This window comes from Galleria mellonella, unplaced genomic scaffold (genome assembly GCF_026898425.1).
Source record: "Galleria mellonella isolate WM207_F2 unplaced genomic scaffold, CSIRO_AGI_GalMel_v1 utg57, whole genome shotgun sequence".
Classification (NCBI taxonomy): Eukaryota; Metazoa; Arthropoda; class Insecta; order Lepidoptera; family Pyralidae; genus Galleria; species Galleria mellonella.
This window is the reverse complement of record NW_026442119.1, coordinates 6,673,991-6,746,079: the sequence shown is the minus strand read 5'-3', so window position 1 is coordinate 6,746,079 and position 72,089 is coordinate 6,673,991. Positions and strand designations below refer to the sequence as shown.

The 72,089-nt window shown below is 32.5% G+C and overlaps 4 protein-coding genes across 5 annotated transcripts; 2 read left to right on the top strand and 2 right to left on the bottom strand.

Moving 5' to 3' along the window:
• Positions 1 to 29,951: 29,951 nt before the first annotated feature.
• On the bottom strand, positions 29,952 to 32,313 carry LOC113509890 (tyramine/octopamine receptor-like). 2 transcript variants are annotated; one of them, XM_026893316.3, is made up of 2 exons: positions 32,137 to 32,313; positions 29,952 to 32,000 (listed from the first exon to the last, which is right to left on the bottom strand). In XM_026893316.3, exon 2 carries the CDS (start codon positions 31,950 to 31,952, stop codon positions 30,561 to 30,563), a length of 1,392 nt encoding a protein of 463 aa, XP_026749117.1. In that variant the 5' UTR covers positions 31,953 to 32,000; positions 32,137 to 32,313; the 3' UTR covers positions 29,952 to 30,560. The 2 variants fall into 2 exon arrangements, with proteins under 2 accessions (XP_026749117.1, XP_052755292.1); XM_052899332.1 differs by having other exon boundaries at positions 32,080 to 32,174.
• An 11,600-nt stretch (positions 32,314 to 43,913) lies between these two features.
• LOC113509620 (transmembrane protein 127-like) lies at positions 43,914 to 49,432 on the top strand. Its single transcript, XM_026892980.3, has 4 exons — positions 43,914 to 44,128; positions 45,334 to 45,594; positions 46,202 to 46,501; positions 47,394 to 49,432. The coding sequence occupies exons 1-4, from the start codon at positions 44,104 to 44,106 to the stop codon at positions 47,672 to 47,674; spliced, it is 867 nt and encodes a 288-aa protein (XP_026748781.1). The 5' UTR covers positions 43,914 to 44,103; the 3' UTR covers positions 47,675 to 49,432.
• Positions 49,433 to 50,962: 1,530 nt separating this feature from the next.
• LOC113509626 (nuclear receptor-binding factor 2-like) lies at positions 50,963 to 52,736 on the bottom strand. The gene is made up of 2 exons (XM_026892991.3): positions 52,540 to 52,736; positions 50,963 to 52,455 (listed from the first exon to the last, which is right to left on the bottom strand). The coding sequence occupies exons 1-2, from the start codon at positions 52,561 to 52,563 to the stop codon at positions 51,658 to 51,660; spliced, it is 822 nt and encodes a 273-aa protein (XP_026748792.1). The 5' UTR covers positions 52,564 to 52,736; the 3' UTR covers positions 50,963 to 51,657.
• Positions 52,737 to 56,481: 3,745 nt separating this feature from the next.
• On the top strand, positions 56,482 to 60,991 carry LOC113509891 (phosphatidylethanolamine-binding protein 4-like). The gene is made up of 4 exons (XM_026893317.3): positions 56,482 to 56,824; positions 57,879 to 57,971; positions 58,788 to 58,842; positions 59,186 to 60,991. The coding sequence occupies exons 1-4, from the start codon at positions 56,588 to 56,590 to the stop codon at positions 59,377 to 59,379; spliced, it is 579 nt and encodes a 192-aa protein (XP_026749118.2). The 5' UTR covers positions 56,482 to 56,587; the 3' UTR covers positions 59,380 to 60,991.
• Positions 60,992 to 72,089: the final 11,098 nt, after the last annotated feature.

Sequence of the window (72,089 nt, the reverse complement as noted above, 5' to 3'; positions counted from 1 at the left end):
AATTAAGTATCTTAAATACATTGTCCATTTAATATAGATCAATATGGCCCTTTACAGCATGTAATTTAAATGATTCTTTCCGAAGATATTACTTATTTAAGATGCAAGTACATAGCGGTGCGATGGTACCGGCCCGACCAGCGGTGTGTGCCTATATAATAACGCATCGAAAGCCGCACTTTGCCCTATAGCACCTTATCATGTTTGTATTGTCTAATGTTAAAAAAACTGTAAATGTTATATATAAGGACATTCTGTAGTAGGTAGGTATATTAAATATCAGTATACCCGTGCGAAACCGGGGCGGGTCGCTAGTAAATTTAAATTTTAATGTATAACGCAATTTTAATTTATATTAATTTATTAGTGTATTTCGGTAATAATTTATTTTATTTATTTATTATGTAAACTCTAACTTCTGTAATCCTCTTCTGGAAATTATACTCAAAAAGGTTAGGTTAGATTATTGTAGGATTTAAAACTTTGAAGTAAAATTGAATTATACCGTCAACTTTCAGTGGAGATCTCTTTATTGTATTACACCTGTAGGATTTCTGACAGGCGAGCTTCCAATTCAATAACTAACACAAAAAGAAGCGACTAGACTGGACATAGTATAGGAATATTTTTATCATAAGGAAATCATATTCCAGTTACTTTGTGAATATAATATGTGTGTATTAATATAATAAGGACTCGCACTGGACTACAAACTAAGTAAGCCATGGTGCAACTAGGCTTATGCCCAAAAAATATTTGCAGATTTTGTCATAACGAGGAAGAAATGCCACAGCACATAATTTGTGACTGTAGCCCGTTCATACATAAAAAATATATTTCCTTTTTAAGATTCACTTTATATCCTGAAAGGATAAAAAACATCTTATAAAGAATATATTAAAATTCTTATCACAGACAGAAATTAGCAGTGAACTTTAAAAGAAAATATTTATAAAAAGGTCTAGCACGTTGGTTGCAGGGTTATAGGTTTAGCTGCCTAAAAAGTCCATCTCTCAATAATAGTAATATAATAGATGATTAAGATAAAACTCTTAAAAGATGCCGTAGCAATTTTTATATAAGTCCTAAGTACAAAATATTTCCTCAAGATACAATGTATTCATCTCTGAAGAAAGGCAATGCAATATGTTTCAATTTTGGCAAATAGTACGCCAAGGAGACCTAGACAGAATCTAATAAATTTCCCAAGTTCTTGCTAGTCAACAAAGATGTTGAACGGCAAAATAGTGCTGTGCAGATTTGTGCGGGCACGTTTGCGGAATAGATTCTTACCTTATTATATTTCAGTATTCATCGAAACTATAACGGACTTAAATAATTAACTACTGATATTGTTTTATAATGATACAATAATGCCTCGTAACTTAAGAAATTTGGTTTTTGGTTTTGGTTTGATATCCAGAATTAAATACCATTAAATTATATCGCATATCTTAAACATGTCTTTTCAAAGTAAGTGATTATATATTAAAATTTCTACAATATTCTAAACGGAAGTCTTGAGACATAGGTTTATATTAGCTTACTATTAAATACTATTGCCGTGTGGTCCTGGCATAGAATGCAACTCTCCATTCCCGTGGGTGTCGTAAGAGACGACTAAGGAAACTTAATGGTCAAGGAATGGGCAACAGCGTCTAACTGCGATTGCCAAACCCTCCTGCCAAGCATCGTAACTACTAGCAACCCCCCCCCCCCCCCTTCTTCTTATGAGGGAGACCTATGTTCAGCAGAAGACAGTTAATAACTTATATAGTATTAAACGGTTTTCAGATCAAGAAAAGAAAACATGAAATAAAACCCAGTTTGGTCGGTTTTACCTTTTTTTGTATTAGTATATTCTGGGTGATTCTACTGATCGTCTCTTATGACTTCCTGAGAGCAAAAACAGTGATAACACAATTATTGCTCAGTCGCCACAAAGTCTCGATCAATTCATCATATAGAGAAGCTAATAATCGCCAATTTTTCAATAGACGTGTTCTGTGTAGAAGAGCAGTCTAAAATTGGTACGCAAATAGATGACGGAGAATTGATATATTGAATTACCCATTATTTAACTTACACTTTAAGCTTACGCAGTAAGGTCTTTAGAGCTACACACATTGTTTACGCATGCTTTGTTTTATCACTTTCCTGTGAATAAATTCAAGACTAATGCAATATTTGCCAATGTAATTAGAAATTCATATTCGAGACTGGTATCTAAGGTTAGTTTGATAGATTTATCATGGATTTATGTAGGCATATTATTAAGATTATTTCAAACAGGATTAACGTTAATTTAGTCTCGCTGAAATGTAAATTGATGTAGTTCAAATTTAATATCTAGAGCTCACACTTAAATTAGACTTAAACACAAAGAAGTGTAAAATAGCAACAAGATTTAAATAACAGACTGATATTTTTTCATCCAAATATAATCCACATTAATTTAAGGCAAATGTAAATAGGCTATTCGTGGGCCTGGAGCTCTATCTTAAACCACATCATCGCCGTAAGGTAAGATCAAGATCAATTGTGGAACCCTTCAATAGTATAAAAAAAAAACATTTAAATTAAACTAACATATATTTAACTTGCATATAAGAGCTTAACCCTTAGCTTGACCCTTAACTTTGTAGTTTTTACGATTTCATCATCATTGTAATAAACTCTAAAACAAGGTTTAATTTTAGGTCTTCTTCGCTACATTTTATGCCTAAGTGAGCCCAAACTGCAAACTCTTTACATAATATGATGATATGTACATGATAGTGGCGACTCACGAATATTGGCATCGTGACAAAATAATTTTATTCGTTTCCTGCTATTTATGGGAACCATAGGTAGGTACCTACTATGTTTATTTAAATATTAAAATGATAATTATGACTTAAACGCACTTATTGCGTGATAACTTTTGCCATTCCTTTTTTCCTCAGTCACGGATGTAACTGTGAAATACATTTTATATAAATTTGGAATGAATAATGGATGATTAATTTCATCGCATATAGAATTACTTTAACGTCATTAAATTGAATATCGTTCGTCTCTGGTAAATGGAACTCCGTAATAATAAGAGTATAAATACCAAAATTGTTTGAGAGATTTTTTTAGTATCTGGGTAACGCTATTTAATTTACCTTCAACACAGATTAGAACATAGGAAATAAATACCAAAATGAATCACAATATGTTTCACGTAAAGTGGCTGTTTTAACTTTGCTATTCAGTGCAGAAAATGTTAACTATCATTTTTTAAAACTAAATCTAATTTTTCAAATATTTATATGAAAATATTTATATGTTTGCCTCTATGAACATAAAGTCACGTTGAGAATGGGAACGAGAGAAAACAATTGAAAATGCAGTATACCGGTATTTTTACAATTTAAAATTTATAAAATATGTGTATTCATAAGAGATAGTATGTATATTGATCGTGTTTTAGTATACCGTTTAGTACCAACGCAATAAATGAGTACAAAAAACTGAGAGCCTTTCTTTTTATATAGTTTTCCGCGATAGCAATAAATTATTCGCAAAGCCTGTTAGTTAAGCCGAATCTATTGTAAAAAAAAAATCCTGCAAAACTTATTTCATTCTATAGACGATCTAATTATTTTATCGAATAATGGAGTCTATTCAGAAATAAATTTGTATAGCAACGTACCTAAAGAGCTACGAGCTAAAGTATCTACTTTAAGCAGCGATTTTTCACATCTTAACAAGCTTCATAGGTACGTTATATAAGTAAATCAAACAAGGTCACCATTTCAAACTTGTAAGAAATAAGATCTTAGAAATCTTTTGAAGGATCGGGCTTTAAATTTTCCAATTGCATTCCAAAGGATATATAATTATTGGATTTCCCTTTCAATAAATACAAAAATATTATATAATTCTTGTTCGATCTCTTATATCTGAGAATTATCTGTGACCATCTTTCATCTGTAATGCTCTGAGCCTCCTAAGACATTATTTTTATAATAATATTTCGAAATGAGATTTTCATTTTACTCTTAAAGAAATAAATTAGAAAGAAATAATAAATGTTGTTGTTGTGACAATTCTCAGATAATGTCTGAGATAAATTTGACGTGGCGAATTTGGTACTTAATTTATTTTAGAAATAATTACAATAATAGAATAAATCTATGATATTTATATAATAACTTCAAATAATCCGTAACAATTCTATATCTTTAAAGTTATAAATAAATACTGATTTTTTTATGTCTAAACATTATCCTCAATTATTTAATTTCACTGTTTTAAAATACTCTATAATGGGACCTAGGCATCTTAATAAAATTCAGAAGACGAATAGCGTCGCTGAAAGAAATGCTTTAAACCGCACTATTATTATACAAATACTAAAAGGTTTGTATAAAAGCTTTGAATTTATTGCATATACCGCTTTCTTTGAAATTAAGAAGAATAGAAATATCGGCTTCTTGAATTAACTGAGAAATAATAACTTTACAGCGTATAAAATACATTGAAATTCTGTTTTAATGAAATTTTGAGACACCTTTCCTTTTTCCACAAGGCGTGACTACAAAAGTGCTCTAGTACACCTATATTTTAACTTCGGAACTTTGCCAACTCCAACCACTTAGTTAACACGAAGTCACTAATATATCTCTTAAAAGAATTGACTTTCTGTGAAATTTATAGTCGTGTCCTATGCATTGGTATATTATTTATTGTTTATTATTTTTGTATCAAATCGATTATATTATATTATGATATGTCTATCATACATGACATATCTTTATTAATTCTAATTTAAATTGTTCGTCGCAATTACCTACGGTATATTAATATAAATAAATTATACTAATGAAAATAAAATAAAATACCGAATTAACGTTGGTAAGTATCAAATAAAACAGAATCAAATAGAAATCAACTTTAATGAACTTTAAAAGGAGCAGAGTACAATTGTATTGGGAATTTGTGACACTTATAAAGAGGTTCTTGCCATATCTTGCAATATTTGTACATGTAATATCTTACATGTATGTATACAAATATTGTAGTGTGTAGTGTAGTTATAGTTTACTAGTATTATGAATAATAGTAATTTATTGGATACGTCCAATTATTTAATACCAATAAAAATATATAACGTGTCAGTGCCCTTCATTCCCAGGATGTCGCAGGAGGCAACTAATAAAAAAAGTACAACTCATCAACGCAAATGATGAAATCTCCTTTCTGGTGATAGTATAATAATATTAAGAGATATGTATCTAATAATTATATGTATGACATAATCTGTAATATAACATGTGTTTTCATACTTGATTATCTCTGATATAGCTTAACTGTCTAATTAGAATGCTTCTGATAATCTTATCTCGTCAATAGTAATACATTCTATTCAATTCAACCTAGAGAAATATTGCACCTACTTTTAAATTCAACGATGTCTGTGGTGCTTTACTTAGTATCTATTTCCAATATTATATAACCATTATAGGCTTTTGCAATCTCGAGATTAGAGAGATATATATGTATTCTATTGCGTACAAGTTATCCCACAATAGTAACACATCAAGCGTTCTATTGACAGCTTAATCTTTTGAAGGCCCTTTGTAATGTTTGACTTTATTGTAAGTGTATACATAACTTTATTCCGAAATACATTAAATACTTAATCCATGAATGTATACTGTTTCTCTGAGAGTCATAATTGTTCTTACTTGGTCACAGTAATTTACCTATAGGTAGATAATTGAAATTGAATTTTAATCTCAATTGTAATGGATGCCTATAAATGTTATAAGTTTAAACGTCCATCAATATTGTTTTTTTTTTGTACTCTTTATTGCACCAGTTAACGAATAATACAAAATATATTATACAATAATAAAGTTCAAAAGGCAGACTTATCCCTAAAGCAATCTTTTCCAGACAATTCTTAGGTACAGAAAAAAGAGGGTTGTTAGTTGGAGAGGATATAAAAAAATAAAAATGAAACTCATTTTAATTTACTATTTTTTTCTTCCTGTTTTTATCGCAATCAACTATTTTATTTTATGTAAAAAAAACTTTGTTTATTCGCGTTTTAAAACTATGATTTATTATTAAATAAATAAACATGAAAATTGGTAAGTATACAGATATCATTCAAGATGAAGAAGGATACAAGCTACTTTTTTTTTATCCCAGAAAAACTACGTATCTTAATTTTGTGGACGAAATCTCAAGAAAAAATAGAATAACGATAGTAAAATTAATTACCAAAAAAATTACCAATTCAATGTACTCGACTATCTCAAAATTACAAAAATTAAATTATTTACTTACACATCTACGCTGACAACCTATTATAATTAGATAGCTATAATATCTACTTAAGATATTATTTTCGTCTGAATTAAGTACTCTCTGTTCAAGACTAATAAAGGTAACTACTTCATATAACAAATTTGATGAATGTGGAAGAGGCGAGGGAGGTTTGTTTGAGTCGAAGCATTTGGCGTTCCATTGTTTCTGCCTACCCTAATGGGAGACAGGCGTGACAGATATGTATGTATGTATGTAACAAATTTAATCGGATAGTTGTGCATGTAGAGAAATTTAATGAATATTTATTTTATACCTAATCTATTAATAATTTTAATATTACGTCTATAATAATATAGCTTCTCATTTCTCTAATATGTACAATATATCGATTCAGTCTTTTTAATCTACATATTTTCTACTTATTCAAAACAATTCGTTTTCTTATGGTAGTTTCTAAAAAAAATATATATATATAATATGCTACAAGAAAACAAAGTAAACCAAATCCATCCTATCGTTTTGTGCACTCTTTTATAATATAGGATACACAAATAAACATTACTTTCTACCTTATTACAGGATGCAAACCTCAAATCAAAAGAAATCAAAAGAATTCTGTATTTAGATTAATTCTATATTAAAAAGATTTCGGTATTTAAATTATAGTATTACTTTTTAATAATATTTAATCATTAAATCTAAAAGGCCAAGTGCAGATTAGGTCAATTAATTATAATTAACCTCGAATCATAACATAATCCTTAAAGTGAGCTTACGATAATGGTTATTTACTAATGTTGTATTTTATAGTTTAGGATTAAAGTCGATCCCAACGGCCTTTGTAATTAAACAAGAGTAGTCAAATAAAAAGCTATACATATTATTCTTTATAATAATCAATTTTGCCAAAAACAAATATCAACATTTTTGCCACAATTTTGTGAACAATCCGCCTTTGAAACGTATTTCAAACTTTTTGAAACTCATTTAAACAACAAATAAGTAATTCGTATATTACCTATAAGTATAACCTGCCTTCTCTAAAATTTGACACGACGCTACAACAATTTTAATTAAATTAAATTAACCCCGTATCTGCCAGATATATTAATAACGTATATATAGATTTCAGAAGTATGTAAGTATATATTTTATCTCTAGCAAATATTATATATAATTAACATTGTAACTATGAGTGAAATATTTAAGTATATAAATAAATTACATAGATATTCATTGACAAGGAGAACAAATAATGTACAGTCTATACCGAAGACGGGGTAGTGGTTTCCTATAATAGCAAATGTTGCGCCAACAGTTCGCATGAAAATTTCATCCAAAAGAAAAAAAAATCTAAAAATTATTATTTTGTGCTCACTAACCTTTCACATATTTCTATTATATCGTCATTTTTAGGCTGATATACTTTTCATAATTATTTACATCTTTTACAATAAAAAAAATAATTAATTAAATTTTTAAGTGTAAGATATATATAATTTAAAAATATCAACATAATTAATTATTAATTGCGAACATCACCTGTAATAGTTGCTTCATAAAATATTCCGTGTTGTTAAAATACTATTGTATATAAAAAATCTTGGCATCTATTTTCTTGGACTTATATTTCTTCTTATCTAAAACGATTCATTACTGCATATGTACTTTATATACCAGATACCTACTGTATGTACCAAAATATAAAAAACGTGATCCGATTATTTGTTTCAGTCAGAATATTTTATATGGTTAAATGAAAAAATTTTTACATAGGTACTGTCATAGATAAATATTTACTGTATACCTACCATAACTCGCCAAGTAAAAACGTAAACCTTAGTAAATTATTGTTACAAAAGTTCGTACTTTGCACTAAACAGGAAAGGGGAATAAAACTGGGGAAATTTGTTGATAATAGGGAATCAGAGGAAGTAGTAATTTACGACTTTAGCGCTAGCCGCTCAGTGCAATAAAACGCCATTATGATTTGTTGATCGCTCCATTTTCAACAAAAATTCTTTTTCACGGCCCAATTCGTTCTTAAGTATTAATCTTTTTCATACAACGATTTGAAACATTAACGAAGCTTTATTAAATTCGAGCAAATAAATCAATAAAAAGCACAATATTGATTGTAAAAGTCCAATTGACTTTATATTTTCTTTCATTTGTAAAATATTTTATTTCATTGTCTATTCATTAGTTTATATTGGCAATATATTTAGCTAAATTTATAGAATAAACATTAAAATTAAACTTTAATTTTGTTATATGGTGGTTTTATTACACACATTTAAAAGGAAAAAATGTTTTAAAGCACTTTTGTTTCTGACAAGTTAACCAAACCTTAATCTATAAACATACTATAGCCCCGCAACTGAATTTTTTTTACATAACGTTTATATAAATAGGTCCCCACGTGTTGCGTATTATCTATTGAAAATATTTTTGTCGCTACCCGCTTTCAACAATAGGAGACCTTTATACCAGACTGAATATACTATAGATATTATATCTATTGTATGGAATATAAATATTATTTGTGTATTTGAAATAATATTACTTGTGCAAATTACGAAAAAATCACTAATATGGAGAGAAACAAGATAATAAATGTACAGACAAACAATACTATGGATACCATAGAAATTAGATACATATTATACATACATGCATATATAATACATATAAAGATATTAATATAATGACATAAGTCCTGATTGAATGCTCTATCGTTGCCGAGATAAAATAATATAAAATTAATTACATAATATATAGTATATTCTTTGTACAAAAGATACAAACGATATATATTACTAGATAAATATTTCCAGTAAGTGTGACATTAGGAAAAACAGCGTCTGTTTCATCATCATTAAACTCCAATCAGCCATACCCATCATAGCGGCCTCTTTAAATATACTCGCATTACAAATGAATCATTTGTAGATGGATGTTATGTGATAGATGATGTTTACATTCACGGTTCAATAGGCTCAAGTACTCGCATAATTTACTACTTAATTATGCGTCACAATATATCACGCACTGTCTAGACGTGCCTCTTCAGAGTACATATCTAATAAATGATTCTGTGCCAATCACGCTAGCAATGGTAGATTACAATTCTATTGTGTAGAATATATAGGAATACATCTACACAGAGTCATACACCAAAAAACGGACAACCAACTGTTGGCTCATGCGTTGTTTATCTACCTATATTGAGTGTAATGTTCAAATGTTAATAAAAATCTTAAAATATTTTTTTATTATTATTTCAATCGTTAATAATCCACTATTAAAAATAAGCTAGTAATCTATGGGAGAGCCCATAGACTATCGTATCAAACGCAATGGTTCTTCCAACAGTCATTTGGATTTGAGGTCATCACTCCATTTAGTGTGGAATCGTTCTACACTGCGTTTACCTATATGTTACATTGTCGCCACACAAGGGCTTTTCTATCCCATCGATTATCGGTTCTTTAAACTATAGAGCCGACTCATTGTTACTTCAGCTTTCTTATCCTTTTTGTTAATGAATAATAAATAATAATTTGTGTAAGGCACCAATTACATATAAATATACAATATTAAAAAACGCCAAATTTGATGAAGTTCTTGTTTTTTGCCTATCATCTATATAATGTTATCCTTTAAAAGTGTATTAATTATAATTAATATAGTAGCATTCATCGAAAATAGGAATCCCAATCTTAAATGCCTAATCTACAAGTAAATTAAAAAAAAATCATACCTAATTTAACTTAAGTACTATATACATAATTTTACACGGTATTGCCTTCTATGTATATCTATTCATAATATATGACCTTATCTTTATATTAACATGCCTTACCGTACAAGGGCTTTACGTGTACATCAAATTAAATTCCTTACATTTACAATTATCCGTAAATGATTTTAAATAATTCAGAGGTTTATACCAGAATTCGGTCTTAAGTTTTAAGACTAGACTTGAGGGATGTATTGTATCTATGCTAAAATTGAATAAATAATGGTGAATGATGCATAAAGCTGAGCTGTTACTGTTAACGAAAATAAAATCCTGTAATTACACTAGCGTTGAAACAATACCTTAAAAAATAAACTTATAAGTAACACACACACTTAACTTAATTACACTACACTTATTACTCAATACACTTATGACTTAGGTATCTACTTCATAAGAAATTGTTGTATATCAATTTATTTATTTGTTTTTATTTATTAAACTTTAATACACCTAGAAAGTGTAAATGGCGGACTTGACATTATATGGCGTTAAGAGGGAGACTTTGTACAAAAGTCGATTGCTTGGGTACCTCTGTCCCATTCGTGTTTCTACCGTGAAGCAGCTGTGTTTGCATGGCTGTGTTTCGGTTTGAAGGGTAGGATATGGCGTGAATTTACTGGGTACAGAGGAATAACACCCGAGTCCTCAGGAATGGCAACCATGGGGGGTATCATGGGCGAAACAGTATACTCTGTTATGTCCATGGTACTGCTCATGTCTATAGGCGACGGTTACCATTTTCTATCAGGTGGGCCGTCAGCTAGTTTGCCATTCTAAGTTGAATAAAAAAAAATCTACCCGTCAAACGTAGACAGGAATTACAGAAAATATAATCAGGTTCTTTAACAATTACAAAAGATGACTAATTAACATACCAATGTATATTTACTCTATTTTTCTTAAAAAAAAGTCTTAATAAAGTTTAAAATATTTTATGTAACAATCTTTTTCAATTTCAGGTTATTAATAAAAATATATGTAATTTTTTTCTTTAAATTTTTATAATTTTATCGTTAAAAAAAAAACACCAAGTTAGTATAATGTCTAAGAGAGCAAAAGAGGTGAATAATATAAAAAGGGATAATACAAATAAAACAGAATAATAAAATGTAAAAAGCCCTCTACCCTTTTATCATTAACTTCAAAAATGTACAGCTTCTAAGTTGCACTGAACATTTTTCCTAAAAATGTTTGTTCATCCACGTGTATTTAATGGCAATTAAACAAGGAATTATTTAATGATATTTGTACATTATTAATGAACCTTTATTTTATTTTAATACGAGTCACAAAATCGATTTGTTTTTAATATAAAATTTTATATCTACAAAGTCTTGTCACTTTTGATTTAAAAATAAAATTTTACACGGATTTTATCATATTCACTAAAACTGACAAAAAAAGAGATGATAAGTTTATGTTTAAATTGTACAGACATAGCTATGTAGTTATTTTTAATCGATACTGCCTTTGAATTTAAATTAATTTCAATGGTGATATTGTACATAACCGTTACTATTATCCTAATACATTTTTAGATGACATTCTTACCTAATCTCATATATTTCAATTCCATCCTAATATTTCAATTATAAATTGAAATGGTATGTAATGGTAACGAGTACCCATATAGTAGATATTATTTGTGTTACAAATTCATATATTTAGTGAACAAAGAATAACATAAATTAAATAATTTTAAATAACTCTAATGCTGCTAGTTATCGCTTATGGTTCTTAGAAGTTTCGTCGTACCTACATGACTGGGGACGAGTGTGAAAGCTAACCCCGTCCCCAAAAAAGTTTTAAGGCTAACCCTTGCTTGACGGATACAGAGTTGAACTATCGATTCGATTATTTGTGCCTACCTTAAGCTATCGCATTTCGAGTAGTTTAAGGACTGAAGGTCGGATATCGGAAAAACTAGTGAGTTAGTTCTAACAACGCATTTCCGATCATACTATGTCTGGAAAGTAAAACCTACAAGTATTATTCAGTTAGACCATAGCTCCTTTAAGATTGTTTTATCATCACGGAGATCGTTCATCAAACTAAACCGATTTTTGCCAAATTTTATGGCAGAAAATATATAACAATTTCTTTGATTCATATTTAGGCAATTATTTGATTATTATCTAATATTACTTTAATTTCTGTTTTCTATCCATCTATAAAAATCCATGTTACCATATTCGTTCACGCTTATCCCTAAATAGAATAATGAAAAAAGAAAAAAGATTAAATAATGAAAAAAGAAAAAAGATTAAATAATGAAAAAAATACTTTTAAAAATATATATTGTTTGCTCCAACTTAAGAGGTAGTACGAATATAGTATATGGTGACAGTAGATATAACAACATTCGTTGTGTTTGTTATTTTATATGATAAAAGAAACGTAAAAAAAACCCCTGGAACATGTATATATATCATATAACATTGATTATATTAAGAAAATCTGACTACTTAATATTAGAAATGTCAGTTAATCTTCACAGACGCATTTATAATATTAGTCTTATTTATGATTGTTACTCGATCATGAATAAACGTTTGAATGGATTAAAATTTTTAGTACATAAATAGACCATATTCTTAATTAACATACGAGACACTGTCCTTAGTTACGTCAGCAAAGCTGCATATTGCAGCTAGTATTAGGTAATACTCATAATCAGACCCAGACCACCTATCTAACCACACTAATCTTCTTAGATAATCCAGTTTCCTAAAGCAATTTCACAGCTAACGTACCTCGTTTCGTAGTTGGTGATAACGACTCGATGATCCATATGAAATATTTGTAGCAAATATGCCATAATAACATGTGGTGTATTCAATACCACAGTAGACAGTTCCTAGAAAAAAATTCTGTGTCCAAAACCCAAAGGTGTAATTTCATTAGAGTTACTGAATATAAGCTTCCTCCTTGGGAGATTTTGCTACGCTTGGCAGGCGTATTGGCAACCGCAGTTAGGGTTTAGAGATGTTTTAAGAAGGACGCTGCTGCCCATCCCTCACCCTCCCTTAGTCGCCTCTTACGACACCTATGGGAAAGGGAAGGGTTGCCTATTCTATACCGGGACCACACGGCCACTAATATATTATTTTATTTGTAATATAACTAGAAGTTTTTTTTTAAATAAAGATGAGAAAGTAATGTATATCGCTAAATTGTTAAATTACAATTACAATTTAGCGATATGCATTACTTTAAAACATACAAGAATGGCTGTCAACGTGAGGAAAAACATAGATATTGTTTACAATTTCTCGAATAGTCCGTTAAATTGTATAATTGCTGTAGGTATACGGATACGAGATTTTTCGGTGTATTTCAAATTGTTATGCGTTTTGGAGAGAAATTCAGCGATATCTTTTGTAAAATTGAGTTAATTGCGTTGTCACTCCCTACAGGAAAAAATGTAATTATTCTGTCTGGAATTCTTTTTACAATATTTGTTTCGAATTTTTATTCTTACACTCCTACTTCTCTATTGTAAATGTTAAAGTGAATTTGTTTGTTTGTTCTCTCTTGGTGTAAAATATAAATTGACTGTTAGTTTAACCAGTCGTTAATTTATATTTTACAAGTTTTTACTAGTGATTTCAACCGGAATATGTTCACGGATCTGCATAAAAAATAGCCTATATCTGTCTAAATGTCATAGTGATTAGTTAAGCTGTTAATGCGATAAGTGTCAACAATCACTTTAACATTTACTACGACGACTTAAAATATTACGAGTAGTAAGGATTCTACATTTTAGGAAAAAAATAACTCACACAATAGTTTTAGGTTTTTTTTTTTCTCTCTCTCTCTCATTTAATAACTAGCATGCACTCAAATCATAAGGAAATCATAAGGGTTTTAAAGTGATGAATTTGTCAGATTCAACAAATTCATCACTTTAAAACCCTTATTATTTCCAAACATGCAAATTTACATTAGTGCATGTCCAGATATAAGCGGATATTACGTCTGAACAAATTTGTATGTACGTTTATAGATTTATGTTTAATCGCACACAGTGTAGATTAAAATATTAAAACATATATATTTATGATTTATTAAATACGAGTAATATTAAATAACTCAAAATTGCTCTTGATGGCAGTCTATAAACGAGGCTGATTTAGCAACGGACAGTGAATGACTGAAATTATTAATAATAATAATTTATTTTAATTACCTGGGAATAAAATAAAATTATCAAACTGTCGCTATATTTATATACATATGTAAAATACATTCTACAATAGTTAAATAAAAATAAATATTTTTTAGTAATTCATCAATATTATATAATTATTTCCGAGGATAAAAGTGTATCAAAACATTATTAATGATAAACAGATATTATTTTAATTACTTAATAATTATATACTTAGTTATCTCCGAAATAATTTGCTTCACTCTGTAAATAGATTTAGTAACATTACCGAGGAAAATATGAAACCCCATAATATGAGTATAATCCTCACTTCCTTATATTAGGAATGTACAAAAAGTAACTTCCTCTATTGATAAAGATTTACTTCTTTTTAATAAGGAAACTCATATAACAGAAACTGTCATATTAATTAAAAGAACTTGTCCTTTCAGATTCCTCGGATTCGCATTATCATACATATTTTTCTATACGAGGTACGTAGTGTGATAATTGCGTTTTCAGTCAAATTCATAGTCCTTATTAGTTAATTGTAGTCCCATTGCGTAAAAACATAACGTAATACGAAATAACTTTTTACTAAATAAACATTACATAATTTTTTTGAACAAGACTTTTAGAGAAGAAGAACTACCAAGAACCCCCCAGCGATAATTTCAGATAATTTAAATATTCCAGCCTATTGAATAATAAAATAGAAAACGTACTAACCGCAGTGAAAGCTGCAACTATTGCTGTCTGCATTTCATTATACAAATAGATGCCGCAGTGATAGCCAAAATCGATTTTTGACCTTAGTAAGTCAGCTCAAATTTACATACAAACTGACCAGAACGCAACGCTAGATATTTATTTTCATTTGTAACTACGCGAAACAATAGCGATATGTTTATTTAGAGGCTTTCATAAAAGAAAACAGCTAAGCTGCCGTTTTTATTTTTTATTATTCCTAATGTAATGGAAAAAATATTTTTTGTATTATTTTATTAGACTTGTTGGATTATTATTATTACTGTATTGTCTACCTATTTTTATTGATTCATTTTCAAAGCACAAAATCAAACAATAATAAAACATAATAATTATGGAATATTATATACACAATACTAATTTATTTACGTGTGTATGTAGTTGTATTAGCATCACATAATAATCAAATGCTTTGAATCTCAAACTATTCAAAATGTATAACATAAAATAACCGTTCGTAGTCATTTTACGTCATACACTTTTAACTAGAAAGAAATAATGTCTCAATTTGCGTTATATCACTGACAACGGTTACATCACTATTGTAATTCATTACATCTTTTAATAAAAATAAAAACAAGTATGTAGTTTGATGTTCATTTTGTGTAATTTTATTAAACTATCCTCTACATATTTCATCTATAATTTCGTATCAAATTTTCTAACTATATCCTAACCCACTACTGTCTGAAAGCATCGTGCAACCTAGTTCAAATAACCACGAACTCAATTGAATGTCACAAATTGTCTTTACCTTGTGGTTTCGTCACAAGTTTGGAGTCTCACGTCGGGCGCCAATTTATCTACACTTTTCTATGTACCCATGACTTTCGAACTTTTTCACTTACGCAAAATTTTCTGCTAATATTACAATATTTATTACGCATGTGTATTATATACGTTCAAACTTAGATACCTAGAGTATGATGCACATAGAATCACCATCAAATACCAAATAGACGATTCTGTTGATTTCATATAGAAACGCTCTGATTTTAAATTTTACCTAATGCAATGACGTAGATTTTTAAAACATTATTCTTTCTAACAATTTATTGAATATTCTTACATTGCGGGAGGGGATTTTTAGTATAAAGAGCAGCCTTTTTATATCTATATAGAGATCACTTACAGAAATGTATAAATTTCTATTTTTAACCCTATTTAAAATAACTTTTATTAAAATGTCCATTTATGTAAATAGAAGTAGATACCTATGTATATAAGTATATAGTACTGGAAACATTCTGGAAATTCACACCGACGACTTCTAACTCAGCTCACATAACAATTTACGACCACGCCTATTATTCCACTTCCAAGAGAAATTGCAGTGGTTACCTATCGAAGTTCCACCCATTGATTTAATTTTAATCTTGTGATTGAACCTGAGCTCTACGACGTATCAGCTTAGCGCGCATAAATAAAGAGTCTTTTTTAATCTATTTTGAATTCGTTAAAGAAATATGAGCGGTAGAAGGAAAGTCATTAAATATAAAAGTTAGTAAATTGTATATTCAAAGAAAATATTCCATAATTTAAAAGTGGAATTACATTAATTTTTTAAAGAAATGTTGCTTACTTTATTCAGTTAAATTATTATTAAACCAATACAAAAACAAAAAAATAGGTAATACTCAGTACTTTTAAAGTTAATATTGAAAGTTATTTACTTCAAATTTTAAAAATAATATAATTTTAATAATACAAAGTTTTCTCACAATCAAAATCACTCGAATGCCAATCTTTGAAAGTATTTACGTGAATCTAAAATAATACGTATTTTTAATTAATCCCAAAAGAAAGTAAAAGTGAATTTGCAGTTAGAAATCGTAAAAAATAGCTATTCATACAGATAAAGAAAAAGTAACAAAAAGTAGCTACCTATTTTTAATTATTATTGACTGTAAGCATAATTGCCGTTTATATCCCGGTTTTATTTATTTCAATTAACAGAAATACTAATAATACAAAATGGGATTACATTGGCTCGGCCACAACCGCATCAGTTGCAGGAAATGAAGATATTAATCACCAGCCTATTGGAATTATGCCGGACAATTCGCAACAAGAGGTACAAATTTTAGTAAATCCGAAATTAAATCTATAGTTCGCTATCTGTGTCTATTTAATATAATAAGATACCTACTTTCTGTTATTCGTTATTAATTTAGGGATGCAAGCTAATTTGAATAATTACCAGTATAATTGTTTTCAAAATCACTTCAACTTTATGTTATAAGTGATCTTGAAAAAATAAAGCAATATCTTTAAATTGTATATATATATATATATATATATATATATAGCATAAAACATCTCCAAAGCCTAATTGCGGTTGCCAATCTGCCTGTCAAACGTGGCAAAGCCCCTCCAAGGGGGAGACTATTATTCAGCAGTTAAAGTCTGATATAAGAATATATATACATATATATTTATATACATATACATGGTGTTAGAATATGATTAAGTGGACAGTATATACGACAAGGTTTACGAAAATTCCTTTAACTGGTTTACAACATACTCAGATCACTCAGTTCCCTAAAGCATTACCGTAAATGTTATATCCTAAGGATGTTGATCAAGAAGGAGTAAGTTCAAAGAACGTCGATCTTGAATCCTCCGATAGATATTTGAATCTTGAAGTGTCCTTTTAACGACACAAGATATATAAAATATATATATATATATATATATATATATATATATATATATATATATATATATATATATATATATATATATATATATATATATATATATATATATATATATATATATATATATATAGGCAGAAACCATAGGGAGACATTGTATAAAAGTCGATTGCTTGGGTACCCCTGTCCCATTCGTGTTTCTACCGTGAAGCAGTTGTGTTTGCATGGCTGTGTTTCGGTTTAAAGGATTTTTATTTAAAGATTTAAAGATTTAACCATGATAGTTTCCAGGGAGAACCGCGAGGAGGTCGACCTGGTTGGGTATATTGCTAGCAATGGCATTCTCAGTCTCCATTACTAACATCCCCTTTCGGCTTGAAGGGTGGGATATGGTGTGAATTTACAGGGTACGGAGGAATAACACCTGAGTCCTCAGGAATGGCAACGCATGGGGGTATCATGGGCGAAACAGTATTACTCTGTTATGTCCATGGTATTGCTCATGTCTAAAGGCAACGGTTACCACTTTCCATCAGGTGGGCCGTCAGCTTGTTTGCCATTCTAAGTTGTATAAAAAAAAACTTTGGAACACTGAATGCTTCGATTCAATTTAATGTGTCTAAAAATGAAATATAACGAGACCTAATCTATTGCAGATATTAAACAAATAAAATACCATCATGAGTAGATCCATACACTTTAAGAATTTAAATTACATTAATCAGATTTTAAATTGATTCTGTTTTATTATTTAATTAAAATATGTATTAAATCTGACCTTTTCATTCAACAAAAAAAAGTATAAGACACCAAACATTATACTGGTTACGAGTTAAGGAATCTCTAGTATAACTAAGTATAAATAAGTACTTTGAAAGATGACCTGAGGGCCTACCATGAAATGTTTTCCGAAATTTCGGAGCCAAACGAAACACAAATTTGATGTTAAAATTACATAACACATGCCGTTTAGAAATATTAAAAATGTTAAAATATCATTCCTTCGGACTTTTAGAATAGGATGTATGACGAACGAAATGTTAATCTCCATTTATTGGTCCGATTTTGGTATAAACAAAAACACGAAATTGAGTCCGAAATTTTTGAATTTCATTTCATGGTAGACCCGCTGGACATAGAACACAAAAGAAGAGCATTGGCAATTACAAGTAACATGTTGGCCCGCAGCTTTTAAGCTAACCCTGTTTAAAGCTTTTTGTCAGATGTTCTACACGAGTAGCTTGTGGGTCAACTGTAACCAAAAAACTTACAATGCTCTTCGAGTCCAATATAATAATGCGTTCAGGGCACTGTTGGGGCTACCTCGTCGCTGTAGTGCGTCACACAAGTTTGCACGAGAGCGTACGGATGATTTTTACGCAATACGGCGCAAACGAATTGTTTCGCTATTGGGTAGAGTGCGTGTTAGCTCAAACAATGTCCTGAAGACAATTGCTGATAAAATGAATTGTCCCATCCTAAAATATTAGGTGGGACAGGTTATCAATGCAAGTGCGTTATGACCGCTCATTTACTAACATAGGTTAAGTAATTTATAACTAACAAAATGAGTCTTATGTAGTCTGATTAAATAATGATAATTATTATTATTATAAACGTATGTACATAGATAGAATTAGTGTAACTATAAATTATTGGACGTAGTTTATTAATATTTCAGTATATCATACCTAGTATTGTAACTAGGGTCAAAGTCTGATTTTCTATGGTGTCTATAAATAAATAACTATTCTAAAATATATCTGTCTATCTATATATCTATAGTATCTTCATGCCGACTCCGTCGCGAAGTAGGCAAAAAGAACCGAATGATTCTAAAGTTTATTAACTATAGTCTAAATTTATTTCCATAAAAGCATAGTAGATTTACCACAATCAATCAAATCACGTGTTGGTATATTATTATTCACTGTTTGAATTAATGATTGATACAGACACCTTGATGATTGATATAAGTAAAATTCTTTTTCATCGGTCCCTTCATATTGATATAAATTATGTGCCTACCTATCTAGATAAACGTAATAGTTACACAGGTATGTATGATCGATCCCTAATCGCAATTTACCACTGTGCGTAGTAATATCTGTCTATTTGCTTCAGATGATTTCTCGTATTCTAACGGACGATTCGGGCTGAAAATATTCATGAATATGAATGTTGGCACGAACGGGCAGGACTATTTATCTTGAATAGTGTCACAAATGGTTTGAATTCCAGATACGCACATACTCGTACGGGAATAATGAGAGTCTTAATTATCGTCACAGAATTAAGGGTTCTGTTTAATTGAGCGTATTAAAAACTTATAGTCATGGTACTGAGTTCTCAATTCCCAAAAAACCTATCACTGAAAAAAGATAGAGTAATTTGAACAATACCTATTAAATATAGAATATAATTCTACAATTTTCAATGTTTCAATCCACTCGTAGACACTAATAGGCGAATATCAACGGAATGCTCATTTTATTATTCCATTAGCCTGTTTCTGCCTACCCTAATGGGAGACAGGCGTGACAGATATGTATGTATGTATGTATTAGCCTGTGTAGACAGACGTGAAAAATTATAGGTATGTGCTATATGAAATAATTAATAATTACTAACTGTAGATATGTATAACACCAAACAGTAATTTATATCCTTCTCCATAGCAAATAATAATGTTAATATTATGAGATCTACTCAAAATTAACAATTGTCAATTTTTATTTCATTTTAATATTTATGCTTTAAATTACTCATATACTTATTTACTCGTACATTGATAAAACGCAGAAATTTAGTCGGGATTAATTAAAACATTAAAGAAAATTGCCAGAGTCCACTAAAAAATATATCTATTGAAATTTATAATTATACTACATATATATAATGCTGGGTCATTATTATCGTCTATTATATCACCTTTTAGGGGTGTAGTGTTAAACTAATTTCGATACCTAATTGAATTTCCTAACTAATAATTGGACGTGACGAGGGATACTTTGTAATTTAAATACAGTAAAGGACCTAGGTACATTAGGTACATATACCTACTACATATATATCTCTACAGGCACTCTTCGTCCGTGTGATCAGAAGATTTTCATAGTTAGGAATAAACAATGCCCTTTTTCATTCCAAATACTACATAATATGTCAAATTTCATGATGACTGCATTTACTGTTAAGACATCAAAAAGTAACAAATAAAGAAAAAAAAATTCTTCAGTTCTGTTTTGTCTGTTTGAAACTATTGGGTAGATTGTAATAAAATTGCCATAGAAATTATGTGCACCTATTTTCAATCAAATAAAAAAAAAAGAATTTTTAAATCGGTTTACAGTTAACGAAGTTATGAGGTAACAAACACAAAAAAAGAAAAATACAGCCCAATTGACCTTCTTTTTAAAGTCGTTTGATACAATACTTGTACTGTACTCCTAGTATGGTAGGTAGATGTAGGAAATAATAAATGATAATGTCTCAATGCGACTCACACGACCAGAGTGGCGCGAAACGGGGGAGTGCAGTCGCAGCTTTTAAGTACTTTAAATCCGAATGAAATTTAGTATACGGGTAGGTTATATTCTAAATTAGCACTCATTATACTATATGTACTGATTCATACATACATACTATACATTTTATGTACTGGAGGCAAAGTCGCGAAGTACAACTAGTTGTATTCCGCGTCTTTGCCCGTGATTGTATCGAAGTACGATATACAATATCAGAGTAGCCTATTAAAGAGTTTTCTTTTTTAAAGAAATTATTTATTACTCGTAAACGCAAAAAGAATTTTGAAAGTCCAATTGATATTTCTAGAAATTAACGCGTTCAAACAAACAAACAAACTTCTATGTTTTATTACATTGGTATAAATAATGCAGTTAGTAGTAATAATCTGAATAATTTATTAATATAGCAAAGTTTATCTATGACCAGAGCTATTAATTACCAAAGCCTGGTAAAATAATCCGTGTTTAAATTTAATCCGATATCCCATGGGCATTCTCATAGTTTCCAGAGTAAGTAAATAGTAAACATATTACGAATATATGCTGTCTCTATATATTGAATGCCTAAAATGCACAGACAATATTTTACGTCAATATGTCTATTGAATAGCGTTCGAGAAACTACGCTCCATTTTCATATCCAAAACATCACAAAATTTTAAGACAAAGGTTTAAAAATTAATGATTTACGGAACCGAAACATGATCTTACCCTGCTAGCCGTATGTGAAAGCTTAAAGTTACGCAGCAAGCTGTGACTCTCCTTATGAACATAGCTGGAAGACATAATTATACTATATGTATACTTGAAGTTTCATTACATGATAGAATTCAAATGGAGGTTATCTGTAGAAGAACCAAAATAACTAATATAAATTTATAAAAGGAGAGCAATTTGCACCTATTTAAAAAAATACTTAACTAGCTCAGTAGATACTTATAATAGATAATTAATATAATAGTAATAGAAATAGGCAGTTAAAGCCCGATAGAAAATAAAGGTTTTTATGAAAGGTTGCGTAACAGATAACGTAAAAGGTAACGCTATATCGGCAAAAGTTTTCTATAGAGCAATTGCCCTGTCACAGTTTTCTTAATACATAAATATTAGTAGAATGGCAATCCCGTCTGCGCTATTAGTGAGCGAGCCATCACTGAGAGATCAATTTTTGTTTTTTAGGATTCCGTGCCCCAAAAGGAAATGTAGGATCACCCTTATAGGATTTGTTGTCCGTTGTAAGACCCTTTTTCTCAAAAACGTGTGGAAGTATCAAGCTAAAATTAATATCAAATACTTAAATCTACGATCCCTGTGAGCTGTGAAAAAATTAAACTTCTAAGTCAATGTAATTAAAAAATCCAGCCATTTATAGCGTATATTTTGACATTTGCAGGCGAATCTAACCCTATAGGGTACCTTCGCTTATCCTAGCATCATGAAAATTGACAAAAAGCAATATCTTACAATACAAGTAAAAGAAAAAAAAACCGAATATCGTAAGTCGTAAATTTGTAGTTAGAGTTTAATAGTCATAATTTAAAAATTAACCCAAAAAACTCTAAATTACTTACTAAGACATATCTCTAATAGATTTGGAAATACCATTTATATTGATATGGATTACAGTAGAACAATTCCTAAAAAACAATTCTTTACTCTTAAATTATCAAGATGTATTTTAAAAGAAATTCTAGCTTTAGACTATAAAATGAAATTAGACCGTTATTCGAAACAAAATATTAACGCGATTAAACATACACAAAAAAAAGGTTTTATCATTTGCAGAAAAGAGTGTACAGACAAATGTAACTATATTTAAGAGTAATGTTTCTAAAATAATTAACGATAATACAGATAACGTAGAGATAAATGAAATTTTGAATAACGAAGATAATAATGATGAACTAAATAATGGAAACCATGATTTTTTTCTCGTATAATAGCTTATTAATTCTGCACCAAAATATTAATGGATTAATATCCAAATTGGACTTTGGATGAATTATCTCGAAGGAAAGAGTCAATTGATGTATTATGTATCTGTGAACATAACATGAAAAAAGGTGATTATGATCAACTTAATATTCCCAACTATAGGTTAGCTGCATATTTCTGCAGAGAATATCGTAACGGGGGTACATGTATTTTAGTTAAAAATCATCATCGATATACTACAATAGACACCAATGAATTTAGTATTGTAAATGTTATAGAATGTTCAGCTATCGAACTGCCTGAACATGATATGATTGTGCTGTGTATCTATAGAGTACCCAATAATAATACAAATAAATTAAAAATTTTTTTCAATAAGTTAGAAGCATTGTTAGCTAAATTTTGTTACAAAAATAATAAAAAAATAGTATTGTGTGGTGATTTTAATATTAACATTTTAAAAACAAATGACTTATCGATGCGTTTTCTTGATATCTTGACAAGTTTTAATCTACGAACAAGCATAAATAAACCAACTAGAATTAGTAGCGGTACTTGTATAGATAATATAGCGCATAATATTAAAGGAAGTCAAGGCAAAATACTCGAACTAGCTATTTCTGATCACAGTGCGCAAATACTAAAATGTCCAGTTAAAAAGACTTGCTTACTGTCTCATTGGTATATAAGAAAACGAGATTATAATGAAGATAATATGGCAAAATTTAAATATTTCATTGAAAATTTAAATTTCAATGACATATATAACAATAAAAGACCAAATGAGGCTTTTAATGAATTTTTTGATATGTTTAAGTTATTCTATGACCTGTGTTTTCCAAATAAAATGATCAAAATGTCGACAGTAAAACGTCCCAGTTGGATATCAAAAGGAATAAGGAAATGTTGCAAACGAAAAAGACATATGCTTTGGCAGTATAGGAAATCACCAAATGAGACAAATAGACAATTATTTAAAATTTATTCAAAAAGAATACGTAAAATTATTAAGTTGACGAAAAAAGCGCAAAATAATCACTACATACAAAAATCATATAATAAAAATAAGACAGCTTGGAGTATAATAAACAAGACAAAAATTAATTACCCAGAGTCAAGCATATCACAATTAATAGTAGATGGAAAAGTTATAACCAATCCTAAGAGTATAGCTGAAGCCCTTAATAACCATTATATTGACCACGTCAAAACAATAAAATCCAAATCAAACTTGACATACATAAATAGTATTATAAATTCAATTTTTATTCATCCTACGGTACCAGACGACATTATTAAAATAATAAATAATTTAAAAAATACGAATAGTTCAGGTTACGATGGAATTGCCACTAGCGTTATAAAACTGGTTGCTGATAATATAGCTTCAGTCTTAAGTCATACAATAAATTTATCAATAGAGCATGGTATATTTCCAGACAAACTGAAAATATCTTTAATAAAACCCATCTATAAAACGGGGAAAAAATATGATGTTAACAACTATAGGCCCATTGCTCTTATTACAATATTTGCAAAGATTTTTGAGAGGATTATTTATAATACTATCTACAATTTTTGTGAAAAAAATTGCATCTTTGTCAATGAACAATATGGTTTCAGAAAAAACAAAAATATTAATATGGCCATCCATGACCTTGTCGAAAATATTGTTATAAATATGGATAGAAAAAATCCAGTGTCAGCAATATACATGGACATGTCAAAGGCATTTGACCATGTAGATCATACGATTCTCATAGAAAAATTATACAAGTGTGGCATAAGAGGTAGTGCTCTAGATTTAATAAAATCATATCTAACTCACAGGAAACAAATCACATGTGTAAATTGTATATGTAGACGTACAAAAATTATGAAGTACTATCATTCAGAACAAAAGGATATTCATTTCGGCGTTCCTCAAGGTAGTATTTTGGGACCATTGTTGTTTTTAATATATATCAATGATATGCCTAAAGTCATAAACTATCCAATAGTATTATTTGCGGATGATAGTACTATACTATTCAGTGCCAAGAACCTAAACAAGTTTGAATCGGAAATAAACAACACTATAAAAGAGATTATACTATGGTTAGTTGACAATAATTTAAAAATTAATATAGGAAAAACTAAAATTATGACATTTGAACAAAGAATAGAACGTAATAAACTTGAAATTCAATATGCTGGACAAAAAATAGATGAAACGAACACGACAAAATTTCTGGGACTGTGGATAGATAATAAAATGACGTGGAAAATACACATTAACAAAATATGTAGCAAATTAAGTCAGTACGCATTTGTACTATATAAACTAAATAAAGAAGTTAACCAAAATACAGTACTACTGGCTTACCATGCTTATGTAACCTCAACAATACGCTATGGTATAATTTTCTGGGGCAATTCTACTGACCGAAACCTTGCTTTTAAAGCTCAAAAGAGATGTCTAAGGGCAGCTTGCAATATTAAATCGGTAGACAGCTGTAAGCCTCTATTCAAAAAACACAACATATTGACATTACCTGCGTTATACATTTTTGAGCTGGCGTTATTCGTTAAAAATAATTTAAATAAATATAACACGTTAAAAAATAATAGACAACACCACAAAATCATTCCAAAACAACATAGAACGACATTATTTACTAAAAGTGTCTTAGGGATGGCACCTAGGATATATAATAAATTACCTAAATCCCTCACAGACATAGATGACATAAAAAAATATAAAACTAAACTGTATGAATACCTAGTAAACAGAACATACTATTCAATTGACGATTTCCTTGAAGATAAAATAAAATAAAGTAATAAAGTAATAAAGTTCCATAATTATATTTTTTTACTATAAATGTGACATTACTGATTTTTCTTTTTATATAATATAATTTTTTTCTTATGTAATTGTAAATTTGTATACCTCGATAGATGGGGTTGATCATAGAGGACTTATATTGTTTTTACCATCCATTGTTACCTATGTATCACAAAATAAATAAATAAATAAATAAAATAAAAGATTTTGCAATTTCTTTAATTCAATTATAATTTGTACTGAACCCTCCGTGCGCAAGTCAACTCGCACTCGACCAATTTTCTTCTTTTTTCAATGTATTAAGACACTATGATGTACCTGCATATGCTAACGGTAATAACAGTATACAGTGATTAATTACCGATTAAGTATAACGAAGAAATTTAAATCTGGTCAGTATGAAGAATCTATTTAGGTATTCAAGCAGAAAACTAGTGAAAATAATACTAGAGCACTAGGTACAGCTATTACATAGCTAGTCATGTCCAGTTTAGTCTTTACACCCTGACGTTAAACACGTAGCATTCAATCCCATAGTCAAACAAGTGTAAATGTAGATACCTAGAAACAACAACACTAAACTGTTGCTGCTGTAAATAAATAAAACGGTAACGGCCATTTGTATATTGCGATTTATGTCAGTCTGTATCACCAAATAAAACATTGTGTGTTGCTGGGATAATCTGTACGAGCTTATGAAATGCAAATTTATATTTACAACGATGGATTACATCATAAACACGTACAAAGTTCATAGCTACGTGAAATTAATTAAATGTTATTTAATAAATTATCTTTTATACAGTAGACGTTTGCTGTCATTATGTTATATTAAATGTTAATATTATGTCACTAAATACCATCAACCACCCACCAAGTTTAATTAAAATATAGAAAAATATAAGGCATTTAAAATACTACGTAAATAATATAGATGCCTTATTATTTTACATTATAACGAGCGTAGATATGTATATGAACACAAACATATACATATTTACGTGATGTTTATATGCTGAAACTTAATACTAGCTTTAAAAGTTAATTTAGTATAAGCTAGTGATAGAAGCTAATTCTAGGAGAAGCACCCAATTTCTGTTCTCAGACTGAAGATTTTCTTAAAGCTTAGCTAAATATAACGATAATGAATAATTTGTAATACTTAATACATGTATATAGAAGCCAATTTGAAGCAATTTATCATATAGGTGTCTTTAGCAAGTGATGCGCTGACATATAGCACAATGATTGATAACTTTCATTAGCTGAATATTCATGTCAGACGAAATCATCACGTGATATCTACAGTAATAAGTACTAGAATACCTACTATTTTACTCTAATGATACTTTTTTTATATAGAGATTAGCCAAAGTGACCATACCTCATTCGATAATAAGCAGGTAATGTGATGCAAACGCGACAATCACCATCACAGCATGTTATATTCTGTACAAATGCATTACTTCACGCCTTGCTCAAATGCCACAGGATTATACGTAGGAGAAAACACGTGACCGGGAAGAGAATTCCAAAATTAATAATTCGACAAAGATACAAATCCGTGAATCTTTCGGTGCGGACAGTCAACGCTTGTATTGCGTGTGGGTGGTGTTAGAGCCTAATACGTGTTGATTTAGAAAGGAAGGGGGAGGAATAGATTAAATTAAAAAGTTCTTCAGAGCCCTCCCCATGGTACAGACAATAAAAGACACTCAAACTGCCTATCACAATACACATGAAGAGACTCAAGTGTGATAACAGCATCTGGATTGTTAATAATACAGTGGGCACGACGTTGCAATCTGTCGAGAAAGACCAGAAGATTTTTCTTACGGAATGATAATGTTACGAATGTTAACTCTGCCTGCATTATCGGTATATGCTGGCGGGATACCAGTGAACGATGACAGATGAGGATAAAAGCAAGTCCGTTAGCCCATAGTTACGAATTCACAAAGAATTAATCATGATGGCGTTCAAAAATAAGATTAAGAATAAATGTATAATTCTACTAAAAATATAAATGTGAATTATGTGTATGTAGGGATCTAGTGAGAAAAGGTACAGTTCAAAATCATTACTTTTCTGGAAAGCAAAAAACTACTATTATTTAAGAAAAATTGGCAATTTTATAATATTTTAATTGAAAACTATAATAATTACTTTCTTACTATTTTTTGCCCTCTTTTATATGCAATTGTCGGTTTTTGTGTTTATAATATAGATTTAGAAACAATTTCATTGTACATTAAACAATTTAATATATTTTTTTTTATACCAGGAAAGTGGCAAACAAGCATATAGCGCATCTATTTGTAAACGGACACTGTAGCTTATGGATAATTACATCACCAGGGGTATCACATTTGCATTACCGACCCCGAAGAAACCTTAATACTTACACCCTTTTTGAAGAACTACATACTGTAATCTCTAGGGAAAACCTTGGCAGGATGCTCATTTATATTGCAGTTATCACGTTATTAGATGTTCAAACAGCTGAAAGGGTTATATCTAGGTAATTAAATTTAGTTCGTGTGTAAACCAAAAATTTAAACACCTTGAAAATTCAAACTTTTTATTTACTTTCTTTTATCAGTCAGGATAAAAAAGTGAAATCCCCAATCAACCTATCTATTTTAACTGACATAATTTATTACTTTTATTCATAGTAATTTAGAAAATGTCCAATACAAGTACAGTTTTTTTTTGACAGGTGAAAATGGAAAGATTACCCCACCTGCGCTAACGGGATACGCTGGCGGGGCACCAGTGAAGGATAATAGGTGAGGATGAAGCAGGTCAGTTAGCCCATCGTGACGAATTCAACAAGAATTGTTCACGATGGTTTCCAGGGGGAACCACGTGGAGGTCGACCTAACAGGACATATTGCTAGCAATGGGACTGTCAAATTACATTGCTAACAACCCCTTTCCCCCCAATACAAATACAGTATGAATTTATATAAAACTCGTGTCTTTTCGCTCAGTAAGTACTCGTAGCTATGTTTGCATGGTATGTTTTATTCTAAAAGATTAATGTATTAAAATTACAAAGCACGAAACATAACAGCTTAGTTCTTATAAATGTCAGTATATTAAGGGTAACACAAGATATTAGACACACATAGATATTATTTTTTTACATTGATATTACTTGTAACAATGTGTCGATTGTGTGTGTGTGTGTGCGTGTGCGTGTGCGTGTGCGTGTGCGTGTGCGTGTGCGTGTGCGTGTGCGTGTGCGTGTGCGTGTGCGTGTGCGTGTGCGTGTGCGTGTGCGTGTGCGTGTGCGTGTGAGTGTGTGTGTGCGTGTGCGTGTGCGTATGCGTGTGCGTGTGCGTGCATGTGTATGTGTCTGTGTGTGTGTGTGTGTGTGTGTTAACAACAGTAATGATTTTTATTCTGATACTGGACCATACAGAGCGAGAGAATAGAGACTTACTCTGTATGGTCCAGTTAGCCATCCGCTGCGATTTCATTTCACTACTAACCTTAGATAATGAAGTGTATAGATTGGCAATGCAAAAGAGAGGAACAATAATAACCAATATGTTACAGCAAGATAGACAATAGTAGAATCGTTATACTAAGTTACAAACCCCGCGCAGAATATGGCTCACGAATGAATCCAAACGCAGCGATTATCTGCAATTTCAATTAAAACTGCTACTACTACTACTACTGCATTGTATATGAAGCAACATACCTGTAGTGACTTATGACTTCATATATCTTACGAAATTTCACATGCTCAATGTGAAATATTTTGAGCCTAGTTACAGAACTTACAGTGTACCTATACTGTGACATATGCATACATAGCATTGTACATGTTTATCAGCGACGATTACCACTATCCATCATATGAGCCGTTCTCTTATTTTGCCATTTCAAGTAGCACAAAAAAGCTACTTCCATGACCTTAAAATAGGTTTTAATTTTTTTTACTAAAAGAAGGATAATGGAAACGATCGTAACTACAATTCGTGAACAATAAGTGGTAAATACACTATAGTTAGTCATTTTGTGTACTACATATTTATGTACAAACACACCGCGTCTCGCAGGTTATATATTTCAAGACTAGCTAAGGGCGACTCATTCGTCAGCTAACAAAACATAGGAGTACTTGACAAAACCTCAAGTCAGCTACTTCTCGTTATTGTTGGGGCACAATTAGATGAATGCTAAGCTTCACTGTTCTATTTTATAAGAAAATAGCACTGAACTCTAAATAAGAATGACACAATTTTCAGTGGCCAGTTTTTATTATTCTCCGATATCTACATTAAGCTAATAAAATATTTTCTAATATATACTAAAATATACACTATGTTATTGGATAACATATCTATTATTTTTAATAAATAAAATTTATATTTACTTACGTTCTACTACTGCCACTTGATAATATTTTACAATTTTACTTGAGCCATTATTATTAACAAAAAAAACAATACTTTTTTTCATAAATGCGTAACTTTGTTTTCTCTACATGATATAGACATTGTCAATTAGGTACTTAAACCTACACCCAAATATGTATTTACAAAATCACCTTGAATTTTGTGAATTACCTTATTCCTAATAATCTTTTAAAGGCTTTCCTAAATTCTAAATTAAATATGGTATAAATTATAGGGTTAACAGTCGAATTTATATAGCCAAGCCATGTTATGAAATTGATTAATCGATTAGTGGGACAACACCAGGGACAAAAAGGTAATACCAAATACACAACAAAAAACGGTAACCAGCAAATAACAAACACGCCCATAATCACACCAAGAGTCCGAGCAGCACGTCTCTCCTTTGACAAAGATATCTTCTGTTTTTGCTCTATGAATTGATGAACCATATCACCACTTTTGGTAACACTTGATAACAAAGGCTTTTCATATTTTTTCTTTTTATTACTTAACTTTCTGAATGATCCCAGTACTTTCGTAGTGTAATTTTTACAGTCATCTGTCGAAGACTCAGCTTGTAGTGGTTGAATGTTGGTTTCAATTCTTTGTCTTGATACTGAATCATTCATTAACAAAAGAGGTACAAAAAAATTTTTCTTAAAATCTATAAAGGCTCTTCGTTGCCGTTTAAAGCTTTCTCCGCTATCGGAATCATTATCCGATTCATCTCTTTCTTGACTCTCTTCTTGATTTAAGCCATTAACTACTGGTTTCTGTATTCGTGACACTAATAAACGCTTTCTCAATCTTTTCCTAGTGGCTACATAAATTTTTATGTATACTATAGTCATTATAAACAAAGGAATGAAGAATGAACCAAAGGAGGAATATATCACGTAACTTGGTTCTGAGGTTAACTGACAAGGAGTCTCAGTAGTGAACTCTTCTGGCCAATCATTCCATCCTAAAAGAGGTGGAGAGCTTATAATAAGCGACAAAATCCAAACTCCAGTTATTTGGAGAATCACTCTCTTTAAAGTTCTTTTATTAGCATAATTTATTGGATCGGTAATTGCCCAATATCGGTCCAGAGCTATAGCACATAGATTTAAAATGGATGACGTACAGCTCATTATGTCACAGGTAAGCCACATTTTGCACAAATGTTTGCCTAAAATCCATCTACCCAAAGTTGAATATGCCACGTTAAGTGGCATCACTAACACCGCCACTGCTAAATCAGCTGCTGCTAATGACACTATAAAAAAATTTTGCACTATCCGTAAAGGTTTGTATGTAAAAACACTCAATATTACAAGAATATTCCCAGAAATAGTACCGAGTATTACTATCGATAATATCAATACTGTCGTCACTGCTTCCCATTCCGGAACCGCAGTTTCAATTCCAAAACTTGAGTTATATAAATAGTCATTTCCAGAACCACATGACAGTTTGGTTTCTAAAGTTGAATTGAGTGAATATAAATTATCATCTTCAATGAATTCTGAAGTTAAATTGTGAACAAATTCCCACTGATAAGTTTCATTGATCATTGCTTAGTAGTCAATATTGATGAGATTCAATGATTAACCAGGTTCAATCTGAAATAGAAAATTAATGTTTGTTATTAAAACGCCTATTGTATTTCAAAAGCAACGGCTGTAAATCTTCAATACTTACCTAATATTAAAAAAATATATTTAATGTATTATGTACTTAAATTGTTTAAATGCTTACTATGAATTCATAAAGAAACTTGTTTCCTAAGCGGTCCACCGCAGACTGGGTTTGTAGTGTAGATATTTTTGTAACTGTCAACAACTTGAGTCTAACAAACTACCTAGATGTGGCTGGCTTCTGGCCTCTATATTTAAGTACCTAGATTTTTATTACATTCTTTCACTTCTAACATAAATAAAGATTTTTACAGCAAAATCTACGGCACACTTTCATTTCAAAGACATGTAACTATTGTATTTTAAATACTGAATATCTACTTATAAAATCACTACTATCATTTCTTATGAAGAGCTATTTTGTATGTCAGAGGCATTTTGTCAACTATTGCCCTTATGGTGAACACTCGACATTTTCACATTTCGTCGAACTTCTTAAAATATAATCATCGAATGTAGTAATTGGCTAGCCTGTCGCCGTTATTTGGATTAATTTATTATTTTGAAATTGTCAAACATAATTTTAACTAAATTCAAACTCACAAGCTTTGCGATTTGTAAGTCCGAGTATTATTTTTTACATTGAGCTACAAATCTCCTAGAACAAATCTCCATCCTCTTGGAGAGGTAAGACACATTTCGATTCTCGGTAGAAGCCTTACGTTTAAATTCGACTTACCCTTAACTAAACGTAAGTCATACAGGAAACTAAGCACAATCTCAGGGTTTCGCACAGAAAATAAAAAAAAAAATGTTGTAATGAGAATATTACGAGCGGGAGTTTCTTCTTTTTTCCTATTCCTTACTTTTGTCTGTTCGTTTCTGTTTATTTTATGTTACTTCATTCCTGACCAAAGAAGTTTATAAAATTATTGTGCCATTTAGTAAATCCTAGTGGGAACTAAAGTTAAATATGAAAAGACGTCACAGCTAGGTAGGTACCTATACAAAGTTAAGCACGCATCCCGCTTACCCATGTCTTTGTTTTTAATGTGTAATAATGGAATTCTAACCCCGTCTGTACTATCGGTATACGCTGGCGGGGCTGGTAAAAGATGAAAGATGAATTTGAAAACAAATTAGTTAGTTCATCGTGACGAATTCGACTAAAAATAACGAAAACGGTTTCCTAGGGGAACCGCGTGGAGATCGATCTGATAAGATATATTGCTAGCAATGGAGCTATTAAATCTTCATTACTAACAGTGCCTTTTCCCGCCTAATTATATAATGTTATAATGACAAAAACGGCCTTACAGGACCAAGGGGGCACCAAGAAAGAACCGTGCAGAGCCATGCATTCTGCGATTAATAATTATGTATGACCCATAGCGTATTTATATATATATATATATATATATATATATATATATATATATATATATATATATATATATAACAAACTACAGCTCTGCAAATTAAACTCATACTGTGGTTTATCGCTTATTGAAATCTGTTGTCATGCCACCTTCGTTGCAAAGATAAGTAAATGTGACAACATTTACTTTTAGTAACTTCAAAACGAGGACATTCTCAATTTGAGACCTTGTTATGATGTTCACATTTTAGATGATTTTGATATAATTTCATAATTTCATTTTAAAACTATTTTTTAATTATAAAAGAATAATTTTGAAATATTTGGAATTGTAGATTATGAAATATATTATAATATTATTAATTAATAAATTAAAATTCTACTGAAAAAATAATAGACTAAACTAGATCACACTTGCCAGTTTGACCAAATTTGAACATGTTTGACATGGTCAAATTTGGCCAAACTTGAAGAAATTGGACTAAACTTGGCCAAACTAAACTCGATTTTGATCACACTGGACTAAACTGCCAAACCAATGCAAATTAGCTAAATATTAGCAATAATATACGAAACTTAGCCAAAGGTACCAGAGGTTATCAGAGGGAGACTTTGTACAAAAGTCATTTGCTTGGCTACTTCTATCCCATTAATGTTTTTATTGTGAGGCAGTTGTGTTTACATGACTGTGTTTCGCTTGTAGGGGTGAGATATGGCAGTGAATTTACAGAGTACAGAGGCATAACACCTTACTCCTCAGGAATGGCAACGGATGATGTGTATCATGGGAGAAATAGTTTTATTATGTCCATGGTACTGTTCATATCTATAGGCGACAGTTACTGCTTTCTATCAAGTGGGCCGTCAACTTATATGGGATTCTAAGTTGCATAAAAAAAAGTCAAATTAACTGACATGTTTCTGACACTCGATACTCTGTCTATATCATCTAAATTACCTACCTACTATTCTTAATAGCATTCGTACTAGATTATATAGATAGAGTGCCTCCATACAAAAGCTTCGAAAAAAGCGGGTCAACTATTTTATACAATTTTGCGTGATAGTTATGAGTGTTTCCTTTATAACTTCCATATTTATTTTGATTTTTAATTTTTGCATCTTTTTAATGCGTACAAGATCATTTTATTTATTAAATCATTAAATATAGATACGTCAAGATACACTATGTGCGTAAGTATAGACCACTGATAAAAAAAACGAGTCAACTAATTCGACAATTAGTAGTAGTAGTAGTAGGATATAACCTAAGGATTTAACGGAGGTTTTAAAACTATTGAGAGTTTGAGTACGCTAAATAAAGACAGGTATTGAGTTACGCAGGCGAACTGATTAAACAGTATTTAGAACAAAAGAAATAAGAAACTCTCAAAATTGCTCTGCTATGTAACTAAAATATTCATCATGCAACAATCGACTAATTAAACCATTGCCGAAAATTTGGATTTATGTGGCAAAAAAATTGGTGTTAGATTTATACGTAACGTATTCATGATTAACATTTCAGTACGTAAACAGTTTTAGTTATTATAAAAACTTAATTAAAAACAAAATAGATTTGTTCAAATTATAATTTAGTTTATAATAATTCATAAAACAGCAACTTCTCGAAACTATCAAATTATAATATGTATAAGTTTCTGAATCGACTTCATTATCGCACATCGAAAGCTAAAATTTATATACGCCTATAATCTTTGCCCACTGTCGTAGACACCATAGACATTGGATAACATTCTTATCTCCGTACTAATTATATATCTATACAAGCACCTTAAAAAGAAGGAATTACATAGAATGATAAAAAAAAAACTGTAAATCATATGATTGCCTCCTTTCTTCTTATGCAGATATAATTAGTAAAAAGAAAACGAAAGATACATCATCGTGTATAAAAAATATTTGTTATGTCAATTATTTATCAATGACAAATTTTACATTACTAAATTATATATTTGACACAGTTTATGTAAAAAGTATGCAAGCAGGTTGTATCTGAATTTGGTAGGGTTATACGTCCAAATAAGATTTTTTATAGACTAGCCTGCTATGAATTAATACACAACAGTATCTTTCATCCTCCTTTTACTAATTATATTTGCATAAGAAGAAAGGAGGCAATCATATGCTTTACAGTTTTTATTTTATCATTCTTTCTATGTAATTCCTTGTTTTTAGCTTCCACTATAATATAACGTACATACTTAATTATATCAGTCGTTATCTATTCATTACCAGTCTTGCGTTACTTCCATATTATCATTAAATGTTATCTGAAAACATCATGCCAACGTTTACTTAAGTGATCAAAACATAATAGTGCCAACTTAACTAACAAAAATACTGTTAAATACAATGAAAATGGCTGCCATCTAAACTATTTGTAGAACAGTTTAAACTTTGTATCACATATTTCTTTTTTATTTTGACGTGAGAATTACTTATAATTAATATTGACTCTATTACGAGGTCTACTCTAGAAATTGACCAGATATTACGGGAAGTGTTGAAAACGAAAAGTGTGTTGGTGTTGTGTTCAGTATCAAAAATATTACGAAATAAATTGAGACTCGAAATTAATAATTAAACAAGCTTTTTTGGGACCTCTAGGTAATATTGTATAAAATAATAAATATATTGAATTTTATTTTTGCTAAAAAAATGGTCTTCGAAACGTGCAATTTGACATAAAATTTGTATATTTCATTTATCGCATGATTCGCGTTTCTGTTAGTGTTCGCGACATTATTTGTATATATGTAATCGTAATTTATAGTTGTTAAGTCCCTAGTTAATCGTTTCTGTATTCTGTTATTTTATATAGATTTTACATAGATTTAAGATAGTGTAAGTTAAATAAAGTATTCCTTTGTGTGTTGTCCTTATTACCTACGAATAGAAATAGAAATTGTAACAATAAATAGAATTAAGAAATTGTAAATTGCAATAAATAAACGCTATAGAGTACCGATCTGAAGAGACACGCGTCTCGTTCTTTCTCGCCCCGTCCCGCTCGCGCAGATTCGCTAACGCGAGTTGGAAACGTTATCATGCGAGCGGGCGGGTATAAAGATAGGCCGCCTCTCGTCGAGCGGCATTCGCTTCCGGGCAGCGACACACTACACTCGAGAAGAAATAGGACAAGAAGAAAAAATACTCTCTTCAGACGGTACCGGAGGCTTCAGAATAGTAATCCCTGTGTTTCACTCCAGCCTGAACCAACGCCCCTACAGTCCACGCTCACCGAACGGCAGTCCATACCGTTCATCGTGGTCCTTCGAGAAGCCGGATTGCTGGAGGAACACCGTTGGTCCTTCGAGAAGCCGGATTGCTGGAGGAACACCGTGGTCCTTCGAGAAGCCGGATTGCTGGAGGAACACCGTTGGTACATCGAGAAGCCGGATCGCTGGAGGAAGACCATTCTGAAGCCGGATCGCTGAAATGCCGACTACGAGAAACATGAAGTCGTCGCAACAAAAAATCGCCGTCACCGAAGCCACAACGTCCGCCGCCACCACGTCGACTACGGCCGCCGGAACGCTGTCCGTCGCTGCCACGCCGTCCGTTGCTGCCACCACGTCGTCTGCGGCTGTCAGAATGCCTTCTGTCGCTGCCACGTCGTCTACCGCCGCCACCACATCGACTACGAACACGTCCGGCGATACGACGACCACAGGAGCCACGGAGACTACCGAAGCCACAGGAACGACAGAGGAGACAGCAAGGAAGAAGGAACCGAAGCACGGCACGGCACGCACGGTTCGCACCACGGCCTCGCAGAAGAAGAAGGCTCTGGCCAAGGCACGGGAGGAGCTACTTCGAAAGGAGGTGGAATTGGCTGCTGCACGTGTCGCCGCCCTGGAAGCCGAATCAGAGGACGACGAGGAAATAGAAGACGACGACGCTACCGTCAGAAGAGAACGAACGTCGGATTGGGTTCATCGAAGCACGCTAGCACTCACGATGGAGCCGCATGTACCAGAGATAGAAGAAGTCACCGGCAAGCGTCAGGGGTTCGTCCCATCGAGACCCGTTGAAGAGGATTCGAGAGCGCCGCCGCCACAGCCGAGCAGCGACGCACTTCACCGGGACCACGCACGCCACGTTGACCCACATGCCGCCATGCCTACGATAGCAGCAGCGATGCAGTCGATGAAGAAGGAAGAACCGGTGCTGAAAGTGGGCATCGATTGTAATGAGTTTGCGATCGCCATGCAGATGGCCGCTCGCAACATACTGCCCTCCACAGCGTCAAGAGTCACCGAATTGCCAGTCTTCAATGGATCGTCGAGCGAGTGGTTACCATGGAAGATGGCCTATGAAGAGAGCGCAAGTCAACTCACAGAACAAGAGAACCTAGCAAGACTGCGCAGAAGTTTGAAGGGGGCCGCAAAGGACGCGGCACGCTCCCTATTCGTCGGGTCTACGACCGCAGAAGAAGTGATGAAGATGTTAGCCGCGAGGTTCGGCCGCCCTGGAGCACTCGTCACAGCCGAACTGAACAAACTCCGCGCGCTACCACGACTCTCGGACAACGCAAGAGACGTCTGCCTCTTCGCAAGCAAGGTGCAGAACGTCGTCGCCACGATACGAGCGCTGAACAAGAGTCACTACCTCTACAACGAAGAAATAGTGAGAAACGTCACAGAGAAGATGCCGTCGGTACTACGCTTCAAGTACTACGATTTCGCCAACGACCAACCGGAGGGACAACCGGACCTCATAACACTCTCTCAGTTCCTGCAAAGGACCGCCGCACGATGTGGAAACTTCGCCCCCGCCGAGGAGATACCGTCCGAAGACCGGCGGGAGTCCGCTCCTAGGAAGACGGCGAAGACATACACGACGCAGGAGAAACCCGCTACACCACCGTGCCCGATGTGTCGACGAGAGGGACACGCTCCATCGGACTGCAAGACGATGAAGGAAGCAGACACATCGGCGAGATGGGAGTTAGCGAAGACTCATAGGCTGTGTTTCCGTTGCCTCAAAGTGAGAAGATTTCGCCACGCCTGCAAGAGCAAGAGATGTGGAGTAGATGAGTGCACGCAGACTCATCACCCTCTGCTGCACACCACGCGACAACAGCCGGAGAATGAAGTAACGACACACGTCGTCGAGGACAAGTCCGCCGCAGTCACCGCATCGGCAAGGGAAAACGACAAGATCGCGTTCCTGAAGATCCTGCCGATACGAGTCACCGGTCCCACGGGAACGTGCGACACCTACGCGCTACTGGACGACGGGTCGACTTGCACCATCATCGAGACGACGGTGGCGGAGCGAATCGGTGCTACGGGTCCCCCCGCACCATTCTACATGGAAGGTGTGGCCGGGGCACGGATCAACGCAGCTCAATCGACGCGTGTTCACTTCAAGATCCGCGGGCGGAATTCACAAGAATACACAGTGGGGGCACGGACGATGGACAGACTGCAGTTATCACCGCAGTCGGTACCACGCAGCGTCATCAAGGGCTGTCCACATCTGCGGGACATAGAGAGGGAATTGGTCTATGAAGAGGGCAAACCGACGGTACTGTTGGGGCAAGACAACTGGCACCTACTGCTGGCCCACGAAGTCAGAAGAGGATCCGACACGCAGCCGGTCGCATCACTCACCGACCTGGGATGGGTACTGCACGGTACGAGTCACGGCAGGACAAGACAGCAGGTGCACAGAATCAGCCACATAGTGACGACACATGAAGAGGAACAATCGATGGAAGAAATGATGAAGCAACATTTCGCGCTCGAATCGCTGGGAATCGCACCGAAGAGGTCTTACAATGAAGAGGAACGTCGCGCCCTACGCATTTTAGAGGAGAAAACTCGTCCGTTACCGGCGGGAGGATACGAGACGGGGTTATTATGGAAGAAGGACGACCCTGTGCCGCCGGACAACTACGAATCGGCAATGCGACGTCTCCAACTGGTCGAAAGGAAACTCGACAAGAATGAAGAAATCAAGAAGAGATATGAACAGCAAATGGACACGCTACTCAAGAACGGGTATGCTGAAGTCGCCCCGCCACGGAGTTCCCAACGGGTGTGGTACCTGCCACACTTCGCCGTCATCAACCCGCAGAAACCGGGGAAACTGCGGATCGTACACGACGCAGCAGCCAAGACGAAGGGCATCAGTTTGAACGACATGCTGCTGCCGGGCCCCGACTTACTTCAATCGCTACCGGGGGTCCTCATGCGGTTCCGGCAACGACGGGTGGCAGTCACGGCGGACATAAAGGACATGTTCATGCGGGTCACCATACGGGAAGAAGATAGGGACATGCAACGGTTCCTGTGGCGAGGAGATCGACGAGAGGGTCCACCTGTGGAATATAGGATGAAGAGTGTCATATTCGGCGCAACATCGTCACCGTGTACAGCGATCTACGTCAAGAACAAGAACGCAGAACAGTACAAGGAAGAGTTCCCGGAGGCAGCAACGGCGGTGATCATGAACCACTACGTCGACGACTACCTCGCCAGCTTCGACACGGAAGAGCAAGCCGTACGCGTCTCAAGACAGGTCGCACAGATCCACGGTCGAGCCAACTACTATCTCCAACGGTGGGCGTCGAACTCGCATCAAGTGCGCGCCGCGTTCTCCGACACCGGCGGGGACAGCGTGGTACAACTCGACGCGGAGAAGATACTGGGGATGGTATGGCGACCTTCTGAAGACACCTTAGGCTTCAACTTCAACGGACACAAGCTTCCGCCACAGATAGCCAGCGGGGAACAGACGCCGACGAAGAGGGAAGCGCTACGAGCGATCATGTCACTGTTCGATCCACTGGGCCTCGCCACTCCCATCACCATACAGGCGAAGAAGATATTGCAGGAGACGTGGCGTACCGGTATCGACTGGGACACCGAGCTGCAACCACGGGAAGCGGACGCCTGGCGGAGCTGGATGGACCACGTGCGACGGCTGTCCGCGCTGGAGGTGCCGCGGTGCTACCCGGAGGTAGCCACGGCCGATACAGCGGAGCTGCATACATTCGTCGACGCCAGCTCGGACGCGTACGCCTGTGCCGTGTACTGGCGGGCCGTAAGCGCGACCGGCGAGGTCCACGTGTCGCTGATCGCGGCAAAGGGACGAGTGGCCCCACTCAGCAAGGTGACCACGATACCGCGACTGGAGCTGCAAGCGGCCGTCCTCGGGTGTCGCCTATCGCGCACGGCAGTCGAAGAACACGACCTGAAGCCCGCTCGCCGAGTATACTGGTCGGACTCACGCACCGTGCTCGCATGGCTACGCACCGGTCCTCGCGCATACAAGCCGTTCGTCGCGCATAGAGTCGCCGAGATCGTCGAAGAAACGAAGACGAACGAGTGGAGATGGATACCGACGCGGCACAACGTAGCAGACGACGCCACACGCGACCCACCGACGGACTTCGGCTCGCAGCATAGATGGTTCCGTGGGCCGGACTTCCTGTACCTCCCCGAAGAGCAGTGGCCGCATGAAGATAGTACGAGCGACGATAGTCAAGCGGAAACGGGAGAAGAACGCGTACACAAGCTACAGAACGCGACGCAGTTGTCTATAGCATTACCCGATCCGTCACGTTTTTCTAATTGGTTGAAACTTGTTCGCAGTTCAGCACGGGTGTTGCAGTTCATCGACCTCCTGCGACCGACCAGTCAACGCTGTACCGCCATCCGAAAGAGGAACAAGAAGAAAGAGAGCACCGACCCCACTTGGACCCGCACGAAGAAAGTCGATAGAGAGAAGACGAAGATGAAAATCAAGAACAGCAATAGTCCATCTGTGTGTTTCATCCCCATAGACACACACTACCTAGATCGCGCGCGACGGCTATGGATTCGCGCGATACAACAAGAGGCGTTCGGCAACGAAATCGCAGCAGTGAAACATGGGAAACAGCTGCCGTCATCCAGTCGACTCATACAGCTGTCAGTCGTCATAGACAACGACGACATTCTGCGACTTCGATCGAGAATAGCAGCCGCCGCCGATCTGTCAGCCGAGCAACGAGAGCCCCCATCGTCGACGGAAACCACGCCTGGGTGCGCCTATACATCGCATGGGTGCATCAGAAACTTCACCACGGCGGCTTCGAGATCACCACGAACGAGGTGCGACAACACTTGTGGGTGTTGCGCCTACGACACGCCGTCCGCAGTGAACTGAAGAGGTGTCAGCTGTGCCGCCTACGAAGAGCAAGACCGGCGCAGCCGTCAACGGGCAACCATCCACAGAGCAGGCTGGCGCATCATCAACGACCGTTCACGTTCACCGGCCTAGACTACTTCGGGCCTATGACCGTGACAGTGGGCCGCACTCACCAGAAACGATACGGAGTGCTCTTCACCTGCCTAACGACGCGCGCAGTCCACCTAGAAATCGCCGGCAGCCTCAGCACGGACTCCGCCATAATGGCCCTGCGGCGCTTCATAAGCCGCAGAGGGTGTCCCACTGAACTATGGTCCGACCAAGGCACCAACCTCAAAGGTGCTGACGTCGAACTGAAGAAAGCAGCCGAGGAAGCCATCCAAGAAGAGTCATCAGTCCATTTCATCCGGTGGCGCTACATTCCCACGATCGCACCCTTCATGGGAGGTGCGTGGGAACGGCTGGTGCGTAGCGTGAAGACCGCACTAGCCGCTACGTTGAACGAGCGGGCGCCCAAGGAAGAAGTCCTCCACACTCTGCTGGTCGAGGTCGAGCACACCCTCAATAGTCGACCGCTAACCCACGTGTCAACATCGGCAGACGACGACAGCGCCCTAACCCCCAATCACTTCATATTGGGCGGTCCGTCGCGCGTCCCACTGCCAGGCAGCTTCACCGAGAGCGACGCGGCGGGACACAAGGAGTGGCGTGCCAGCCAGAGGCTAGCTGATTGCTTCTGGAACCGGTGGGTGAAGGAGTACCTACCCGAGTTGCAACACCGGCGGGAGCCCCGAGCTACACACGGAGCCATCAAAATGGACGACCTGGTCCTGATAGCTGATGGGACCTTGCCTCGCAACACGTGGCCGCGAGGCGTGGTGGTGGCGACCTACCCTGGACCAGACGGCGAGATCCGAGCAGTCGACGTGCGGACGAACAAGGGCATCCTACGGCGACCCACTAAGAAGCTGATCATACTGCCCACATCGACATCGAGCGACGCGAACACGAGTTAACTCCAGCTACGAGAGCTGCGGCGGGAGATTATGTTCGCGACATTATTTGTATATATGTAATCGTAATTTATAGTTGTTAAGTCCCTAGTTAATCGTTTCTGTATTCTGTTATTTTATATAGATTTTACATAGATTTAAGATAGTGTAAGTTAAATAAAGTATTCCTTTGTGTGTTGTCCTTATTACCTACGAATAGAAATAGAAATTGTAACAATAAATAGAATTAAGAAATTGTAAATTGCAATAAATAAACGCTATAGAGTACCGATCTGAAGAGACACGCGTCTCGTTCTTTCTCGCCCCGTCCCGCTCGCGCAGATTCGCTAACGCGAGTTGGAAACGTTATCATGCGAGCGGGCGGGTATAAAGATAGGCCGCCTCTCGTCGAGCGGCATTCGCTTCCGAGCAGCGACGCACTACACTCTCGAGAAGAAATAGGACAAGAAGAAAAATACTCTCTTCAGACGGTACCGGAGGCTTCAGAAGAGTAATCCCTGTGTTTCACTCCAGCCTGAACCAACGCCCCTACAGTCCACGCTCACCGAACGGCAGTCCACACCGTTCAGTTAGAAATATTTACATTTTATTAATATCAAAAAACTAAACTATGGTGTCATTATTACCCTATAAAATTCGTTTTATCATTTCATTACCAAACGTTTCGTTTCGTTTCATTATCAGGCTGGCCAATATAAAGAGAAAAGGAGGATTTGGAGTAGATTGGTAAGATTCCTGACCAACTCGTTTTATGTGGCTTGTATGAAGTGCGGTCTCTTTATACATTACTAAAAATAGGCCTCCTTCTTAAAGGGGTTTGCCAATAGTTGTCACCGTTAACAGGTTGGTTGGCTACCATAAAAAGATTTTGGTAATGTTTTAAGAGAGACACTGCTGCCCATTTTTCGACCATTAAATTAGTCGTCTTATATGATATCCATAGATAACGAAAGAATGTTCTATTCTATTCCGGAGCCATACAGTCAAATATAACGTACTTACATACGTACAAATAATTTAAGTCTTGCACAAATTTCTGTATTTTTTTAAGGTGCTATAAAACTCTATTATGTATAGCAAATTTATTAGGTCTGCGAGTACTATCCTTAGTCTATGGCCATCGATATTTTGATGTTAGACGTAAATATAGCAAATTACTGTCTATAAAGTAAAGTAAAAAAAAAAGTAAAAGTAAGTTTCCCTTTGTTCTACATGAGACCTAAGAAGAGGGTCCGGAATCTTTATATGATACCAAAAAGAGACCGTTTACAAAGACAAAATATTCGCTAAACTTTTTTAATGTTTTTGTCTGTGTCACTATCAGGTGATAGCTTTTTGATCTGTGGTCATTTGTCATTTTCACATTTGTCAACAAAATTGTAAGAAAATTATTCTAAATGAACTGCAAAAAAGCTTATTTAATTATTAATTTCGAGTCTGAATTAATTTTATAAACAATTTATTTAAAGTCTCTTCCTATTTATAGAGATTTTTGTATTCCTTAGTGACTTCCCGATGAGTGGTTAACATAATGGGGTGTTTAACTTGGATCAGAGGTATGACGTTCAAACTTCCTTCTTATTTCCTTGTTAGCAGTTTTATCGTCGTAAATTTGATTATCATGCTCTTATATAGGTAAATTAAACAACAATACATTAGGATAACATACTTCTTGTAAATTTTTTTTTTACGAATCCCTAATTTTTAACTAATGTACGCCTTGTAATCATGTAGTAGTTATATACATTTTAATAATGATTTGTGTATTAACTTACTATACTTATTGAATTATTGCTCTTAAATAAAATAAATAATAATATAATGTACTTAACCCCACCCAAAGGTAATCTCTCCTAGTGTGAGATAATGATTCTATTTTTAGTATTGCATATTGCAACAAGTTACTAACTTATACATAAATTAGATTGCAATATTTATTTATCATATATTTTTATTAGATTATACAATTTTCTTTATATAAAGCAATCTATTCTTTATGTACTTAAATCATTAATTATGGTTGTCTATATCATGTTAGTTGACTAGTCAGTTAGTACTTATTTGCTATATATACTGATTATGTAGATTATATTTAAAAGATAAATTAGACATCTTTAAACTTTTTTTTAGAACCAAACCTGATGTTGTTAAACTAGATAAGTAGTATAAATGGGTATATTTAGAGATTGTTTACATACCAAAAATAAAGCTAAGTGTTAAATGTTATGTTTATATAAGTTCTATATATGATAATAGAATTTTTCAAGTCTAATTATTATTAAATATTGAAGAATATTATGAAAAGCGAAAGTATTTTTTTGTTTTTCAAAACAGGTCATTAATTATAATTATGTAATTATATTATATACTGTCTTCTAAATATATAACTTACTATGATTACTCTATAATACAATAAAATTTAATTATCATATTATTTATTTATTCATTACTACATATGTGTCTATGGCAGACTTAATGTTAAATTAATATAAAGTTGGAATTAAATATTAAATTAACAAAAGTAACTTATGAAGGTTCCTAAATGTTATATATATATGCTAACTGTAAATGTTAATATCATTAATGTTAAAAACTGCTACTGCCCATATTATATTTTTAAAAATATAACTATCCATCAGTATTTTTTAACAATTGCTAAAAATGTTTATCAACTTTTTTAGGAACCTTGTTAATTTTACATTTTTTACATGGAATTATAATTAATAATCCATAGACTGATCAAAGACAATTTATTTTTCAGGTTTTAAAATGTCTATTCCTTTCAAGGATAAGGAACTAAACAAAATTGCAGCATTCTTCAATGTTACTACCTTTCTTTTAACGTGTGCAGCACTGGTACAACCAAGTTGGTTTAGAATTAAGGGTCTTCATTGTACACAAAGTTTATCATTGGCTCAGTTTTTTACATTTGATGAAGATGATGATGATGATAATGATGAAAATCAAATAAACATACATCAAAGTTCAGAATTTGATCCATTAAACAAATCAGATTTCAATGGTAAATACATTTTTTTTCTAATTACACAATTTGATGTGCTTATCATAGTTTATTATTAAATAACTGTTGAATAAATATTAATAGGCCCAAAGTTAACACTATAGAATAATGTGAAGTAAAGGGTTTTATATTGTTAGTGTGCGAATTTTTATAATAATTTATGGTGTTTTTAAGTATTACTAATGAGAATTATATAGTGGACTTTTATTTACTGTAAAATACTTGTTTGCACTTATTTGTTTACAATAAAACAATATAAAAAATTAAAACAATAAATGTGGATTATCCAAAAAAATTATGCTGCATTGACATTACTCAACAAAAAGTAATTACTTTATTTAATGTTTATCACACCCTTTTAATACAATCACAATTGACAACTTTGATGGTGTACCAGTTTAACACTGCCTCATCCTTCAATGATTATGAGTTTAATTCATGTTTATGCCTGTTTGTATTGGTCGGAATATTTTCTATGTATAATTTGTATGTATTCACAAAAAAAAAAAAAACTATCAGTTGTCTTGTACTCATAGTACATGCTTTGCTTAGTTTGTGATTAGACTGTGCTGTGGTATTTATTTGTTTATAATTATTTTAATTACAGTATTGCCACCATGTACTACACCAGAAATCATTACACTCATGAGAATTCTCATATTACTTTGCTTCATGGTGCTGCTTTGTTCATGTATTGGGGTCTTAATCAACCTTACCAGTTTGAATAGCAGAGCCATCAAGATGTTACGAAGAAATGCAATTCCCAGTATCATGTGTGTGTTCTGGGTTATAGCTATTGTAGGTGTTTGTTATTATACAACAGTAGTTTTGGGAAATGAAAATTACAGTGACCCCAATTCAATACAAGTTGATTACGAGTATGGATTTTACACAATAACTGGTGCAGGTCAGTATTTATTACATAAAATAGTAGTATTTAGCTCCTTATTAATACGTATTACTTTGGTACATGGTAAAAGTAAAAATTTCATTATTTTGAGTCAGGTATGTCATTCAATTGAGAATTGAAAAGCATGAGGTCAATTATAAAGAGTTGAACCTTAACAGTGATTAAATTTGTAATATATAAAATAAAATTAAGAATAAAATATTCTTCATAATACAGTTTGTATGCTCTCTTAAAGAATTTATTTTGAGTTATGCTATGTTACAATTTAATAAATTATTTAATTGATCTGAAAAGCTAGGAGAAATATTTTCTATTTTTGTTGAATAGGAGCAATGTACAAATTGTTCATCTGAGGGTGAAATGAGTGACAATGGCAAAAAGTTTGTCAAACATTGCACAGAATTACATAAGATGCAACTTTCCATCAAGTGAACTATTAGCTTGTTTACTATTCTCAATATAATAAATTAACAATTAAACATGTACTACAAGTGTAAATACATATTATTTTTCAATAACTGTAGGTAAAACTACATAATGATTAATCCTATATAATACATTATCAACTTAAGGAAGAATGTGACGCACAATTATGACATTTAATCACAAACTGAAACTGGGAGTTCAGTTATACATAGTGCTTTATTGCTGTTGAGTACATATACAAGGAAACTATAACACAATTTATTTATGTATTTGTTTGTTTTAAAGTTGTACATTTATTGAAAGTCCAAATGTTTTGAATTTTATTATCTTGAGCATTTTTTCTCATCTCATTGACACATCCATGAGATAAATTATGTCTAAATAAAAAAATATAAATGTAAGCAAATAGTATGAAAATAAACAGACATACAATACAAAAACTGTTATTTGTTGAATGTTTCAGGAGCTCTCGCCCTTTTGGCCTCGGCAGCCAATCTGTGGGGTGCTCCATTATCTGGTGATGAAGACATACAAAGGCGAAATCTAATGGAAGACTGGGATGGTTATGAAGCTCACAGTGTGGGTCCAACGCCAGCTGTGCCAACTCTTCCACCTTACACACCAAGTGCAGACTATGTGCCTACTGTTCATACAACATATGCTCCACCAGTACTTGGTACTCAACAGTATTTTCCTTTCGATGATCTTTCTATCCTGCCTCCTCCACCGCCTTATACTCCATGAATCTTGTATATTTCAAAGTCTCTTGTGTTCTATAATTTATGTACTTTGATCCAAACTCTTAGAATTTTAGTGGTTATTATTTGTGTATTATATTTAAGATGTTTTTAAATTAGATATAATGTATTATTTATATTTAATAAGGCTTGTGAAAGAAAAACGTGAAAATAACAGTATCTCTACTCCATCACAAATCATTAGTTCATTGAGTGCAAGTGTAACTGATAATAACATTGTAGGTTCGTCATAATATGTATATATAAAATAATAGCCAAATATATCATTAATAAAATTATGTTAGATATTAATAATTGCCTAAAAATAATAAAAATATAATGATCTGTTCTATGTATATTGTGGTTGTGAGTTGATCATTATTATGACTTCACTGTTCACTTCAGTATGTGATTTGCCATTTTAGTGCCTATTCATGTCGTATTTCTCGAAATGCTTTAAAATTTTTATAACATTGAAAATTATTTTGTTGTGTAAATTAGCCTAATTAACTGTAATGTGTTTAGATTAAGGACCAATTCTCAACTTGTACTTTTAAATTACGTCATGAAGATCAGAGATTCAGACCTACTTTAAATATTTTATGCAAGTTATTAAATTTTGAAATAGTTTAGTTTTTAAGGTATAATAATATTTCACTATCATCATTGATATATTCCACTTAGAAGTCTTTTCTTATGAATTCAGAAAATTTATTCAATTATTGCTTGTTGGATGTTTATTTTTACGCATTGTCACTTAGATAGAATTGATAAACTTAAAAATAATATCATTTAGGTCAATTTTATTTCAGGATTTAAATTATATATGTATTGACGATATTAAATAAGATGTTGGTATATATACTGTCACATTTATATTTTTAATTATGAATTGTTCTGTTTGTAGTCGCCAAATAATAAGCAGATTAAGACTCTGCGCTGATGACTATATTATTTTTATTCATCAGCTTTGATTACATAGAATTACATTATATGACGCACACAATATCTTTACAACTACGAAAAATCGTATCTTTGACGGACAGTGTTTCTTGTCTATGTATATCCTTATGATCAAAATGATTGATCTGTCGCCAAATTGCCGAATAATTAATAAATAGCAAGATCCTAACTTATATTTAGATGCAGCTGGATCCCATAGAAAGTTGATTGATTGTGTAAAAAGTACAGTATTTGATGGCGAATCAGTCATTTTGAAATAAATACTACCATTTTAAATGCGAGAAAAATGATCTTTTTTAAATAGATTTATCAACCTGTTGTTTTACTTCTTCGTCTATTATTTTTTACTTAATTTAACATCTGATAATAACATTATTTACTTACAAATTTATTTAAATTATAAAATATATGTATGTAATTCTAAAATTAAAATTAGCTGTTATTATTATTAGAATTATAGAGATAACAAGATCTGTTTCATGTACCTATTAGTAAAATCAAGTAATTTTCGAATGAGCTTTTAGAATTAGATAGGTACTTATCTCAAATACATGTTGAAATAAAATATCATAGTAGGTATGAGTCTTATTAAAAATAAAGCCGGTAGCCTATGATGTATAATATTCCATGTTACCAAAAATATAAAAATGTTATTGTTCGTTAATGTATAGATTTCTTCTAGCCGTAAGAATAGTTATTCCCGGTTGATTAACTGGGAAGTTTATTTTTACATTAAAACTAAACAAAGTAAGATTTTATTTTTATGTAAGACCAATATGCAATACATATCTATAAATAAAAATTGTTTTATTTTTTATATGATGTTCTGCATGAATATGAATTTATGCTCTATTTTGACACCACAGTCGTGAACAATCTACATTATATAATAAAATACATGGTCCTGATCAATCTAGGGCTCGAAATTGTACACTTAAATTCAATATGATATTAAATTTGCATTAGGGAAAGAAAGAAATTTGTTTAGAAATTCCTCTAGTATCGAAAGATACAAACTAAGTCATTATATTCCCTTCTAGTCTGGTAAACTTACCCAGACGAGGGACAGCCTTACTTTACCTTAGACAAACTAAGCCGAGAATAGGAAGAGAGAGCTAACATTTTGAACTTTTAACTCTAGATGTCTCTTATGGAATGCAGTTTTGCGAAAGCTATTTTTACAAACAATAATATACACATAGCTCATAAATAAAAAATAAACTTGGCGCTCAGTTCTCGGTTCAGTGACATACAGGACGCGGTGTAAAGATTATCATCATATTAGTCATTATCTACACTGCTGAACATACGCCTTCCCCATGGTGTAAGTATATTCAAAATAAATAAATGTATAAGTTATAGATTATATTAAGTTATAGTTATTCATTTTATAGATTTTAAATATTCAGGTGGAATTCAGCCCTTAAGTCTAAAATGTATTTTGTGGAATTGTTCTAAATGTTAGCCACAGCTACTTTTTATTATCGCACCACTCACCATTGACAGAGAATTCATACTCATAGGTTAGACCGGTGTTTCCCAACGCAGGGCCCACGCCCCACGAGGAGGGGCGATTTGAAAAGGCCCCCTTAAATAAAAAATGGACTCGAAGCGATTTTAACTCTCTTGCTCCGGGCCATTTAAATGCAATTCTACGAGTAGATATCGGTACCAAATTTAACAAAATAAGTAAATTAAAAAAAAATGCTGTGAATATTTATTAGATATAATTTCGTTTGACGTTCCTAAAATATCAAATGGGTAAACTTTGTCGGGAAAAATTATGTATGGGGGCATAAAAATTTTAGAAATGTTCAAGTGGGGAATGGCACAAAAAAGGTTGGGAAACACTGGGCTAGACCTAAATGGTCGCGTACAGTGCGGTTTCAGAAGTTCTCCACGCGGATACCAAGCTCCCTACTGAGATTTTCTCTATAGACTACAGTATGGAGTTCTTCAATAAGAGTATATTAATGTTTCTTCAGGATCGGCAACACGCATGTGACACCTCTAATATTGCAGGCTATATTGGCAATATAATCAAATAAACCATCAGACAGACTAAATGCTTGTTTGCCACCATCATGATATATAAAAACCTCTGTACATGTACTGAACAAAATGGCCAAGTGACCCAAAATAGAATTTTTGATCAAATGGTACTAGAGACCATGCCCAAAGAGCAAAATCCAGATAGATAAAATACATAGAGAATCTAGATATGAACTGATTTCTGTTTACTACTTTTCAACTACAATAATAGAATAGCAATAAAGATAGTAGCTGAATGTCATTGCATGCCCAGAAGTTTTAAATTAAAGTAAGTCAGCAATTGGAACACAAAATAGTTTACTTATTTTCAAAGTCACAACAAATATAATACACAACACATAGTATAAACCAGAAATAACAATTAATACTTTGCCATATACAAGAATAAATTGTTACATAGATTAGAAAAAGAGTAGACTAATAGATAAAATAAGTAAATGATTTAGGATAGGTAAATATTTATCTAGTCAATCATAGTCTCTAGGACCAAGAAATCAGGGCAATGTATAATTTTATGACTTATTAATGTCAACTATTTTAAAAGCTCAAATAGTGAATATATAATGACAGGCTCATTTTATTTTCCTATCCATGTCTAGTATTTCAATACAAAACCTTAGATTATATAGATAGTGTTTCTATACAAATGCTTCAAGAAAAGCGGGTCAACTTTTTCAGACAATTTGCATGATACATAGTTATGAATATTTCCTTTACAACTCCTATATTTTTGCATCTTTTTATTTATTAAATATAGATACATCAAAGTGCATAATGTATGTAAGTATACAGAACAATAATAAAAAAATGAGTCGGTTAATTGACCTGTTTTTTAGGCTTGATGATCTACATTATCTAAGTACAAAATATATTTATTAAATGAGTTGTAAAAATTAAATGTTATATAGGTGCATTACATTGTAATTTAAATTCTTATAAACTATTTACAAATTTTGACTATATTATTCAAGTGTGCTAATTATTTTTTAATGCACTCAAATCAAAATGTGTTTGTTGACTGGGCCTCTCAATACTTGAAGAAGGTACTGGAAATACTGAAGGAATTATTGTTGGTTTATCTGATGCTTTGGGAATAGGTAACTTTTGTGCAAAGTCATTAGATAAATCTTCAATGGACGGTATATTAGGCTGATAGTTATTAAAATCATTTTGAGGCAATGGAAAATTCATATATCTAGTTCTTTCTTTTTCTAAATAATTAACTCTCTCTTTTAGTGCCATATTTTCATCTTTTAATACTTCAACTTCCAATACTAATTGTTCAACAAATGAACGTAAATTTTGACTCAAAACTTGTAACTCTTCAATAACAGTGTTTTGAGATTTTTCCAATATTTTTCCATCAGGAATATCATCTTTTATCACTTTGTGTTTTACTATTGGTTCTTCATCATCATTTTTATTTGTTAATATTTGTAACAAAGAATCATTATGATTTATCGTTCTAAAAATAGCTACTTGAATCATAGAACAATCATTCGGTTGTAGGATTTTTGGAGGTTCTTTACTTAAAGCTTTTATATTGTCAATTGCTTTTTTCACTCGGGCATACTGTTCTTTCTTAATTTTAATTAAGTCTTTTTGTTTAAGATGATAACTGTGCTGAAGCGTGATAGACTCCAAAGCCACCGAGGAAGTGGTTGACTTCATAGCATCTAGAAGTAATTCAGCAGCATTATGATGACACTGCATGGCTTCATCATATCTATTGTTCACGAGATGAGTTTCAGCACGGCGATGTTGTTGATGTGCCTAGAAAATAGAACACTGATTAATATGAAATATAATAAAACACAAATGTTATTAAAATAAATTTCGATACGAAAGTGGTTATACCAAATTAAGAGGATGAGACTCCATTTCAGTAGTATAATGAAGTGAGAACACAGAAGTTATAACGTCATGCGGATTTCCAGGTTTACACTAATATTCAAGACAAAGAGTGTAAAATATAGAAAAATATTTTAAGGAACCAAAATATTTCCTTTCATAGAGCAAGTGATAACTGTTTCCTTTGATCAATTTAACATCAACTGTCATCTGTCAATACTGCTGATCTGACCACAGAACATTGTACGTAATATTACATGTTGTGCCGTAGAACGGTCACCCGTTAAAATAAAAAATAAAACAATTTGAAATTTCGTCACAATTTTTTTTCATATTAATCTATCTGCATAATACCATTTGATGATTTAACTTACAATGCAGAATCATGATCTTTAAAATTTGGTTATATATCATTTACTAAATCGCCTGATTTGGGGGGCAAGCGATTGTTAGTAATGGAGACTGAGAATCCTATTGCTAGTAATATACCCAATTATGTCGACCTCCTCGCGGTTCTCCCTGGAAACTATCATGGTTAATTCCTGATGAATTCATCATAATGGGCTAACTGGCCTGTTTTCATTCTCATCTATCACCATTCACTGGTGCTCCACCAGCGCATCCCGTTAGCGCAAGCGGGGCTACCATACCATTTTCACCCATAAAAAAAAACCGCCTGATTTTCCAATGTTGGGGTGAATAGAAACGAAAAGAATAAAAAAAAATTTGTTTGTCATTTTTGCATAAGTAATCTTATTTATTAATCTTATAATAGCCATTAAATATATGTAAATATAGATTGGTGTCTCATTTTATTTTTGTAACATAAAATGAATGAGTAACAAAAATTATACCTACACAAAATAATATTCTCACTTGTTTATTAACTATAAAGTAACATTTTATTAAATTGATAAAATCAGTTTTGATAACTTAAATGATAAAATCTTTTCACCTCTTTCTATTCCTTTAAAGCTTCTTTCAAGCCTTTTTTTCTATTAACTCCTTAAGCAATTCTGACCACCTTATATGGTATTGATTTATAGATTAAATAACTTACTTCAAATAATAGTTACAGCCTACCTTATATATACCCTACATATATATGTGTGTGTGTGTGTAGACTGGCAATGTAATCAAGAAAATATTATTGTATTTGATATCTATATTATATTTGACGTAACGTTTACACGTTACGTCAATTGTATCGATTCTGTATACGATTATAAATCGAAACTCAAAACTATTAATTTTATTTAACAATTAATAATTTAAAGACATATAGCATAAATTGTACGTTACAACGTACAATTTATATGTACATATTATTTTGTACATTTTATTATATGTACAATTATTACATAATATGTACATGTTATGTAATAATTGTATTGTAAAATAATTACATTTGTAGAAACCAAATATCTATCTGGACTTTATACAATATTAGTACATTACTGCAGGGGCCAACAACTGAGGCATTGATGGACGAACGTGCAAACGTTGGCCGAGGCGTAGCCGAGGTACACATACGTGAGTCCATCAATGCCTAGTTGTGGCCAAGGCTTGTATAGTACTTTTTTCAAACAATGCGCGAAAATCAAAAACACAATTTTACTTTTTAAGTTCAATGACGAATAACGAACAATAATAATTTTTCACGCGCCATAATATTCCTTTGTTTTTTTTTCAATAAATATATATAAATTAGTGTTTTATATAGGTACATTACAAGAATAATTTATTACCAAATTCGGTATAATAATAATTTTAATACTTTATTATATTTAAAGTAGTTATTTTAATTTTTATTAATAAATGTAGGTACACATTTTGACACAGGATATTTAAGAAAATTAATATAATTTAAAATAAATATGTAACAAGTGCGTAAAACTAGTGATAGGTATTGTTAACGTTGAGAAATCAAAATTTATCTTTACTACAAGTTTTATATTCAATTGTGTCCATGTATATATTACAGAGATAATTTATTTCAAACTTTTTTTGTAATTTCTCCGCCCACCCGCAATGGATCTGGTGTGAAGACAGATTAATAAATCATTTTTTATTTATTGACGTACACATATTTGCATGGACTTTTGAAAGTACCATTTACATCAATAATTTGTAAACGCAGTTTAACAGAGATCTTTATTAGAGCATTTTTACTAGTTCTCTCCATAGAATATACAAGTTTCCATTTTGTCTTCAGTCAGGAACACTGTCCTTACTTCTAGTACGTATAGAACAAGGCTTCTGCAATAGTCTTTGAATTTTTAGAATCGATTTATAGGATTGATTTGTACTGATACATTCATTTGATTTCTGATTTTTTTCTCTTGGCAATTGATGACAGACTTGGCAACAGTGACAAAAACGTATCCACTGGTGGGAACCAGTGGATACGTTTTTGTCACTGTTACCAACGCTCTTAACGCTCTTTCTTCGATCTTCATTAAATCATTTCAACATAGCCTTTCATTCCGCACATGGTCTATGACATCGGTATCCCAGTAACGATCGTATACTGCCCTCATTGTAGGTCTTACTCTTTTAGGATGTCTGTGGAGATACATTGATTTATATATCTCTAACAGGATTACACATTTACACATTTTTTTATACCACTGAGGTGGCAAACAAGCATATGGCCCACCTGATGGTAAGTGGTTACAGTAGCCTATGAACACCTGCAATACCAGAGGTATTACGCGTGCGTTGCCGACCCTGAAGAAACCTCTTTACTCCCCTTTTGAAGAACCCCATGCTGCAGTCTCTTGGGAAAATCTCGGCAGGGAGCTCATTCTACAATAGATCTATCGTCTAATTTCCATACTTCACAGCCATATGTGAAAATGAGTCTTACGAAAAGTTTATAAAGTTGGAATTTTGCCCTAGCATGTAATTCAGGATCCCAAATCAGCTTCCAATATCGTCGTCGTCGACACCAAAGCCTAGCGCATCATATTCTTTTAGATATCTCTAATATCATGTGTTGTCTGCATAACTGAGGAATATCCAATTTGTGTACAATGTTGCGTTCATGTTACATCGCAAAATATCACGTTTCCTCCATAAATAACAACAAAGTAATGAATTTATCTGACTGTTCAATATTAGGTTAATATAAATTTGTATTTTCTGTCATATTTGCTATATGTCGAACTATTGTGCATAGATCTAGACATAAAGATTTATAGACATAAATGTTGACCCTTGTTAAATTAATGAAACCCTTGTTCTTAGGTTGAAACTTAGATGGATTATTATAAAATATCTCTGTATAAAAATATGATATACTTAAGATTAGGTATAATACTTAGGTAGTTTATTTTAAAGGGTGAAAATGAAATAGTGACTCCGTCTGCGCCATTATATATATATATATATATATATATATATATATATATATATATATATATATATATATATATATATATATATATATAATGGCGCTATATAGACTACTAACGAAAAAATAAGTACTAATGTACCTAATAAAATGAACCTGATATGAGATCTGACTCCATTGCTAACAAGAAACCTTGTCAGGTTGAACTCCACCCGGTCCTCCTAAAATATCATGATTAATTTCTGGTAAAATTATCATGAATTCATTATGATTAGCTATCTAGCCTGTCTTCATCTTCACCTATTATTCCGCACTGATATTCTGCCATCACCATCGGTATGATGGCGTAGACAAATTTACTAATCCATTTTTATAAGTAAAATAGATGAATACTTAAAATTTATCATCAACTACCAATGACGAATACATAATAATAAAACACGAAGAAAAGAATATTTAAATTCATATGCTGTAATATGAGGTCATGTGAATTTATGAAATAAGTATGTGTTACCTACAACTGTACAAGACTGTAAATAACGTCGATACGATCAATATTTACAGCAGTATGCTTTTGTTTAAAATTTTGTAATTCATAACACGGCCACTTGAATTCACATTACGCAAAAACCATTCGAATGCGTTAAGTGATAAATCTCACTAACATACTTTGAGCACTTAAATTCTATTATTGTAACTATGATAATTTGGTTCCATAAAATTGTACTCGTATTTTTGATAAGTTATTTTTACGGTGTATCATTACAATGTTCTGTAACCGACACGAAGAGTTTATTGGAGGGTTGCGACAGATTGATGGGGCTAAATGTCACTAGCGTAGGAGGAACGATGGTTAACGATCATAACTGCGACGTTCTACTTCCTAAACAAGTATTTATGGAGGAACCTCTATTTCAGTATCCTTTGGCTGATACGGTATGTATAGACACTAAAAAAAACTATTTCTGCATTTAACGGACCCTAATTAGAAAATTAGACTTGCTGACTGCCAAAAATTGATTAATAACTAAACTTCTTTTTCGTTTAATATACTTGTTCAGTTCTGTAGTGATGAATAGGACATAATCGCCTTTACAGATACGTTTTCAAAATTTTACATGCTTCGTATTGTACGTAGAAATTTTTCAATGAGCGTTATTTTAATGGATTGAAAATAGAATAGTAACCCTACCTACTATATTAATGTAAAATGGCGGAGTACTAGTGAATAATGTTAGATGAGGATGAAGTCAATTCAGTCGACCTAATGTAACGTATTCACCAGGAATTAACCACAATGATTTCTAGGGAAAAATACTTGGAGGTCGTTCTAATAGTACATATTTTTAGCAATAGGGTTATATATGCCATTAGGTACATATCACGTACTAGCACTTCTTTAGCATAAACATAGCTCACTATACAGTATCAGGTGGCAACATATGTATCTTGTAGGCGCCTACTGCTGTGTTAGATGCGTCCTATCTTAAATATGTATAATGTTATATATTCTTGTAACATCTATCATAGCAACGTTGATATCGTTAAGGAAGTCACTCTAACACATATTGTAAATGATCATTATACAATACGTCTTCAGAGAAATTTCCTTCCACGAACGCTTTAGTTATGAAATGATCTGTCAACCCGTGCCTCATGCTAACGGTAATGACGTGTAAATCATCAACTGCATAAGTGTAGATATTAGGTGCTTCAGACATATTGATAGCCGAGCCAATAAGTACTTTATAAATGAGGAAAATATTAAGTTTACCTTAAGATTTTGCATAGTGTTGGTAGTACAATAAAGACAGTGGATACTGCGCAATTAGAAATGGCAATTATATTTATATAAATGGACCCATAGGAACTAAACAAAACAATTATATCTAATTAAACAATCCACCACATAATCCAAGTTAAGCAGCTGTAATGATTTTGTGGTACTATTTTTATTCTTTTATGAATATTTTCAATTTTTACATTACAGAAAAAATTCTACAGCATCATTATGGTAGATCCTGATGCACCACCACAAGTGGAAGGAGAATTTTATCTGCACATGTTAAAATCTAATATACCAGTAAGTATTATTTATTTACATTTTGGTACGTAGGTAATTTTTATATTAAAAATTATTATTTTACTAATACATTTAGGTAATTATGTAATAAAGAAGAGGATGTTAATTGATGTAAATTGACTAACTGAACCATATATCACACACATACACATAGCCAAGAGCACTGAATCTAAAATCTTAAAAAATTGTACGATCATTATATAGCGTAGGTAAACAATAAAAAAAAAATCAATTCCTATGGGGATAACTTGAGGGTTAAAAGTTTATATGGAATTTCTTCAGTTTCAAAGTCAAACACGTGCAATTTCATAGAATTAGAAATCGAATATCACACGCGATTGAAGTCGCAAGCAAAAACTAGTTATAAGTAATTGCTAACGTGTGATTTATAACGAGTTGTAAGAGAAGGGATGTAGGTAAATTTGTATGACAGCCATGTAAAGTTCGTGGTACTCGAATATCTGTCTATTTCGTCAAGTCTTGTATGTGAATATTGACAGAACAGTATTTTAAATAATCATAGATATTTAATAGCCTGCAGCGTGGTAAGTTAATAAGTTAAATGTTACAAAAAATACTTTTATGTATCTAAAATGCAGTACCACATCGGAGTACACAAATTTTAGAAATACTTATTATTTAAATTTGTTCTCTTGAAACTAGCACACCAAAGGACGAATGAACGTTATACCATCTCTGTGTAGTACTTTGATATTATTTGTAAACAATAGCTTAACTTCCTTCTATATAGACAATTCATAATAAGTACCTACACATATTGCATATTTATTTTTTACTTTGTTCATATTGTTTCAGGGTCTCGCTTTAAAAGCTGAAGAAAGTAGTAAAACTGTTGGAATCGATTACAGAGGTAAAATCTTAATTTTTTTTACTGTTGGTGTAAGTACCTACAGCCTACTAGCCGTAGTATTATATATATATATATATATATATATATATATATATATATATATATATATATATATATATATATATATATATATATATATATAAATTACTGAGGAATAAAGTCTTTTTTTCTAAAATGACTGCTTATTCTATTCATAGATTACTAATTATACTAAATTTAAATTAGGTAATAAAAGTCGTAATTAATTAAATAAATAATTCCACTTAATTATTTATTTAATTGTATTTAATAGTTTATAGTATATATCGTTCTACAGGTAACAATTTCTGAATGTATTTTTCAGGTTACAAAGCACCAACGCCACCTCGCGGTACAGGCACACACCGCTATATGAGCTTGTTGTACGAGCAAGCAGATGGGAACAACTTCTTGCCTTTCGTACCTACGTCTCGTAACCGCTTTGTGCTTGCTAAATGGCTCCGTGGGAAAAATCTATGTGGCCCTGTTGCTGCTATTCAGTTCCGTTCCCAATTCTAGATGGCATTACTAGTAGCCTTATAAAAGAAACCTAAAATTAAATATTTTTTATTAAAATAAGTATGTAATAATTGCTTAGGTATAAACCTTAACTTATTTCATTTTGTTCTTATTAAAATTATCTATTTAGAATTATACATAGTTATAAGTAAAATAAGTACACCAGCTTAAACTGTATAGAACTTAATATGAAGACCAAGATACTAAGCTTATTATATATAATAACTACACTAGTTTAAAATTATATATAATTTGTTAGATAGACAATAAGAGTAAAATACCTTAATAGGTATCGTAAATCCGTTAAATATTGTTTTTCAAGTAATGCGTGTACCAAATTGTGTTGCCTGTTACTATAATTGATAATTGAAAATCAAGAAATTTTCCAATAACAAACATAAAAATAAGTGGGTATTTTGAATAAAAAAATACTAATTAAATTCGGTTGAAAAATAACTGACAGTCGAAAATATTGTCTCATGACATACAGACACACAAACACACATCAATGAAATAATCGAACTGTAAAACATTCCTTACTGAAATTGGTTGAAAATATTGCATACTAAGTACTAATATAGTCCGAATATAATAATCATACTACTTAAAACTAACTTCCAAATTTTTTTAGTACCTATCTAGGTAAAAAAAATTTGGAAGTTAGTTTTGTTCTGTTAAAAACTATACAATTATCCCACATAAAGAATAAAACTAGTTAAAACACAATTGATAACGATAGGCAAGTACTTACTTAATGTTACTTTATGTAGGTAAGTAGGTACGCTCTAAGTAAACAGCGTCACGAAAGCATTTCATACACTTAGATGTTTCTGGCTTCCATACCGTTCATCAGTATTTTTCAATATTATTGTTACAATAGTGTATGCGTGACACAATTAATATCTAGGTACCTACCTAATAATATTTTATTTGGCGTCCGCGTTTTGACAGATGATACATCAACCTACAATGGTTTGTAACCAATCCACTATACAATCGGAGCTCGCATTGACAGTTGTAAATGTGTAATTAAAATAAAAGACAAGCTTTTGTTTCATTTCAACGGGCTCACTTAAATTTATAATGGCTCTTGGGACCAGCGTAGGCTGCGCACGCGACTCTTCCTTCCACGGAGTTGAATCAAGTAGAGCTGCTTACTATATGAACTTATTAGGTAACAAATATATGTCACTTTATTAATACTAGATAATTATATTAATAAATAGACTCAACCACTGTTTTCTCATTTACCCTAATTTCATTATCCGAATATTCGCGGAAAATTTGTTTATCTAATCTATCTACTATTATATATAGCATATTGTTTGGAAAAAAAGTCAATTTTAAGATTCTATCTCAAATTAAATAATTTACGAATACCGAGATATAAACAAATTGAAAAAAATTTAGTTAGTTAGTCTATAAATTTATATTACGTCAGTAATACATATGTAATTAGCGCTTATTAATAGGTATATATTTATATGTATATATCAGTTTTCAAACTTTCTTGTTAGTGTGTAAATAAATTTATTTATTGAAAAAGTTGTGTTTTAAGTCTCTACTCTCTTCATATCTATGGTTTCCTCTCACCTCTCTTCCCACGCATCGCAATACCGCCTAATTTATATAAACAAATTATTTTCTCATCTCATGCTAACTACTGGTTTTATACGTAGTGATTTATGTTTGACGGACAGATAACACCGTACAGTTTTCTGTTACCCAATGTGGCTTTAGTTACATAAATATTGTCTCGTTTTTAAACTCCTTGTCCAATAATATTTTATTTGGTTAAATATGCCTAAATCACAATGCGTCTTTCCATAAACAAAGCACAAGAAGGCGCATTGAAAATTTCAATTAATACTCAATAAACGTTACTTACGTAGATACTCAATGGTTTGTTAATGTAAAATTTCGTCTTTATAAAACTTTGATAGGTACATCACAAATTTTACTACTCGTATAATAGAACAGAACTATAATTGGTTTTTTTTTTTTCTATGTAGATTTAATATATAGGTTTTAATAAAGTTTAAAAGGATATATTTGATTGTTTGCTATTGTAATTCCTAGCAGATATTTATGGATATGATTAAGACAGATATAAGTCAGTAGAGTTTAAAATGATTTTATTTTCTTTTATTAAAAAGACAAATTGTAATCTTGAAACCTTGATAATAAATAGTAATATTAAACCAATGTGGTAGTAAACACTGTCTAATACAATTTTTTTAAAAAAATTAGTATAAAATTAGCAATCACATCGCATCGCGTAAAAACATAAATATAGTCTAATTAAGACCTTTTACAATCGATAGTTTACATATACATCATCGAATAGATATCTACATTAAAAACAGCGTGTGTTTAACTGGTTTCTTATTTCATTTTAATGAGTTTACTTTCAGGATGGTATTTAATTCTGTTTTTATTTTTGTACCGACATTTAACTTGAATAATTCATGATACCCACAGTCAATAATAAGGTAAACCTTTTTATAAATTTATACTTAATTGTTGGCCACAATCTGGCACGTGATGAGGAATTAAATGTCATTTCCTAAAATAAATTTGATGTTAATATTTTATTAGCTCAATACTAAATATATTTATTTTCAATATGGAATTAATATAATGTACCTATATGTTTGGTAGGTATATTAAATATAAATTAAGTAAGTACCTATAAATAAAATGACAACTTGTATAAACTACTCAGCACTCCTCAGTCATTTTTCTTTCATATTAATAATAACATTATATTTATGTTTCTAATAAGATATTAATATCGATTCATAGTACATATTGTGCATTACAACTAAAATAATAGTACAAGGACGCAAAATACCATAAAATTACATACCAGAGGTATGTACTACACTGTACAAAAGTTTTTTGCTTGGGTATCTCTGACCCTTTCATGTTTCTGCCGTGAAGCAATTGTGTTTGCATGACTGTGTTTTGGTTTAAAATATTCCCATCTTTGAAATTACAGCGTACAGAGGCATAATACTTCAGTCCTCAAGGATAGTAACGCGTGAGGAGTATCATGGGCGGCACAGTATACTCTTTTAGGCCCATGATACTAATCATGCTTAAAGGCTACGGTTACGACGGTTACTATCAGATAGGTCGTCAGCTTGTTTGAATTTCTAACTTGTAAAAATAAAAAAGTAACGTAATATTAAATTCTTTACTATTATTAAAAAAAAAATATTTGTTTTTCTTTTCTGTACAAATAGTAAATAAGTAAGTACCTAAATATAACCATTTTGTTTCATAACATCGATTACATATAGAAGACAAAAAAATACATAAAAATATACTATAAATCCAGTTAATAAAACAAGACGATGACCATTGTCGAGTGTATTTACCTGATGTTGAGCTTAATTTCGCATAGTGTAGACATGTCTATTAGTTTACTATGGATGTTAACAGAACGCTTCCGTTCCCTTTAAAACATGATAATAGTTCATTTTAACTTACGTCTACAGACATTATGTAGGTACAATGACTGCTACGTTACTATAAGTATTTGATTGTAAATTTTTACTCTGTTAGTTGCACAAGGTATATACAGATTTCCTACAAATTATGATAATTACCATCACAAAATCAAAAAATGTCTTAATGTAGCGATTTGTAGAAATGAAGTAACCTTATTATAAACAAATATAAGTATTTAAGCAGAAATATAAAATTGGTTTGACAAATTATTATTTTAATAACGGTGAGATTTTTTTTAATGGGTGATAATGAAATGGCAATCCTGCCCGCGCTAATGGTACACTGGCGGGGCACCAGTGAAAGATGATAGGTGAGGAACACAAGTCAGTTAACCTATTGTGTGAATACACCTGGAATTCAGCTCGATGGTTTCCAGGGGCGACTACGTGGAAATTGACTTGACAGTATATTGCTAGTCTACATTATTAACAATCCCTTCCCCCCTCCAATAACTGTAATTAATGAAACCAATTACTGATGTTTATGTACCCATTAATTCATAATTATACATTTAAATATTAATAAAAGCTGTAGATACGTTGACTAAGCAAACTTCGTTTTATTCTCGAAACTAAGGTATAATATTGTCAGGATGATTAATTTCGGTTAACCGCAGGTTTATATATATAACAATTAAGTAAACATTCATTGACAACATAAAAACAATTCAGTTCATTACGGAACGTTATTCATGGAACATATCTGTTACACTTCAAATATTCTATTATTTTTTGTGGACAGCTGCGGTTTCATTTATTATCTAGTCAATGGATACCTACATAATATTATGATGATATTCTAAACAAATTTATAATAGATAATACTGCTTTTGCTTTATTTAATTAGTCTAGTCTAGTTTGAATACCAGTTCTGAAATCATGTTCCTACTCTCGTTGATAGCAAAAAAAGGTTGCCTACATTCTACATTGATATACAACTGTTTAATATATACATATATATTTATTTATTTTTGCCCCTTTCATTATTTCATTCAAATATCTCGACAACGTTTTTCTTTAGTTACAGGAATAGATAATTTATTTTTCATTTTAACTATCAAAGATTCTTGTTGTAGAAATTAAACGAAAATAACACAACGAAAATTGGATGAATATATTTTTGTGTATGCTACGTAATACCTACGCCAATTAATTCCGGATCTTGGAATAAACCCGAACAAAAGTTTTTTGTAAGTCCATACATCCGAACAATATTATTGAGCATCTTTTTGCACCCACATACTGTATAAAGTAAATTAAGAAATCACAAAATTGAAAAGTTTATTTAGGCAGGGGAAGAAAAACAATTCTACGAAAATATGCTTTTTAAATGTCACAACATGCAAATTTCTTAACTTCGATCGTAAGCTGATTTTGAAATAATATTTTCTATAGAAATTTTATCGGTATTAAATTTGAAATTGTTTGAATTGCAATAGCAACACAATAATATATCTATGTAAATAAAGTCCCAAGTTGAACTCCCAGTCAGGTTAACTAATAAAAGTAATATTTATGAAGGAAGAAACTGTTAAATAATGAATCTGTTTCTGAGTTGTGTTATATAAAAATCGTTATTTTATCTATAATTTTGCCCTCAGATACTCGTTCTTGGCTTCCTATAACGTAGTACCCTAGATCGACTAGGTTTTTTACCAGTATAAATAATGTCAGACATATTTTTATTATTCTTAATATTCTTTATACTACGCATATATAAACCCTAGGTAATAAATAAGTCTTAATATCTACCTACTTTATGTTTACATAATGAATAATAAAATCTCTAATGAATAGCACTTAAAACGTAACAAACATCTTTACAGATATATATAATAAATGTATATATATATATATATATATATATATATATATATATATATATATATATATATATATTCATGTTTTTGTATCTAGGTACCTATTATCCTACATAATATCATTGCCTATTAATGCTACTACTACCTGTAGCTACAACTTTGTAATCCTTATAAAATTGACGTAGACAAAGCTGTAAAGATGGGCTAATAAAAACTACGACCGTTATGGTCACCATAAATATTAGATCAGTTGATCTTATAGCAAATTGATACCTATTAAGACTCGTATTAAACACAGTATGTTTTTTATTGAAAGCCGAATGGATTACATCAGCATAATTCGGGTGACGCATCTTTAAATAATTACTGTTATTTTTTAGAATAACGTTCTGATAAATGTTGGTGATATAAACACGTCATCCTTAAGAGCATAATAATAGGAAGAGTGGCTGTTATCGATATAAAAATTACCAAATAAATTGGGTAACGTTAATTTGGTGTTTGTACATTTGTACGTATATTTGTGTTGTATGTGTGTATGTTTGGCATAACATTCTAGCTAGCTAAAAATAATGTTTGTTAATTAACTTACCAAACATTTAGAATGTCATAAAATTTGTCTTGTATACCAGATAGTACTTATATATAAATATGGTGGTACAAAATAAAAAAAATATTTTCTTATTACCTACAATCTAAATATAATTTATATTTTGCTGTACAGAATATTTCATATGAAAAGTCCACGTGCTTGGTGTTAATTAGGTGAACTTACACTTCTATATTACTACCATAATTGTATTTTAATATATATATATATATTTTATTTTTAATTTTATTAAGAGTAATTTATTTAAATAACTACAGTTATTAATTTAAAATGAAATTTCGTAAAAAATATCTTAATCAAGACGAGTCAGTTAAGGGCATACCTAATAGTATGCGGAGTGTCATGTTATCGATCTAATTAACATGTCTGTTGAGAGGTGAATTCTTGGGTAATGGTCAAGTTGTCATATCTGGGATTGGCCGCGTCGTTTTTGTGACAGGAAGCTGGTCTATCGTAAATTAATCGAGGCGGCTCTCGAACACCAAATTACGGGACCGGTTTGGCGTGTGCTCGGTGCGTCGGCCGCTGACCGGCCGGAAATGCTCGCTAGACCTGATACACAAACCTTTTACTTATACATACGAATTAAATTGATAAATTGTAAAACGCCCTAGTCGTTTGTTATTAATTTAATATGGCTATTTTTGTAATTAATAAACCTAACTGTTTAATAACCTACACGTATGTATGTGAGTACGATATTCGATATCCAAGTCAATATGCCTAGTGGTTGCACATATTTACATTACGTTCATCCTATTCGTTAATTTTCATTCCATTTAGCAATCATTCGTAAAACCATTCATATCCTCACTCTCTTATACCAGACCCTATTTAACCCTGTATCTCCTAAATACCTGTGTGAAAGATTCCGCTTTCGTGATTCTAACGATCGCCTTCGTTCCAGTCATAATTTGGCTCTAGCATTACCTGACCATACTACTCACCGATTTACAAAATCTTTTACGTCTAAAATCCCGTCTTAAAACACTCTGGGGCTATTTTGCACATACGCTAAATTATGTACATACATAACCAAACTTAAATTTTAAACTAGATTTACGTACCTCCTTATTTCCAATATACAAAGTGTTATGCATAGGGATATAATCCTTTTAGATGTAAGTATTAGGTAATATTTAGATGTATATTGTTTAGTATTAATGATGTGCTCGTGTTGTAACTGTAACAATATTTTTTTTAATTACCTGTTATTTTCTTGTCTCCACCAATTCACAATTTCTATCAGACATACAAAGATTGACTGGAAGAGATCCCTATTATACAATAAGTTCGCCATTATTTTTTTAAGAACTCTGTATACTATAATTTTAGGCTTTACTGTACAATAAAGTGATAGAATCAAACAATCAAACAATCTGAGCTTGCTTTGGTATATACTGTAGTAAAAATAATGCGCACTCTGATTTCCATAATTCTTTCAAATAATTTTGTATAGTTAGTGACATTAAATGTGAAAGTAAGCATGAGTAAATTTATTTGTTAACACCTTATCACCTCAACTCGTCTTGAAATTTGGCATACACCTCATAATTGACATAAAAAAGGACATAGTTAGTCTACTTTTTATCCCGGTTAATTAGTAAGTAGGTATGATACCAGGTATTATAATATAATGCGAAAAGTTGTGTTCATAAAATTCATTTAGAATTTTTTGGTTTGAGGTTTAATAATTGTTTGAAATTATTTTTTTATTTCATTAAACGTTATTGTTTAATCGTTACAGCAAATCTGTACTGATACCGTTATTTTCTAATCAAATTAATTAATTAATATCACCCACATAAAAATAAATATTTTTTAGCTAATTTATCTTTGAGACATACAAAAAATCCAACGCCTACATATTGTTAAATCAATTAAGCTTATATTAATGCTTTGGATGAGACGAAAATTCGGAAAATTAAATGGTTTTTTTCCGAGGACGTGGGTACATCAAAGAAAATGGCTAACAAGCTGATAGTAACTGTTGCTTAGAAACATGGAAAATATCGAGAACATCATCTCTACTCTGCTGCCTGTAATCGTGTCTTTTCTGCCACGTTCTACGTTGACCTTTGATACAACAATGCGAGTATTGCTATTCTAGTAGAAAGTGTAACTGTCATCTAGATATCTTCGAAGGAGAAGGACCTCAATATGGTGGTATGATCTTTTTACTTACGCAATATATTTCTAAACCTACCTGTCACTACAAGGTTTTGATCTGAAACTCTTTTAACTGAAACTACTTTATGGATCAAATAGAAACCTATAATAATTTAACAGCCGTATTTAAGTGTATTTAAAACTTACATTAAAGATATGTCAACGAAACATATAGTTCAATTCTTCATGTATGAATTAATATCTAATTTATATTCTTAACATTCGGTCTATAGAATATCGCTTTTTACCAACTTGTTACGTAACAATAAAGTAAAATAGGTATCATCATAAAGGTAGGAGTATATATATATATATATATAAATACATTTATTTATTTTATTTGTATATATAAAATTCAATATATCCAGATAGTGTAAAAAATGGACTAAACACTATATGGCATTATCTACTAATCAACCGCAGACAGGATTAATTATAAAATAATAGATAATAAATAAAGAGAATATGATCGATGGTGCAAATAAATAAATTGAACAACAAAAGGTATTTATATCTATTGGAACAAATTATTTCATAGCATCTGTGTACACTCTTCTAAGCGTCAGCTCCATGCCGAGAGTCGTGAAGTTTCCCATCTAACTTCTGAGCAATTTCTTCGATGTTTGGTATACTGAAATGTATAAATATATAGCTGCTTTGTTACTCAGTCTCACTATTGTATTACACTTTAGCCCTTTGGTCTTTTTTCTTCTACTTAACCACGAACTTTCAGTTTTTTCAGATTGTCGAAGGGTTTTCAGATGATGTGGTTGAAAGATGTGCAAATATATAGGTAAAATGATTTGGCATAACATGTTTAGCTAACTGACATGTCAACACACAACCTAAATCAAATGAATGTATATAAATATTTACTAAGAAATAATTATTCGAATAATAAATAATAAATTCTCGCAAGTAAAGCTACAGTAAATAGCTAATTCTATCACATATTCAAATTCAGTAGAATTGGGAATTTACATAGAAGGGCGTTTGCAATGATACATTTGTGAGCTCTCCATAACACCAGATGTGGAAAGCCGAAGTTCCTTCCGGTCGCCCACGGCTCGCCCGCGCCTCGCCTCCGCATTATCTTAATATCAATCATTTAGTCCAACAGAACGATTTCTATGATAATAATACATGTACATTACAATATTCATATAGTTCGTTTATTTAATCATACATTTTATGCAACATTATCTTTTCTTGCGGCTTCGTCTTAAATTTTTATTATAAATTATTCCATGGGAACGTATTAGCGGACTAAAATATTTATCTTCCAAATTTTGTTTAAATTAAAATACTTTTTGATATATTCAGATCATATTTTGTATTTTTCATATGTGTGTTCTACATTTAGCCCATTTTGTTTTCGTGATCTATAGAAAGATAGGAAAGAATAAAAAAAAGGTCTTTTGATATCTAAATTAATTAATTAATCTATAAACAAGCTAAATTTTATAAAATAATAATAATAAAATGTTTTATATACATAAAGAAATAATCTCATTGTAGTTTTATTATATGTAGGTACAAACGTATAAAAGTAGATTGCCTTATTTAGTCGTAACACGTTACGAAGACGTATATTGATGGTGATTGTCGACATCATTATTCTAGATGACGTAACCATTAACTAGATTACATTTTCAGATGTGTGTCACTAGTAATTTCTGGGACTTTAATATTAAAGTCTACTTAATATTAAAGTCTGTAAAGTTGTTTCGTTATTTAATATTATGCTTAGATGACTGAGAATACAATAATATTTAATATATTGATAAACCATATTCTATATAAAAACATCGTCGTAACGTTAGCTGATATTTTCCCATTAATAATGTCCTGAGTTCTTCTAAAACACTTGCATCCCTGTAAGATATTTAAAGTTCTCATTTAATACAGTGGGGGTTTATCCTACACAGTGTAGGACGATCCTGTCCCGTCCACCCATAGAATGGTGATTACCATTCTAGAATGATCTCTATCAATAGTTTGGTTAAGGAACTATACAGGTAGCCCATTGCTATTTGCTTGCCTGCCCATCAGACCCTATGTTTCTTCTGCGGATTTTCTAATTTTAAAATTTATCATGCAGCGGAACAAGCATAGCCCTCTACATGGCTCGCTAAGCAACGTGAAGCTTTATCATACAAGTTATTAGCCATATAGTGTTGTGTAGGACGATGTTTTGTATGTATGTATGATATCGCTGGTAACATACACTGACTAAAGGATAAACTATTTTGAAACTGGTGTATTTTAGAAGCGAAAATATTAAGTAAGTAGTTTCTCGAACGTTGCTGCCTGAACCAAGTTGAATTTATCGATTTAGCTGTCGTGTCAATGTTGAACTTACCCAGCCTGAAAAATCGTCATATCTATTATGAAATTATCTAAATGGTGAATAAATAAAATGAAATCTATCTTAGCAGAGATTCAGTCATTATTCAGTATAGGCTTCTTCATGACTCTGCCAATTCTTGTCAGCCCAGCGCATAGGTTGTCTCCCCACCTTCGTTCGGCCAATTCTTTACTCCGCGATCTTGCCAGTACAACGTTCATCATCTTGTTTAATTATAATAAATTAAACAATTTCAAAGCCTAATTTATTTATTGTGTATACAGAAGGATGCGGCGAGCTTTTACTTATTATTGTAACCTATTTAGAATATGTATGTTTTTTTTTATTTCAACCTGTACATTACTAATTTTTATAGTTTCTTATTCAAGTCATTTACTTTAACAATACTATGCTAAACTTATATCACAGTGTTTTTATTATTAAATATAATTTAGTATATACGATCAAGAGAATTATTTAGTAAATAAAATATAATTTAGTAAATTGGTAAATCAAAAGAAGTGAATAAATTTATATAAGAGAGTTTCAAGTCTAATGCGGTCGTTTCTCAATACGAGATAACTGTGGCCGAGACGTCATAGTTAAATCTAAACGAAGGCTAACTGGAGGCGTTAACAGTGCTAGAGCAATTAAATAAATTAATTATTTCCTTTCAAATTCGCTTGAATACATTAACAAAAGATATTTATTACCTATAAAAGATACTGTTTGATTAATATAATGTTTGATTTAGATATATTTTTAATAAAATGAAACTACGTAATAAGTAAATACATTGTCTTTTTGCTTTGCCTCTTCCTCTTATTTAAGGTTGGGTTTTTTTATCTTCATGTACTAATCAGACTGGTTGTCGAAATCATTAGGTAAACTCGATCTAATTCGATTTATATGGTGAGTATGGATGTTATAACTTCTAACAGATATTTGAAAAATCAAACATGGTATCTATAAATCAGTTATCAAAGACCTTCATAGATTTTTGACCAGCCTACTTCCCTACATGTAATATTTTTTTAATAACCACAAAAAATACCACGTCGCATCAATAATTAAAGGTTAGGTACGTTAGCGCAACAGTTTTCTGTGTCAGTGATCGTCGCTGTTGACATTTTCCATTAGCAAGGTTGGAAGTATCAGGAGGCAGCCAGTGGCCGATCGGCCGTGACATGGCTGCGTGCGTACGCCACAAATTTGCCGTTCATTGATAAAAAGCTTCGCCCACTCACAGCGGAGCCTCCATTCACCGGCGCCGTGAGTTGCGCAACGCGCGTGCGTCGATTTTCCACGTCCCGCACAACGCTGGGACCTTCATAACCTTCAATCGAGCCAGCATTGGCCTTCCGCAACGGCGTCGTTCTATACCGTCACTCCATATATTCGTAAAATTTACATAACATTAATTGAGATCATCAAATATAAAAAAATAAACAAAGTATATTAGTACTTCAAAGTTTTTTTTTTTAATATAGTATCCGACAATCAATGTACTTACATATTTTTAATATAATATTGTTAATAATTTCTTTATTTAATGAAAATACAATGATCAATTATCATGTGTAAGTAACGAATTTATCTAAACAGTGCCGTGATATATGATTATTGCAGTATTTTAGTAAGGTATATCTTTTTAGATTTTTATTTCAATGCATGATAATAATATAGTAACCCCGCCTGCACTAACTGTACACTGGTGGGGCAGCAGTGAGGGATGATAGGTGAGGATAAAAAGGCATGTCAGTTAGCCCATCGTGATGAATACACCTGGAAGTCAACACGATGGTTTCCAGGGAGGACCAGGTGGAGGTCGATCTGTTGGTTATTTTACTAGCAATGAGACTGATTGTCCGCATCAATCCCATCCATCAACAATCCCTCTCCCCCCACCTTTTTAGATTTGTAATATTTAAAAATAAAAAGAGCAGAAGCTTATTTAATTTTTATCGCTTTTAAGCACTTAACCATAACAAAGTCCACAGGGATATTCAAATTGCTGCGCTGTAACATTTTACCAAATAAAAGAGCCTCTTATTTATTTTATCCATAATAAGAACAGTCTAACAAAGGATCTACAACAACAAATGTAATAAATATAAAAGAGATGTTAATGACACTTTATAACGTAAATACTAAGTACCAATCCTATAAAAGATTAAAAGGAATCTGAAACAATATTATCAGTTTACATAGCATAATATAAAACGGGTACAAATAGAAATCACTTTGTT

Bases quoted from the DNA above. Each gene is read 5' to 3' on its own strand.
- LOC113509890 (XM_026893316.3), bottom strand. From the start codon at position 31,952: ATGATCAATGAAACTTATCAGTGGGAATTTGTTCACAATTTAACTTCA.
- LOC113509620 (XM_026892980.3), top strand. From the start codon at position 44,104: ATGGGGTGTTTAACTTGGATCAGAG. The intron at 44,129-45,333 runs GTATGACGTTCA...TTTATTTTTCAG, and splicing joins GTGTTTAACTTGGATCAGAG to GTTTTAAAATGTCTATTCCT. The intron at 46,502-47,393 runs GTCAGTATTTAT...TGAATGTTTCAG, and splicing joins TTACACAATAACTGGTGCAG to GAGCTCTCGCCCTTTTGGCC.
- LOC113509626 (XM_026892991.3), bottom strand. From the start codon at position 52,563: ATGGAGTCTCATCCTCTTAATTTG. The intron at 52,456-52,539 runs GTATAACCACTT...TCTATTTTCTAG, and splicing joins AGTCTCATCCTCTTAATTTG to GCACATCAACAACATCGCCG.
- LOC113509891 (XM_026893317.3), top strand. From the start codon at position 56,588: ATGATAATTTGGTTCCATAAAATTGTACTCGTATTTTTGATAAGTTAT. The intron at 57,972-58,787 runs GTAAGTATTATT...ATATTGTTTCAG, and splicing joins TGTTAAAATCTAATATACCA to GGTCTCGCTTTAAAAGCTGA. The intron at 58,843-59,185 runs GTAAAATCTTAA...TGTATTTTTCAG, and splicing joins TGTTGGAATCGATTACAGAG to GTTACAAAGCACCAACGCCA.